Below are 72,089 nucleotides of genomic sequence, written 5' to 3' on the forward strand. Positions count from 1 at the left end.
GGTCCCTTTGTTCAAAAAGGGGAGCAGAGACAACCCCGGCAACTATAGACCGGTGAGCCTCACGTCTGTAGTGGGTAAAGTCTTGGAGGGGATTATAAGAGACAAGATTTATAATCATCTAGATAGGAATAATATGATCAGGGATAGTCAGCATGGCTTTGTGAAGGGCAGGTCATGCCTCACAAACCTTATTGAGTTCTTTGAGAAGGTGACTGAACAGGTAGATGAGGGTAGAGCAGTTGATGTGGTGTATATGGATGTCAGCAAAGCGTTTGATAAGTTTCCCCACGGTAGGCTATTGCAGAAAATACGGAGGCTGGGGATTGAGGGTGATTTAGAGATGTGGATCAGAAATTGGCTAGCTGAAAGAAGGCAGAGGGTGGTGGTTGATGGGAAATGTTCAGAATGGAGTACAGTCACAAGTGGAGTACCACAAGGATCTGTTCTGGGGTCGTTGCTGTTTGTAATTTTTATCAATGACCTAGAGGAAGGCGCAGAAGGGTGGGTGAGTAAATTTGCAGACGATACTAAAGTCGGTGGTGTTGTCGATAGTGTGTAAGGATGTAGCAGGTTACAGAGGGATATAGATAAGCTGCAGAGCTGGGCTGAGAGGTGGCAAATGGAGTTTAATGTAGAGAAGTGTGAGGTGATTCACTTTGGAAGGAATAACAGGGATGCGGAATATTTGGCTAATGGTAAAGTTCTTGAAAGTGTGGATGAGCAGAGGGATCTAGGTGTCCATGTACATAGATCCCTGAAAGTTGCCACCCAGGTTGATAGGGTTGTGAAGAAGGCCTATGGAGTGTTGGCCTTTATTGGTAGAGGGATTGAGTTCCGGAGTCGGGAGGTCATGATGCAGCTGTACAGAACTCTGGTACGGCCGCATTTGGAGTATTGCGTACAGTTCTGGTCACCGCATTATAGGAAGGACGTGGAGGCTTTGGAGCGGGTGCAGAGGCGATTTACCAGGATGTTGCCTGGTATGGAGGGAAAATCTTATGAGGAAAGGCTGATGGACTTGAGGTTGTTTTCGTTGGAGAGAAGAAGGTTAAGAGGAGACTTAATAGAGGCATACAAAATGATCAGGGGGTTGGATAGGGTGGACAGTGAGAGCCTTCTCCCGCGGATGGAAATGGCTGGCACGAGGGGACATAACTTTAAACTGAGGGGTAATAGATATAGGACAGAGGTCAGAGGTAGGTTCTTTACGCAAAGAGTAGTGAGGCCGTGGAATGCCCTACCTGCTAAAGTAGTGAATTCGCCAACATTGAGGGCATTTAAAAGTTTATTGGATAAACATATGGATGATAATGGCATAGTGTAGGTTAGATGGCTTTTGTTTCGGTGCAACATCGTGGGCCGAAGGGCCTGTACTGCGCTGTATCGTTCTATGTTATATGTTCTCTGTTCTATGTTTGTTGCCTGTCCCTCATCACCCTGCCGTTGGACTGAGTGGCTTTTGATGCCATTTCTGAGTCAACCACATTGTTGTGGATCTGGATTCTTATGTAGGCTTCACCAGGTAAGGGTGGCAGATTTCCTTCCCTCAAGGGTGTTCGTGAACCAGATGGGTTATTTAACAAATGACAATCAACAATAGTTTCATGGTCATCATTAGACAAGCTTTTCAAGATTATGAATTGAATTTAAAATCCACTAGTTGCCATGGTGGGATTTGAATCCTTGAACCCAGAGTATTAGCCTGACCGTTTGGATTAGAAGGCCAGTGCATAGTGGTACTGTCACTGGACTAGTAATCCAGAGACCCAGGGTAATGCTCTGGGGACCTGAGTTCGAATCCCACCATGGCAGGTGGTGGAATTAGAATTCAACAAAAAATCTGGAATTAAAAGTATAGTGACGACCATGAAACCATTGTCAATTGTCATAAAAACCCACCTGGTTCGCTCATTTCCTTGAGGGAAGGAAATCTGCTGTCCTTACCTGGTCTGGCCTACATGTGACTCCAGACCCATGGCAATGTGGTTGACTCTGAAATTCCCTCAGGATGGGCAATGAATACTCGCCCAGTGAGCGGTGCCCACATCGCATGGACGAATAGAATAAAAGTCCCACCCCAGCCAGTCTCCATGTATTATTATTTCATCATGGGTTTTGCACATCATCTACTTCAGAGAACATTAGTTTCCTGAAACATCAATCAAGCTGTATATTTTAAAAATATTTTTGAAATATTAAAAATTCCACATTGACAGGGATCCAAGAGGGTTCATATAGCTTTCAATTAATTGAGAACCACATGTTATCAGTTAACATAAAAGAGGTAGAAATCATTTTGCCTTAGTAATGAACACCTGAGTGAAGTTTCCTTTAGAATTTCACCTCATTAGTTTATCAATGGTGCTCTATTAGGAAAACAAAAGTACTTTTAAGGGATTTATATTTGTATTGGTATAGCTTTAAGTGGGTTTAATTTAGCGTTTCTGTGCCTGGAAGGGTAAAACCCAATTAGATTCATCCAGCCAAATATGCATGTATGCGTTGGGGTTGGTTGAGCTCCATTTGTGCTTTGAGAGAGCTACAGCATGAAGAATAAATACCCCAGCAATGGTTGCTTAGTAACTGGGGCCTTGTAAGGTAGAGAAGCTTTTAAATTTTAGCTGAGCTAATTTGATTGCAAATGGAGATAGGTAGTGTGAGAGAAGGCAGCTCTCACAGATCTGCGAGAAGCAATTGGTTTTACAAGGCTAAAGAGGGAGCATCTCTCTCAGACTTCCGAGACGAAAAGCCAAACTATGGAGTAATGGTTAAGAAAACTGATGCCGGAACTCTAAAGTCCAACTGGCTAAGTAAACTAGAGGAATGAAAAGACATGTCTAAGAAGTCTATAGTTAAATGAACAGAGATAAAGGTATGATTCAGAATAATTCAATTGTGGGTTAATGAACACTCCACACAACCCAAGTGGATTCCCGTGAGTGGGAGGGCGGTAGGAGTATCAAAACTTTTAGTGGTGAAATTATTACCCTTGTGGATCAAAGGTATCTTGTCGTGAAAAGTTGCAATTTTATACATTCATACATCCCAATTTCCTGTTTTTTGTTTCCCCAAAATGGTATCTGCGGCATAATAAAGGAATGTTTCTGTTCTGAAACATTTGTGCCCTAATTGGCTTTGCATCATGAAAATTTATAGACTTTGTAACCAAAGTTCTTTGTGTTATTCTCTATAATCGCACAAGAATTGGAAAGGGATGGAAGGGAATTAATGGAATCAGCATGCCTTTCAGATTTGAGTGATGTATTCAGCTTCAAACAGAGCGGGGTTCAATTATTCATTGATTCATTAGCCCGCTGTAGAATGTGACTGGAGTGGGGGCAATTCTTGTGGCATGTAATTGCGGATTTTGCATTGTGAAAGAATTTTGGCTGCTTTCCTTCAATGCAACAGATCACAATGATAAATATGGTCATGTAAATACTGTGGCTACACGAGCAGGTCAGGGGCTCGGAATTCTGCGGAGACTCCCCTAAGGCGGTTCACAAGGCACAAGTCAGGAGTGGGAGAGAATAACCTCCACTGGACTGGATGCGTGCAGCTCCAGCAACACGTAAGAAGTTCACCACCATTCCGGACAATGCAATCTGCTTGATTGGCACCCCCATCCACCACTTTGACCATTCACTCCCTCCACCACTGACGCACGGTGGCAACAGTGTGTCCAGTTCCCAAGATCTATTGTAGCAATTCACCACATTTCCTTTGACAGCACCTTCCAAACGTGCAGTCTCTACCACCTGGAAAGACAAGGGTAGCAGATGTATGGGAACACCACCACCTGCAAATCCCCCTCCAAGTCACACACTATCCTGACTTGGAACCTTTTCTGTTGTTGAATTAAAATCCTGGAACTCCTTCCCTCACACCACCCGGCTTCTGGATTATTAGTCCAGCGACGTTGCCAATGTGCCACCATCTTTACTCCCTGGTCTGATATTAGAATGCACATGTTGAGTGTCCTATTCAAAGCCTTAAAATTTGCCGTTCTGACTAAGAAATCACCTTTGAAGACCACAGCCATGTCCTTAGTCCCACCCCCGTCAGTCTTTCTTTTCAACATTTCAGCATCGTAATGTCTACATTACAGGTGCCTGAGTAGAAATGCACCAACACATCTCAAATGATCTTAGAATCCCTGTTCTCTGGTTACTGACCCTCATAGCAGTAGAAAGAGTTTCTCTTGTTGAATGTAGTAAAAAAAAACCCTCATCATTTTCAACAACTCTTTTATGACAAAAATAATCTTTGTTGTCACAAGTAGGCTTACATTAACACTGCAATGAAGTTACTGTGAAAAGCCCCAAGTCGCCACATTCCGGCGCCTGTTCGGGAACACTGAGGGAGAATTCAGAATGTCCAATTCACCTAACAGCACGTCTTTCGGGACTTGGGAGGAAACCGGAGCACCCGGAGGAAACCCACGCAGACACGGGGAGAACGTGCAGACTCTGCACAGACAGTGACCCAAGCCGGGAATCGAACCTGGGACCCTGACTCTGTGATGCCCTCCCCATTAAATTTTTCCAGAAAGAACAATCCGAGTATAGTTCCTCCATTGGTATCTTATCTCTGGTGTGTGCACATATATTGATGTGTATGTACACTATATATAGTTATTTATATTTACAATTGTAAAAGTTAAAAGATGTTCAGATTTGTAACCTGAAAACCCCTTGGCGAGAAGAGATATTATTTGTTTGTGTCAAGATGTCTGGAATATATTCCACGCAATTACTGCTGGATGGTCCATTCTTTGCAGCAGCATTTAATAAATGTTCCTGCGTTATTATTTTACTGCAAGATGAAAAGCTCTGGCGGGCAGCAGCCCTCTCGTTCTCCTTGACTCTAAACCTTGGATCTAAAATGATGTTTCAGACTGTTTTCATCCAGAGTTGACAATTTACCAAATGGTCTGTGTTACACCGCTTTGATCTCGGTGACTTTTCCAAAATTCACTCTGGAGCAAGCAGCGAGGGGGCCCCAGTATATCTGCAGTTCATTAGAAACCTTTAGCAGTTTGCAACAATTAGGCTTGTCAGGCTATGAAAACTTTAAATAGTCACTCGCAAAAGAGGAATGGCAGTTTCTTAACAACTTGTTACAACAGGGGTTACCCCAGTATCCTGGGCCATTACTTTCCTTTTGAGAGTCCGTAAAGCCAGCAAAGTAATTAATCAGCCTGACAAGTTTGAGAAGCAATTTAACTTGTTAGTTATTGTGACGCATTAAACCACTGCATCTACCAAAACGATGGCAAAGTTAAGTAACCTGTAGCTACCTGTTTTTCTATTGTATTCTTGTGTAGAAAAGGCCACAGGTGGGATTCTCTGTTTCTGAAACTAAGGGTTTGATTCTCCGCCTTAGCCGGGTAGGAGGCTAGCGGCCGCGCCAAGTAAAACCCCCGGCGTTCCCGACAGAAACGCCTGAGAATGGCCGTGTACGTGGCCCCGCATGCGCACGACGGCGACCTGCAGCGGTCACACCGTACAACATGGCGCTGGGCATGCGCAGACCCAGCCTGCCAGATAGTGCCCCACAGTAACCTCCCTCGCCACCCCCGGGCCACCCCCCACCAGTCCCCCAGACCCCATTGACGCCCCAACCCCCCCCCCCGGCCAGTGGAACGGCTCCCACCCGACTGTGGTCGTGCTGGACACAATCCGCAGCCACCACGCGAGGTTGACAAAACCTCAGACCGCAAGTGATCCACGCCGTGGGGAAGTCGGGCCTTCGGGGGCGGAACATCGGGGGAGGGCCTTCAGGTGACGTCCTGAGGCCGTCCCAACTGTTATGGGCCAGGGTTTAGAGAACCCCAAAGTGTATCATGGAGTTCACCTGACCCACAGCTTTTACTACATTGTGGTATGGGGAGCACACGGCCCACTCTACAGGTGTGGTGCATCAGAAATTTAAAATAAATTTTTAAAGCAAAACAATGTTTATTCTATGAACTCAGTTAACCTTTCTAAAAAATACAGTGAACATCTTAGCAACCATCAATTCAGATACACCCACCAAAGAATACAACACTCTATGGATAACATTTAATAAATTCCCAAACAAGATCCGGAAGACAAAAGACCCTTTTTAAAAGAGATCAGGTTTAAATTCACTACTGAGAGCAGTCAGCACTTTGAAATCACCCAATTGATCTGGCGACTGTCTTTAGTTTGCAGAGAGATCGAAATTACACCTTCTTTGGCTGGCTTCAGCTCCAACACTAAAACAAAACCAAAAAACACAGACACACCCAAGCTTTTCCTCAAAGCGAAACCAAAAAGCAGAGCCAGAGCTCAGCTCCACCCACACTCTGACATCACTACAGCCACTTGAGTCGACAAACATTTCTTAAAGTGACATTCCCATGAAACCTCCCCCCAGAAAAAAAATAAACCATCAGCTTCAAGATGGTTTCTTTTTTCATCTTTTCACTTTCCTTTAAGAAATGCAGACAGTAAATATACTTTTTCGTTTCAAAAAACAACACAGGCAAACAGGTATAATAACACAGTCCATTTTTAGTTCTTCTTCCTGTAACTCGTCATCACATTCTTGACAAAGCATCGGCGATCACGTTTTCTCGTCCTGCCACATGTATTATTTTTAAATGAAATGGCTGTAACAATAAACTTCATCGAAACAGCCTTGCATTGTTATTCCGGAATCGCTCCAAAAACGTCAGTGGATTATGGTCAGTATAGATAATTGTGTCAGACGGATTGCTGGTCACATAAATGTGAAAATGTTGCAAAGCCAGCACCAAACTCAAAGTATCCTTCTCAATCGGTGAATACTTTCTCTGGTGAGAATTCAATTTCTTTGAAAAATAACCAAGAGGCCGCTGTAGCCCTTCGTCGTCGTTTTGTAGAAGCACCGCACCTACACCCACATCACTCGCATGAACCGCTACTTTGAATGGTTTTGTCTAATTTGGGATGGCTAACACAGGAACAGTGCTTAACACAGCCTTCAGGCCGTCAGATGCCTACTGACACTCCGCTGACCACTGGAATTTGTTACGCTTCTTCAGCAAGTCCGTCAGTGGAGCGACCGCTAAAATCCGGTACAAATTTCCGATAAAATCCACTCATACCCGGAAATATTTCCCGTTATGTCAAGGGTATCGGAAACTCCCCAATAATTTTGTTTTCACATCCTGTGGGACCATTCGACCCTGTCCGATTCTATGGCCAAGGAAAGTGACTTGGGCTTTTCCAAATTCACTTTTGACTAGGTGTATATCAAACCTGCCTCCTGAAGTCGATCGAATAACTCCATCAAATGCTTCAAATGTTCTGTCCATGTCTGGCTAACAATTACCAGAACGTCGATATATACCGCACCATTGGGTAATCCTGACATGACTTTGAAACGTGTTAACCGTTGAAATGTGGCTGGGGCGTTTTCATGCCAAATGGCATAACTTTGAATTGGTATATACCATCTAGAGTCATAAAAGCTGAAATCTACTTCACCTTGTCGGATAAAGGTACCTGCCAGTAACCTTTGAGTAAATCCAATTTGGAAATGCAAGCTGACTGCCCCACTTTCTCAATGCAATCCTCCAAACGTGGGATAGGATAAGAGTCCGTTCTTGTAACTGCATTAACCTTTTTATAGTCCACACACAACCGTTGGGTACCATCTGGTTTTGGTACCATCACTATGGGTGAGCTCCATTGGCTGCAACCCACTTCAATTATGCCATTTTTAAGCATACTTTCAATCTCTTTGTTAACCTGCGCCAATTTTAAAGGGTTAAGTCTATAAGACCATAAGACCATAAGACATAGGAGTGGAAGTAAGGCCATTCGGCCCATCGAGTCCACTCCACCATTCAATCATGGCTGATTTCAACTCCATTTACCCGCTCTCTCTCCATAGCCTTTAATTCCTCGGGAAATCAAGAATTTATCAACTTCTGTCTTGAAGACACTCAACGTCCCGGCCTTCACCGCCCTCTGTGGCAATGAGTTCCACAGACCCACCACTCTCTGGCTGAAGCAATTTCTCCTCATCTCTGTTCTAAAATGACTCCCTTTTATTCTAAGGCTGTGCCCCCGGGTCCTAGTCTCCCCTGCTAATGGAAACAACTTCCCTACATCCACCATATCTAAGCCATTCATTATCTTGTAAGTTTCTATTAGATCTCCCATCAACCTCCTAAACTCCAATGAATATAATCCCAGGATCCTCAGATGTTCATCGTATGTTAGGCCTACCATTCCTGGGATCATCCGTGTGAATCTCCGCTGGACCCGCTCCAGTGCCAGTATGTCCTTCCTGAGGTGTGAGGCCCAAAATTGCTCACAGTATTCTAAATGGGGCCTAACTAATGCTTTATGAAGCTTCAGAAGTACATCCCTGCTTTTATATTCCAAGCCTATTGAGATGAATGACAACATTGCATTTGCTTTCTTAATTACGGACTCAACCTGCAAGTTTACCTTTAGAGAATCCTGGACTAGGACTCCCAAGTCCCTTTGCACTTCAGCATTATGAATTTTGTCACCGTTTAGAAAATAGTCCACGCCTCTATTCTTTTTTTCCAAAGTGCAAGACCTCGCACTTGCCCACGTTGAATTTCATCAGCCATTTCTTGGACCTCTCTCCTAAACTGTCTAAATCTTTCTGAAGCCTCCCCATCTCCTCCATACTACCTGCCCCTCCACCTATCTTCGTATCATCAGCAAACTTAGCCAGAATGCCCTCAGTCCCGTCATCTAGCTCGTTAATATATAAAGAGAACAGCTGTGGCCCCAACACTGAACCCTGCGGGACACCACTCGTCACCGGTTGCCATTCCGAAAAAGAACCTTTTATCCCAACTCTCTGCCTTCTGCCTGACAGCCAATCGTCAATCCATGTTAGTACCTGTGGTAGTATGTATTGGGGGTCATGTGGGACTGGAAGCCCTAATGTCATTGGCTGACAGATCCCGGGTCCTGGTTGGCCGTTGACCTCATACTCCGCCCTGAAGGCGAAGTATAAGAAGCCGGTGCCTTCCCCCGCATGCCAGTTTACTATCGGGCTGCTGGGGAACAGACACGCTTAATAAAGCCTCATCGACTTCACTCTGTTTGTCTCACGGAGTCTTTGTGCGCCACACGGTGCGACTCGGCGTTTGGACTGCGCAAGCCTGTGGGGTGTCCGGGGGGGGGGGTAGGGGGTTTGCCGCGGCGGGTACGTACGGGGCCCAATGGCCTGCCGCGCGGTCGGGGCCGTAGGCGCGGGTATTACGCGCGGCTACGTCCAGCGAGGCTGCCAGGGCCCGTGCCTCTGAGAGTCCTAGTGACTCTTTTTCTAGAAGTCTTTGGCGGATTTGGGAGGATTGTATACCTGCAACAAAAGCATCGCGCATTAACATGTCCGTGTGTTCGTTTGCGTTCACCGACGGGCAGCTGCAGGCTCGTCCCAAAATCAGCAGCGCGGCGTAGAACTCGTCCATCGATTCTCCGGGAGCTTGCCGTCTCGTCGCGAGCTGGTAGCGAGCGTAGATTTGGTTAACTGGGCGAACGTAGAGACTTCTCAGTGCTGCGAACGCCGTCTGGAAATCGCGGGTGTCTTCAATGAGGGTGAAAATCTCCGTGCTCACCCTCGAGTGCAGGACCTGCAGTTTTTGTTCATCTGAGACTCGGCCTGTGGTCGATGTGATGTAGGCCTCAAAGCAAGTCTGCCAGTGTTTGAAGGCTGCTGCTGCATTCACTGCGTGGGGGCTGATCCTCAGGCATTCTGGAATGATCCTGAGCTCCATAGTCCTTTTTAGGCACGCTTAATAAATTGTGCCGCACAAAGACTCCGTGAGACAAACAGAGTGAAGTCGATGAGGCTTTATTAAGCGTGTCTGTTCCCCAGCAGCCCAATAGTAAACTGGCATGCGGGGGAACAGACACGCTTAATAAAGCCTCATCGACTTCACTCTGTTTGTCTCACGGAGTCTTTGTGCGCCACAGTACCTTGCCTCGAATACCATGGGCCCTTATTTTACTCAGCAGTCTCCCGTGAGGCACCTTATCAAAGGCCTTTTGGAAGTCAAGATAGATAACATCCATTGGCTCTCCTTGGTCTAACCTATTTGTTATCTCTTCAAAGAACTCTAACAGGTTTGTCAGGCACAACCTCCCCTTACTAAATCCATGCTGACTTGTCCTAATCCAACCCTGCACTTTCACGAATTTAGAAATCTCATCCTTAACAATGGATTCTAGAATCTTGCCAACAACCGAGGTTAGGCTAATTGGCCTATAATTTTCCATCTTTTTCCTTGTTCCCTTCTGAACAGGGGGGTTACAACAGCAATTTTCCAATCCTCTGGTACTTTTCCTGACTCCAGTGACTGTTGAAACATCATCACCAACACCTCCACTATTTCTTCAGCTATCTCCTTTAGAACTCTAGTATGTAGCCCATCTGGGCCCAGAGATTTGTCCATTTTTAGACATCTTAGTTTCTCTAGCACTTTCTCCTTTGTGATGGCTACCATATTCAACTCTGTCCCCTGACTCTCCGGAATTGTTGGGATATTACTCATGTCTTCTACTGTGAAGACTGACGCAAAGTACTTATTCAGTTCCTCGGCTATTTCCTTGTCTCCCATCACAAAATGACCAGCGTCATTTTGGAGCGGCCCAAGGTCAACTTTTGCCTCCCGTTTGTTTTTAACGTATTTAAAGAAACTTTTACTATCATTCCTAATGTTACTGGCTAGCCTACCTTCAAATTTGATCCTCTCTTTCCTTATCTCTCTCTTTGTTATCCTCTGTTTGTTTTTGTAGCCTTCCCAATCTTTTGACTTCCCACTACTCTTTGCCACATTATAGGCTTTCTCTTTTGCTTTGATGCATTCCCTAACTTCCTTTGTCAGCCATGGCTGCCTACTCCCCCCTCTGATAACCTTTCTTTTCTTTGGGATGAACCTCTGTACTGTGTCCTCAATTACTGCCAGAAACTCCTGCCATTGCTGTTCTACTGTCTTTCCCACTAGGGTCTGCTCCCAGTCGATTTTCATCAGTTCCTCCCTCATGCCCCTGTAGTTACCTTTATTTAACTGTAACACCTTTACATCTGATTCTACCTTCTTTCTTTCAAATTGGAGATTGAATTCGACCATATTATGATCACTGCCTCCAGAGTGCTCCCTTACTTTAAGATCTTTAATCAAGTCTGGCTCAGTATACTCATCTATATGCCTGTTGTTTGATAGGAACAGCATTTCCCACATCTACATGATGTATAGCCATTTTAGTACTTCCCAATTTATCTCCACAAACGTGACCATGTGATATCAATAACTCTTTCAGGTCAGTCCGTTTTTTCTCTGGAAGGTAACTCAACAATTTATCCCAATTTTTAAGAACATCCTCATTTTCCCATTTAATTTGAGGTATGTCAAATTCAAAGTCATCTGGATTTGGTTCATCACTTTGAGTGAGAATCATTAAAACCTCCCCCTTTTGCTCTCCTTCCCTTTCAAAGTACCTTTTAAGCATATTCACATGGCACACTCAGTGAGTTTTCCTTCTATCTGGCATTCTTACCACATAATTCACCTCACTTAATTTCCTTTCAATCTGATAAGGTCCACAAAAGCTTGCTTTTCAAGGTTCACCTACCACTGGTAACAATACGAAAACTTTATCTCCACTGGCAAAACTACGAACTTTGGACTTCTTGTCCGCTACCCGTTTCATCACAATTTGTGCATCTTTTAAATGTTGTCTAGCCAATTCCCCTGCTCTATTTAATCGCTCGCTAAAATTTCACACGTAATCCAATAATGTAAGTTCTGATTTCTCACTCACCAATTTTTCCGTAATCAATTTAAGTGGTCCTCTTACCTCATGACCAAAAATTAGTTCAAAAGGACTGAACTCGGTTGACTCATTTGGTGTATCCCTAATTGCAAACAGTACGAATGGAATCCCTTTATCCCAATCCTCTGAATACTCGTGACAATAAGTCCTCAACATTGTCTTTAATGTCAGATGCCACCTTTCTAACGCTCCCTGCGATTCTGGATTGATTTAAATTGTTTTATTCCGAAGCTTTGAGGTAAAATTTGATCCTTGATCCAATTGTATTTCTGTGGTTAGTCCATATCGAGTAAAGAATTTAAGTAGCTCCTCCACAATCTTTTTAGCTGTAATATTACGTACTGGAATGGCCTCTGGAAACCCAGTAGACACATCCATTATAGTCAAACGATATTGGCCGGGATTCTCCCCTAACCGGAGGGACGGGCCGTATAGTCGCCGAGAAGTGGTGTGAAACACTCCAGCGACGAAGGGCCTCCGCCGGCCGCTGTGAGTTGGTGCATGCACAGGATCGCCAGTGTGTGCTGGTGTGATCCCAGCCCATGCGCAGGGGCGTTCTTCTCCGCACTGGCCATGGCGGATCATTACAGCGGCTGGTGCGGAGGGAACGAGTGCCCCCACGGCACAGGCCCGCCCGCGGACTGGTGGGCCCCGATCGCGGGTCAGGCCACCGTGAGGGCACCCCCCGGGCCAGATCTTCCCGCACCCCCCCGAGGATTCCGCAGGCCGCCCGCAGAGCCAGGTCCCGCCGGTAAGGACCTGGTGTATTTCACGCGGGCGGGATCGGCCGAAAATGGGCGGCCACTCGGCCCATCATGGGGTGGAGAATCGCCGGTGGGGACACTGCCAATGGAGACGACCGGAGCAACGTGAATCCCGCCCCCGCCGAAAAAACGGCGCTGGAGATTCCAGCAGCCGGCATCGGGGCGGCGGGGCGGGATTTACGCCGCCACCCCGGCGATTCTCCAGCCCAGCGGGATTCGGAGAATCCCGCCCATTGATTCCCACTGTTCGTTTTGGGAAGCGGTCCTACGCAATCAATTAGGGCCCTTGTAAAAGTTTCCTGAAATGCTGGAATGGGTATTAAGGGCACTGGTTTTATCACTGCTTGAGGTTTCCCTATCACTTGACATGTATGACATGATCGACAAAATGTAACTACATCTGTATGTAGTCCAGGCCAATAAAATTGTTTCTGGATTTTAGCTTGAGTTTTCCTTACTCCCAAATGACCTCCCACTGGTACCTCATGTGCAACTCGCAACACCTCCTTTCCATACCCTACAGGCAATACTACTTGATGAACGTCTGCCCACTTTTCATCCACCTCCATATGTAAAGGTCCCCATTTTCTCATCAAGCCATCACTTTTAAGTCATAACACTCTGGTATACATTCAGATTCCTCTTCCGTGTATACTTTTTGATATATCCGGTTTATTTCTACATCTTTCTGTTGCAACTCTGCCAATTTTCCTGAACTAAAAATATCCCCTTCATCCTCCACCTGTTCTTGTTCTTTTTCAACCATTTGATCAAAAATCGTTTTTGATAATTGCACATCAACTTTATCTTTACTCTTTGATTTCTCCTCGTCTTAACCTGTGACTTTGCGACCTTGTTACTACACAAATACCAGGATACTGGTCCTTCAACAATTCAGTTGTCTGATTTTTCACTGGTTTATCAACCACAGTAGGCATCACTTCCACCTGCGATCCAGCTATATCATTACCCAGATAAACTGTATTCCTGGACAAGATAGTTTCTCTGTTACTCCTCCTACCACTTCACCACTCTTCACTGGACTTTCCAACCTTACCATATATAATGGAACACTACTCTTCTCACACCCTGAATTCCACATATTACCACCTTTTCTGGCAATATTCTTCCCAAACTACATAACTCCTCATCTCTGACCATTAAAGATTGACTAGCTCCCATATCTCTTAAAATTGTGACTTCTTTACCTACTCCTCCTGATACACATGAGTAAACTTTACCCACACAAGTAAATTCTTTAAAGAGATCTGGCACCTTCTTATCAATCACTTCTTGATCAGGCTGTACAATCATTTGCACCTCCTTCGCTTCACTTGGGCTTTCCTTTACCACTCTAAAAAACCCGACTGTCTTATCCTGTTTTACCACATCAGCCTTCCTAGTGCTTTTCTTCCACCACCAACACTATGACTTTACATGGCCTAGTTTATTACAGTGAAAACATTTGAAACTTTTCATTTCTTTTCCACCCTCCTGGATTTCTTTTTTAATCTGAGGTACACTCTCTTTATTGTCTCCCATCAGATCACCTTTGCCTCTACCACTTGAGTATTTCTCATGTCCCCTATTCCTCACCGGCTGAAACTGATGTAGGAAACCAAGCTTAGATTTATGAACTAATTCATAACCATCTGCCATTTCAGCTGCTAATCTCGCAGTTTTAACCCTCTGCTCTTCCACATGAATTCTCACTACATCAGGAATTGAATTTTTAAACTCCTCCAAAAGTATAATTTCTCTGAGAGCTTCATACGTTTGGTCTATTTTCAAAACCCTTTTCCACCTATCAAAATTACTCTGTTTGAGCCTTTCAAACTCCATGTGTGTTTGACCAAATTCCTTCCTTAAATTTCTAAACCTTTGTCTGTAGGCTTCAGGCACTAGTTCATATGCACCTAAAATTGATTTTTTCACTTCCTCATACGTCTCAGATACCTCCTCCGATAGTGATGCAAACACTTCACTAGCTCTCATGGATGATAATGGCATAGTGTAGGTTAGATGGCTTTTGTTTCGGTGCAACATCGTGGGCCGAAGGGCCTGTACTGCGCTGTATTGTTCTATGTTCTATGTTCTATGTTCTACCTACTAACTTTGTTTGAATCAGTGATACCCACATCTCCTGTGGCCATTTCATTTGTTTAGCTACCTTCTCAAATGGTACCTTCTCATCAAACCTTGGCACTGCGTGGACATATTTAAATAGATCCCCACTGTGACGCTCTTTCTCACTATCCTCATCACTATCCTCCAACTGTGTGGGTTTCCTCCGGGTATTCCGTTTTCCTCCCACAGTCCAAAGATGTGCAGGTTAGGTGAATTGGCCATGCTAAATTGAGATTAGTGTCCAAAATTGCCCTTAGTGTTGGATGGGGTTACTGGGTTATGGGGATAGGGTGGAGGTGTGGGCTTAGTTAGGGTGCTCTTTCAAAAGAGCCAGTGCAGACTCGATGGGCCGAATGGCCTCCTTCTGCACTGTAAATTCTATGATTCTATGTACGATTCCCTTTATGTCTGCCAATCTTAACTGACAGTCATGTTCATGGCCATTTTCTGGAGTTCAAACTCTCTTCCTTTATCTTTTTCCCTGCTCTGTATCTCCCTTTCTCTTTCTTTTTGTTCTGCTCGGGCTATTCTTTCTGTTTTCCTTTCTTCTTTCTTTTTTCTTTTTCCACTCTATCTCTTTCTTTTTTCTCTCTCTATCGTATTCAATCTACTTTAATTCTTTCTCACGTTCCATTTGTTTAATTTGTGACTGAATTTTTGCTATTTCCAATGAGTATCCTGTATCTCAGGCAGCTTTAAATGCTTAGCCACCGCCATAATTACCTCATCTTTTTGCATTTTGTCAGGTAATGTTAACTGCAATGTTTTTGCCAACTCTAAAAGCCTGTTTTAAGTCTCTGTCCATAAGGTACTGCGTGTGACCATCTCCACCTCCAAAAACCTTAGAGCCATTGTCCACAACACACTCCCTACTTAAACTGAAATACCACACGTGAAAAGCAACGACACTATGCTCACCCCTCACTGTCTTTAAGTTCACGAAGCCAATCCAATAGATCGACCTTTATCCCCCTCGAGCCCCCAATTTGTTATGGGCCAGGGTTTAAAGAACCCCAAAGAGTATCATGGAGTTCACCTGACTCACAACTTTTAATAGATTGTGGTATGGGGAGCACACGGCCCACTCTACAGGTGTGGTACAGCAGAAATCTAAAAGTAATTTTTAAAGCAAAACAATGGGCGGGATAGAATCCCCGCGACCGGCGCGAATGACGCAAAGCCGCCCGACTCCGGCATGTGATTCTCTGCAGGGTGGAGAATCGGCGTCATTGGCGCCTGCATGGTTGGCATGGCATCGGTCGGGGGCTGCTCTATGCGGCCAGCCCGGCGGCCATCATAAAAACGGCGAGTCCTGCCGGCGCCATCCACACCTGCTCTCAGCCGGCGGGAACTCGGCGTGGAAGGGTCGGGGGTGGCCTGTGGGGGGAGGGGGGCCCAACCCCGGGGGGGGGCTCCGATGTGGCCTGGCCCGCGATCGGGGCCCACTGATCGGCGAGCCGGCCTCTCTGGCTGGCGACCTCCTTTCTTCCGCGCCAGCCCCTGTAGTCCTGTGCCATGTTGCGGCGGGTCCGGTGCGTTGAAGGAAGCGAATGAAGGTTTAAATTCACTACTGAGAGCAGTCAGCACTTTGAAATCACCCAATTGATCTGGAGACTGTCTTTAGTTTGCAGAGAGATCGAAATTACACCTTCTTTGGCTGGCTTCAGCTCCAACACTAAAACAAAACCAAAAAACACAGACACCACCCAAGCTTTTCCTCAAAGCGAAATCGAAAAGCAGAGCCAGAGCTCAGCTCCACCCACACTCTGATATTACTACAGCCACTTGAGCAGACAAACATTTCTTAAAGTGACATTCCGATGACACAATGGCATGCAGCGTACTCACACATGAGGCCACTTTGGAGTGGGCGGAGCATCCGAAATCAGGCACCGCCCCCAATTTCGGCGTCAAAACTGATTCTCCGGCCAATTGCCGAATGCGATTTGAGCATCAGCAATCGGAGAATCCCGCCCTACGTGTTGATGCCAACGCAGATTACATGGACTTTTACGACAGAAAAGCCGGCGCTACACCTGGACTGATTCCGCTACTGTTGAGGGGCTATCACCGGTGGAACACAACCGATTCCAATGAAAAACGGTGCGGGATTCACCGGGTCCGTGACCGACACTCGGGAGGCTGACAAGCTGCAGCCGCATATACACATTACACTCCCCACACACTCATCCCAATCAACAAGATGACACTGGTTGTGCTGGAGCGTGCCCGCACAGCTGATGGATCGGCTGGGGCCAGAGGCACCCCGGGGTGTCACCTATATGACCCATGGCAGTGGGCTGCTAGCGGTGTGCACAGCTGCATGGCTGCCTTGTCGGCTGCGGCAATGGTGTTCCAAGCCCATCCACCCCGCACCCTCAGCCCACCTCATGGCCATCCCCATTACTCGCCCGGCCCTGGCAGAAGCCCTCCGGCCAACGGCACAACTATCACCAAGCATGGCAATGTTGGACACCTTCCGTAGTGCCCCCCCCCCTCTTCCTCAGAAGCCACGACGCCGGTTTCACAATTTTTAAAAGCACAAGCGAACCTCGCCGTAGAGAAGTCGGCCCATTGGAGGTGGAGAATGGCGGAGGCCCTGGAGAATACTGGGTTGGGACTGCTAATGATATGCAAACTGTGTCTACTGTACGTGCGTTCCGGATCAAATTGATACCACTGTCGAGGTGCTGGAGCATTGCGATTTGCTGCCTGCCGCGATTTCGGCGTCAGGACCGATTCTCTGCCCAATCGCCTTTGCCGATTTTGCCGTCGGCTAACGGAGAACCCCACCCCAGGTCTCGACTATTTCAATTCAGAAAGGTGTCATTCTCTCGGATGGTCGAAGTGATTTTTTTGAATTCTAATGCTCATGTGTGCACGTTGATTAAAATACTAACACAACGCTGCATAACTCAGGATGAGATTCAACATGTTTTAAGGCAGGAGTGACGAGGAAGCAGTTGGACAAAGCTATTCTGTTCTTTATTTCAGTTTGTTTTTTCCCCCCTCGTCTCTCCTCCCCTGACTACAGTTCCACAGGAATTCACTGCCCATTGATTATCTTGCCCAAGTAACCACTCTCCACATGTCACTGTGGTAGTCATTGTTGAACCTAATGGGGCAGCACGGTAGCATGGTGGTTAGCCCAATTGCTTCACAGCTCCAGGGTCCCAGGTTCGATTCCCGGCTTGGGTCACTGTCTGTGCGGAGTCTGCACGTTCTCCCCGTGTCTGCGTGGGTTTCCTCCGGGTGCTCCGGTTTCCTCCCACAGTCCAAAGATGTGCAGGTTAGGTGGATTGGCCATGATAAATTGCCCTTAGTGTCCAAAATTGCCTATAGTGTTGGGTGGGGTTACTGGGTTATGGGGATGAGATGGAAGTGTTGACCTTGGGTAGGGTGCTCTTTCCAAGAGCCGGTGCAGACTCAATGGGCCGAATGGCCTCCTTCTGCACTGTAAATTCTATGAAACCATTGTTCTCCATTGGCTGGAAACCTCGACTGATCCCAATGTTGTTTCTTTCCATCCAACATCCACACACATGCACTGGGAACGCTGGCTGCACTCCAACCAGGATATGCGGCTCACATTTAAGATGCATATAAACTAAACGGCCAGCATTCTCTTCCATTCTTCCCTTTGGTTATATCTGGGTAAAAAAAATATTGCATGTTATTCTGAGTTCCTACCCACTTTCCCACCTACTCAATCTGCTGCTAATCATTTCCAATATGCCCACCAACACATGACGAGGTAATCTTTTAGCAATAAACAAACATGGGAAGTATGTCAACTGACATATTTTCCATTATTTGCGCCAGACCAATGATGGACTTGTGGATGTCTGTTTGTCCTCAGTATTTGGTCTGGTGATCACAGGGCCCTTAATTTTGTTACAGTTTACAGAGCCAAACAGAAGCAGCAGAATGAAAATTAGAGTAAAAATGCAATTCTTTTCGCAGTAGCCTCGAGATTTCCCAGCAGCAAAATGCCACCCCCATTCCCCACTCCCACCCCCACAATCTCAATACGTGACAAGGCTCTCCTGTCAGAAAAAACGTTTAAAAAAAGTAAATGACCACCGTTTTGGAAATTGGCAGCGGTGATGCACCCTGTTCCTGCAATAGCAGAACGTTTCAATGAGAGCTCCTCAACATTCGATCAATTGATGTCAAAATCAAATCTCAACTGTTATCTGTCGGCAAGGCCAAAATACTGGCTCATGGGCCTTCGCCCAGCATTAACCACAATCCACCTTACTGGAAGCCAATAAAATCCTTCCAGGCCTCAGGTCATTCACTGCCCAACTACAACCACCCACTCCAAGGAACAACACCATACTCTTTATTCATTCCTAAACTCCTAACTCACGGCTATTCCCACTTCTGTACAATCGCTCCACCCCTTCCCTGCCTCGACTCATGTGATGCCGATGCCCGCATCTATCTCTTTGCCACCTCTAACCCTGACCATTCCATTGCGCTCCTGGCTGGCCTCCTACATTCCGCCCTCTGTAAGCTTGAGGTCATCCAAAACGCACACCAAGTTCCATTCACCCATTTGACCCCTGTTCTCATTGGCCTACATTGGTCCTCAGTTCAGCAACACCTAAATTTTAAAATTCTCATCCTTATTTTCAATTCTCTCACCCTTTCCTTTCTCTGTAATTATCTTCCAACTCCACATCCCTCTGAAATGGGAAGGTAACTTATTATCTAAATGGAGGGAAATGTCAGGGACCTTCGGTGCAGAGAGATCTGGGTGTCCTCATGCATGAAAACTAGCGTGCAGATACAGCAGGTAATAAGGAAGGCAAATGGAATTTTGGCCTTTATAGCTAAAGGAATAGAGTATAAAAGTCGGGAAGCGTTGCTGCAACCGTACAAGGCATTGGTGAGAACGCACCTGGAGTACCGTTTGGAGTTTTGGTCCCTTATTTGTAGTTGTTTTCGAGGCAGTTCAGAGGAGGTTCACTGGGTTGATTCCAGAGATGCGGGTTTTGTCTGATGAAGACAGATTGAGCAGCTCATGCCGATACTCTCTAGCGTTTAGAAGGATGAGAGGAGATCTAATTGAGGTATATATGGACTGGAATTCTCTGGTTATCCGGATTCTCTTTTCCCGCTGGCAGTGCACCCCCGCCCACGGGTTTCCTGGCGATGTGGAGTGGCTTAAATGCAAAATCCCATTGACAAGAGGCGGGAAGAAATAATCCCGCCACCAGCGAACGATACGCCACCGAGAAACGCGTGGCTGGGGGACCACAGAATTACGCGCAAGAAGATAAAGGTTATTGACAAATTAGATGTGGATGCTTTCACTTGTGAGGCAATCTAGAATGAGAGGCCATAGTTTTAGGAGAAGGAGGAGCAGATTTAAAACAAAGATGAGGAGAAATTCTTCTCTCAAAAGGTCATGAATCTCTGGAATTCACTCCCCCAGAGTATGGTGGATCCGGGACATTGACTAAATTTAAGGAGGAGATGGACAGATTTGTAATGCGCAATGGGTTGAAGGGTTTGTAATGCATAATGGGTTGAAGGGTTTGTAATGCGTAATGGGTTGAAGGGTTTGTAATGCGTAATGGGTTGAAGGGTTTGTAATGTGTAATGGGTTGAAGGGTTTGTAATGCGCAATGGGTTGAAGGGTTTGTAATGCGCAATGGGTTGAAGGGTTTGTAATGCGTAATGGGTTGAAGGGTTTGTAATGCGTAATGGGTTGAAGGGTTTGTAATGCATAATGGGTTGAAGGGTTTGTAATGCGTAATGGGTTGAAGGGTTTGTAATGCGTAATGGGTTGAAGGGTTTGTAATGTGTAATGGGTTGAAGGGTTTGTAATGTGTAATGGGTTGAAGGGTTTGTAATGCGCAATGTGTTGAAGGGTTTGTAATGCGCAATGGGTTGAAGGGTTCGTAATGCGCAATGGGTTGAAGGGTTTGTAATGCGTAATGGGTTGAAGGGTTTGTAATGCGTGATGGGTTGAAGGGTTTGTAATGCGTAATGGGTTGAAGGGTTTGTAATGCGTAATGGGTTGAAGGGTTGTGGAGAATGGGCAGGAAAGTGGAGTTGAGTTCAGCCACGATCGTATTGAAAGGCGGAGCGGGCTTGAGAGGCTGAATTGCCTATTCCTGCTCCAAGTTCTTATGTTACTCCCATTCTGGCCTCTTGAACATTCCCAATTTAATGAATCCGTCACTGGTGGTCATGCCTTCAACTTCTGCAGACATGGGGCGTACTCTCCCGCAACGGGCCGGATAGCCCGACGTCGGCACCAAGAGTGGCACGAACCACTCTGGCGTCGGGCCGACCGGAAGGTGCAAAATCCTCTGCACTTCTGGGAGCTAGGCCGGCATCAGAGGGTTTGGCGCCTCGCCAACCGTCGCCGAAGGGCCGGCGCGTGTTGGAGCATGCATAGAACTGCCGGCGTGGTTCCGCGCATGCGCAGACCGGCCGGCGTATTTCCTGTGCATGAGCAGGGGGTTTCTTCTCCACGCCGACCATGGCGGAGCCTTACAGAGGCCGGGGTGGAAGGAAAGAGTGCCCCATGGCACAGGCACACCCGCAGATCGGTGGGCCCCGATCGCGGGACAGGCCACCGTGGGGGCCCCCCCCGGAACCAGATCCCCTGCCCCCCCCCGAGGACTCACCTAGCAAGCCTAAAAGCCAGGTCCCGCCGTGATGGAGCATGTCCATTTCACGCCAGCGGGATTGGCCAGGAAATGACGGCCACTCGGCCCATCGGGGCCCGGAGAATTGCCGGCAGGGCCACTGCCAACCACCCCCGACTGGCACAGTGTAAACCCCGCCCACACCCGAAATCCGGAGCCGGAGAATACGGCAGCTGGCGTCGGAGCGGCGGGGTGGGATTCGCGCCGCCCCTCGGGGATTCTCCGACCCGGCGGGGGGTCGGAGAATCCCCCCCATGAGCTGTGTAATTCCCTTCCTCAATCTCACTGCTTCTCTATCTCGCTTTCTTCTTTAAGACACTCACTCCTGAAAACCTATCTCTCTAACCAAGTTTTTGCTCATACTCTCTAATATTTCGGCGGCAGCGGTGCGCAGGGGCCTTCTGGGAGGTGAGTAGTGAGTTTAAAAACCTTACCTTTACAGGAGCAGCCCTTTGGATTTCGGCGGCAGCGGTGCGCAGGGGCCTTCTTGGAGGTGAGTAGTGAGTTTAAAAACCTTACCTTTACAGGAGCAGCCCTTTGGATTTCGGCGGCAGCGGTGCGCAGGGGCCTTCTTGGAGGTGAGTAGTGAGTTTAAAAACCTTACCTTTACAGGAGCAGCCCTTTGGATTTCGGCGGCAGCGGTGCGCAGGGGCCTTCTGGGAGGTGAGTAGTGAGTTTAAAAACCTTACCTTTACAGGAGCAGCCCTTTGGATTTCGGCGGCAGCGGTGCGCAGGGGCCTTCTGGGAGGTGAGTAGTTAGTTTAAAAAGCCTTGCCTGGTCCCGTGTCTGTTCTTCTTTTCAGTTTTATTTGTTTTTATATAAGGCGGGAACCGGAAGTTCTACCTCTGGCAAGTCCCCCCCCCCAACCAATAAATTCTGGTGGAGAGGAAACCCGAGACACTACACGTGTAGTGTCTCCCACCCGCCCTCCTCCTCTAACCTAATAATAAGACCCATTGGTGTAAGGTAAGTGCCATATTATATTATTATATTATTAGCATTGTGCAGGTCAAGGATCGGTGGTGGAGGAGCAGTCTCTGTCAGCGAGAGAACCTGAGAACATCTCAGACACTCAGAAGGCAAGTAAGTGATTTTTACTTTTATACCTTTTTTCAAATTGTGTGTGTCGGGGGGAAACTGAAGCGACATCACAGAAAAGCTGTGACCTGAGTGGCTGGTTGGGATTCTAACCTAAATTTTTTTAAAAATTGAGTATTTGGGAACTAATTAAACATAATAACTTAATTATAATTTAGAGGATATCTAAGCCAGAGATCGGAGAGTATTATAGTTAGCTATCGCATTTCTATTAGAAATCTAGTGCTAGGAAACAGATAGTTGACAGTAACTTTGCAATTTAAAAAAAAAAGTATTTAAAAAAAAAAAAGACAAATTTTAATTTTAATTAATTGACGCAATGTCAGTTAGAGGGGTGCTGTGCTCTGACTGTGAGATGTGGCAGGTCCGGGAGGCTTCCAGCGTCCCGGATGGCTTCATCTGCAGAAAGTGCACCCAACTGCAGCTCCTCACAGACCGCATGGTTCGGTTGGAGCAGCAATTGGATGCACTTAGGAGCATGCAGGTGGCGGAAAGCGTCATAGATCGCAGTTATGTAAATGTGGTCACACCCAAGGTGCAGGCAGAGAAATGGGTGACCACCAGAAAGGGCAGGCAGTCAGTGCAGGAATCCCCTGTGGTTGTCCCCCTCTCGAACAGATATACCCCTTTGGATACTGTCGGGGGGGATAGCCTATCAGGGGAAAACAGCAGCAGCCAGAGCAGTGGCACCACGGCTGGCTCTGATGTTCAGAAGGGAGGGTCAAAGCGCAGAAGAGTAATAGTAATAGGGGACTCTATAGTCAGGGGCACAGATAGGCGCTTCTGTGGACGTGAAAGAGACTCCAGGACGGTATGTTGCCTCCCTGGTGCCAGGGTCCAGGATGTCTCCGAACGGGTAGAGGGAATCCTGAAGGGGGAGGGCAAACAGGCAGAGGTCGTTGTACATATTGGTACTAACGACATAGGCAGGAAGGGGCATGAGGTCCTGCAGCAGGAGTTCAGGGAGCTAGGCAGAAAGTTAAAAGACAGGACCTTGAGGGTTGTAATCTCGGGATTACTCCCTGTGCCACGTGCCAGTGAGGCTAGAAATAGGAAGATAGAGCAGACAAACACGTGGCTAAACAGCTGGTGTAGGAGGGAGGGTTTCCGTTATCTGGACCACTGGGAGCTCTTCCGGGGCAGGTGTGACCTGTATAAGATGGACGGGTTGCATCTAAACCGGAGAGGCATAAATATCCTGGCCGCGAGGTTTGCTAGTGTCACACGGGAGGGTTTAAACTAGTATGGCAGGGGGGTGGGTACGGGAGCAATAGGTCAGAAGGTGAGAGCATTGAGGGAGAACTAGGGAATAGGGACAGTGTGGCTCTGAGGCAGAGCAGACGGGGAAAAGTTGCTGAACACAGCGGGTCTGGTGGCCTGAAGTGCATATGTTTTAATGCAAGGAGCATTACGGGTAAGGCAGATGAACTTAGAGCTTGGATTACTACTTGGAACTATGATGTTATTGCCATTACAGAGATCTGGTTGAGGGAAGGGCAGGATTGGCAGCTAAACGTTCCAGGATTTAGATGTTTCAGGCGGGATAGAGGGGGATGTAAAAGGGGAGGCGGAGTTGCGCTACTTGTTCGGGAGAATATCACAGCTATACTGCGAGAGGACACCTCAGAGGGCAGTGAGGCTATATGGGTCGAGATCAGGAATAAGAAGGGTGCAGTCACAATGTTGGGGGTATACTACAGGCCTCCCAACAGCCAGCGGGAGATAGAGGAGCAGATAGGTAGACAGATTTTGGAAAAGAGTAAAAACAACAGGGTTGTGGTGATGGGAGACTTCAACTTCCCCAATATTGACTGGGACTCACTTAGTGCCAGGGGCTTAGACGGGGCGGAGTTTGTAAGGAGCATCCAGGAGGGCTTCTTAAAACAATATGTAAACAGTCCAACTAGGGAAGGGGCAGTACTGGACCTGGTATTGGGGAATGAGCCCGGCCAGGTGGTAGATGTTTCAGTAGGGGAGCATTTCGGTAACAGTGACCACAATTCAGTAAGTTTTAAAGTACTGGTGGACAAGGATAAGAGTGGTCCGAGGATGAATGTGCTAAATTGGGGGAAGGCTAATTATGACAATATTAGGCGGGAACTGAAGAACATAGATTGGGGGCGGATGTTTGAGGGCAAATCAACATCTGACATGTGGGAGGCTTTCAAGTGTCAGTTGAAAGGAATACAGGACAGGCATGTTCCTGTGAGGAAGAAAGATAAATACGGCAATTTTCTGGAACCTTGGATGACGAGTGATATTGTAGGCCTCGTCAAAAAGAAAAAGGAGGCATTTGTCAGGGCTAAAAGGCTGGGAACAGACGAAGCCTGTGTGGCATATAAGGAAAGTAGGAAGGAACTTAAGCAAGGAGTCAGGAGGGCTAGAAGGGGTCATGAAAAGTCATTGGCAAATAGGGTTAAGGAAAATCCCAAGGCTTTTTACACGTACATAAAAAGCAAGAGGGTAGCCAGGGAAAGGGTTGGCCCACTGAAGGATAAGCAAGGGAACCTATGTGTGGAGCCAGAGGAAATGGGCGAGGTACTAAATGAATACTTTGCATCAGTATTCACCAAAGAGAAGGAATTGGTAGATGTTGAGTCTGGAGAAGGGGGTGTAGATAGCCTGGGTCACATTGTCATCCAAAAAGACGAGGTGTTGGGTGTCTTAAAAAATATTAAGGTAGATAAGTCCCCAGGGCCTGATGGGATCTACCCCAGAATACTGAAGGAGGCTGGAGAGGAAATTGCTGAGGCGTTGACAGAAATCTTTGGATCCTCGCTGTCTTCAGGGGATGTCCCGGAGGACTGGAGAATAGCCAATGTTGTTCCTCTGTTTAAGAAGGGTAGCAAGGATAATCCCGGGAACTACAGGCCGGTGAGCCTTACTTACTTCAGTGGTAGGGAAATTACTGGAGAGAATTCTTCGAGACAGGATCTACTCCCATTTGGAAGCAAATGGACGTATTAGTGAGAGGCAGCACGGTTTTGTGAAGGGGAGGTCGTGTCTCACTAACTTGATAGACTTTTTCGAGGAGGTCACTAAGATGATTGATGCAGGTAGGGCAGTAGATGTTGTCTATATGGACTTCAGTAAGGCCTTTGACAAGGTCCCTCATGGTAGACTAGTACAAAAGGTGAAGTCACACGGGATCAGGGGTGAACTGGCAAGGTGGATACAGAACTGGCTAGGCCATAGAAGGCAGAGGGTAGCAATGGAGGGATGCTTTTCTAATTGGAGGGCTGTGACCAGTGGTGTTCCACAGGGATCAGTGCTGGGACCTTTGCTCTTTGTAGTATATATAAATGATTTGGAGGAAAATGTAACTGGTCTGATTAGTAAGTTTGCAGACGACACAAAGGTTGGTGGAATTGCGGATAGCGATGAGGACTGTCTGAGGATACAGCAGGATTTAGATTGTCTGGAGACTTGGGCGGAGAGACGGCAGATGGAGTTTAATCCGGACAAATGTGAGGTAATGCATTTTGGAAGGGCTAATGCAGGTAGGGAATATACAGTGAATGGTAGAACCCTCAAGAGTATTGAAAGTCAAAGAGATCTAGGAGTACAGGTCCACAGGTCATTGAAAGGGGCAACACAGGTGGAGAAGGTAGTCAAGAAGGCATACGGCATGCTTGCCTTCATTGGCCGGGGCATTGAGTATAAGAATTGGCAAGTCATGTTGCAGCTGTATAGAACCTTAGTTAGGCCACACTTGGAGTATAGTGTTCAATTCTGGTCGCCACACTACCAGAAGGATGTGGAGGCTTTAGAGAGGGTGCAGAAGAGATTTACCAGACTGTTGCCTGGTATGGAGGGCATAAGCTATGAGGAGCGATTGAATAAACTCGGTTTGTTCTCACTGGAACGAAGGAGGTTGAGGGGCGACCTGATAGAGGTATACAAAATTATGAGGGGCATAGACAGAGTGGATAGTCAGAGGCTTTTCCCCAGGGTAGAGGGGTCAATTACTAGGGGGCATAGGTTTAAGGACCCAGGAAGTGTAGAAGATTGTAGTTTAGTCAGGCAGTATGGTCGGCACGGGCTTGGAGGGCCGAAGGGCCTGTTCCTGTGCTGTACTTTTCTTTGTTCTTTGTTCTTTGTTCTATCCCCTATGTGGCTCCATGTCAAATGTTGCTTCATAACTCGCCTGCAAGGCCCTCAGGTCATTTTATTTCATTTAATGTGCTATATAAATTCAAGTTGTTGTTGAGAGGATAAACACACCTTCACAGCCCGGAAATAATAACTTACGTCTGCAATTGAAAAGAAGACATTTGCAAAGATATAAGTGAAATATTGGTGACGATGGGACAAATTAGATAGATTTCACGAAGAGACAGCAACAGGAATGCTGAGCCAAATGGCCTCCTCCTGAGTTGCATGATTCTGTTGAATGAGTCCAAATCGCTGGGTTCCCAGGGGAGGATAAAGACCAGACATCTCCAAAATGGAAGTGGGAGGAGTGAAATTTCTATGGAATAACTGCAGCCAGTGTTATTGGATGCATGTACATCCATGTGGGATTCATTTGCCAGTTAATTTAACCAATTAAAATAGATAGACTAAGGTATTCATTCAAGCAGCGTATGGAGAAATAGTGTATGATTACACTGAGTGCCAATCCAATAATATGGACAACTCCATGATACTTATCTTAGAACATAGAACATAGAACATTACAGCGCAGTACAGGCCCTTCGGCCCTCGATGTTGCGCCGACCTGTGAAACCACTCTAAAGCCCATCTACGCTATTCCCTTATCGTCCATATGTCTATCCAATGACCATTTGAATGCCCTTAGTGTTGACGAGTCCACTACTGTTGCAGGCAGGGCATTCCACGCCCTTACTACTCGCTGAGTAAAGAACCTACCTCTGACATCTGTCTTATATCTATCTCACCTCAATTTAAAGCTATGTCCCCTCGTGCTAGACATCACCATCCGAGGAAAAAGGCTCTCACTGTCCACCCTATCCAATCCTCTGATCATCTTGTATGCCTCAATTAAGTCACCACTTAACCTTCTTCTCTCCAACGAAAACAGCCTCAAGTCCCTCAGCCTTTCCTCATAAGATCTTCCCTCCATACCAGGCAACATTCTGGTAAATCTCCTCTGCACCCTTTCCAATGCTTCCACATCCTTCCTATAATGCGGCGACCAGAATTGCACGCAATACTCCAAATGCGGCCGCACCAGAGTTTTGTACAGCTGCAACATGACCTCGAGGCTCCGAAATTCAATCCCTCTACCAATAAAAGCTAACACACGTACGTCTTCTTAACAACCCTCTCAACCTGGGTGGCAACTTTCAGGGATCTGTGTACATGGACACCGAGATCTCTCTGCTCATCCACACTGCCAAGAATCTTACCATTACTCTGTCTTCCTGTTATTCCTTCCAAAATGAACCACCTCACACTTTTCTGCATTAAACTCCATTTGCCACCTCTCAGCCCAGCGCTGCAGCTTATCTATGTCCCTCTGTGGGATCCTTACAGCATTTGGGGTTATTTTGGTTAGAGGAGGGGGTAGGGAGGGAAACACTGAAGAAGTGTTTTGAGTTTAAGTGTCACTTGACAACAGCTCCTCCACAAACCACCTTCAAGTTACGGTGACCACAATGCACATATGCAAATTTCCCCTGCAACAGCCAATCAGCAGCTCCGCTCTACTGCCCTCAGCTGGATCTCAGAAGTTTGAGAACACGCACGAACAGACTCAAAAACAGCTTCTTTCCCGCTGTTACCAGACTCCTAAACAACCCTCTTATGGACTGACCTCATTAACACTCCACCCCTGTATGCTTCACCCGATGCCTGTGTTTATGTAGTTACATTGTGTACCTTGTGTTGCCCTATTATGTATTTTCTTTTTATTTTATTTTCTTTTCATGTACTTCATGGTCTGTTCAGTTGCTTGCAGAAAAATATTTTTCACTGTACCTCGGTACACGTGACAATAAACAAATCCAATCCAACAAAGGCGGGAAGAGATACCAAATGTGTTGCCAGCCTCACTAATGCCTGTTTTACTCTATTGCACAAACTTGAGACCAGCCCCTGTTCTGCTCAGGGGCAGGATTCTCCAACCCCCCCGCCGGGTCGGAGAATCCCCGGGGGGCGGCGCGAATCACGCCCCGTCGCCGGCTGCCGTATTCTCCAGCGCCGTTTTCCAGGTGGGGGCAGGTGTCACGCCACACCGCTCGGGGGCCGTTGGTAGTGGCACCCCCGGCCATTCTCCGGGCCCCGATGGGCCGAGCGGCCGTCCGTTTTTGGCCAGTCCCGCCGGCGTGGGTTACGCATGGTCCCACATGGCGGGACCTGGCAGGTAAGTCGGCGGGGGCGGTCCTCGGGGGGGGGGTGCGGGAGGTTCTGACCACAGAGGGGGTCCCCACGGTGGCCTAGCCCGCGATCAGGGCCCACCAATCTGCAGGCGGGCCTGTTCTGTGGAGTCACTTCTTCCTTCCGCGCCGGCTCCTGTAGGGCTCCGCCATGGCCGGCGCAGAGAAGAGAACCGCCCGCGCATGTGCCAAAATACGGCCGGCCGATCTGCGCATGTGCGAGATCAAGCCGGCCCTTCGGCACATGCACAAACTCACGCCAGCCTTTCGGTGCCGACTGCAGCGACGCCAACCCCTCTGGCGTCAACCTAGCCCCTGAAAGGGCAGATAATTATGCACTTTCGGGGGCTGTTGACGCCGCAGTGGTTGGCGCCGGTTCCCCCGCCAGCGTGGGGACTTAGTTCCCTGGAAGGGAGAATCCCGATCCAGCGGCGGGATTCTCCGACCCCCTGACGGGTCAGGGAATCGGCGGGGGGGGCGGGGTGAATCCCGTCCCCACTGGTTGCCGAATTCTCTGGCGCCGAGGATTTGGTGGGGGCGGGAATCGTGCCGGACGGGGGCCGTTGGCAGCGCCCCCTCCGGTGATTCTCCTGCCCGCGATGGGCCGAGTAGCCGCCCGTTTTCGGCCGGTCCCGCCTGCATAAATTCCAACAGGTACTTAACCGGCGGGACCTGGCTCTGCGGGCGGCCTCCAGAGTCCTCAGGGGGGCGCGGGGGTTTCTGGCCCCGGGGGTGCCCCACGGTCGGGCCTGGCCCGCGATCGGGGCCCATCGATCCGTGGTCGGGCCTGTGCAGTGGGGGCACTCCATTCCTCCGCGTCGGCCGCTGTAACAGTCTACAAAGGCCGACGCGGAGGTGAACCCCCCTGCGCATGTGCTGGGATGACGCCAGCACACGCTGGCGCTCCCGCGCATGCGCCAACTTGCGCCGGCCGGCGGAGGCCCTCCGGCACTGGTTGGCGTGGCGCCAAGCCCCTTGCAAACCACTCCGGGGCCGGTCTTACCCTGAAGGTGCAGTGGATTCCACACCTTTGGGGCGGCCCGAAGCCGGAGTGATTCACGCCACTCCTTCGCGCCGGAGTTGCCCGCCGCGCCTATTCCCGCAGAATCCCGCCCCAGGTCTCTAAACCTCATCTCTTACCCACTGCTCATGATAATGGCAGCACTGATGAAGTATCTCAACCAAAACATTGACTTGTCTATTTCTCCTATCAGCAATGGTCTCACCATACATTTATTTCACAAATGCTTACACGACAATATTAATATGATCTCAGTGTCAGCATTGTTCCTTTGCCCCCCCCTTTCCCCCTCCACCAACATGCAATTAAATTTTTTAATGTCCCTTTCACTTCTGTCTCTTTATCCGTTCTAACCTCTATTATCTCCTCGTAACCACACTGAACCCTTAAACAATCGAGAATGTAACAGTCGCTGTACCCATGGAAACGGCACTCACTATCAGTCAGCTGGGGTGTCTCTCTTCTAATTCTCCCTCCATCTCTCCCCCCCCCCCCCCCCACCAGCCCCCTCCTCCCCCACACTCAGAGCACCGCCACCATATTCCCGAGAATGGAGACCCCCTGCGACACCCCCATAAAGAACCAATGATGAAGAAATCAATCTCGAGCAGCTTTTTAGTGTGTGTGGGGGGGAGGGGGGTCAACATGTAACTTAGGCAGGCGTTAAAAAAACAACTTGCACACCGTGCGCAGGTTATTGTAATTTGTTTTACCCCCAAAAAAGACATTTCCCACAACAATTGGATCATTTTCACAGTGGGTGAATCTATTTATTATGATATCAATTATTAATTAGTACAACACCAATGACCTGTGATATCCCTGCCTTTTGCTGTAACCAATTAACACCTGGATGGGTTCCCTTCCTCGCCAGCCAATCCAACATCAGCAGCAGTCATCATTATTCCCAGGCAACCAAGCCATTGAAGGTACGTGTCACCTAGGTGCTAAAGGGTTAAATAATGTACTAACATAAATCCCTATAGTGCTTTCTAATTTACGTTGCTGCTGTCAAAACTTCCCTTAACAAGTGCACAGGGATTTCTCTTACTTGCTCGGTGAAGAAATACCAACTCAGGGCCAAAAAGCCTTAACGTAATAACATGCATGAGTGCACTCAAAGTAATGGGAGCATTTCTATTGCTGTGCACTTCAAATAGCTCTTTGATAGACCAATAAAACTGTATCCTTATAAAATTTCATGTTAAAATTACTTCTCTGGCCTGTTCGCCAACCTGATTGCCTTAGGTCACTCTGAGAAAACTGCAGCTTGTTTTTTTTATAATTCCAACCATAAGTGAACTATATATGTTTCAGCAGGTGCGCTGTCAGTTTAATTTTATTTGGAGCTGAACAATGCATCAATGCTCGAAAGGATAGGAATTGTAAAAATATATAACGGCAAACTGACTGCAGTGCAGGCTTTTTCATTCGTTTGCCCCTTCGCTACTCTGTGAAGAGGAAGTAAGGCGGATAGGCGGATTTTTAATCAGTGAGGGAGTCAAGGGTTATGGGGGATAAGGCGGGAAAGTGGAGTTGAGGATCATCGTATCAGATCAGGGACGATCTCATTGAATTCATGGTGGAGCAGACTTGATGGGCCGAATGGCCTGCTTCTGCTCCTACGTCTTATGGAGCTGAGTTTTATGGGCCCGTCGTGGAGGGGGTGGGGCTGGAAAATGCGACGGGCCATTCAGAAGTCCATTGACTTCCACCGCCAGACAATTCCACCCTATAGTCTTACGGAACAATCTGTGCTTTGTGTTCCGATAGAATCTTGGACAGGACATCAAGAGGATTAGGGTCAAGGATTACAGACAGACCAATATGCCAACTTCATTGCAATTAAAGGCAAATGAAGCAAGAGAATGCTGCTTTAAGAAGACCTGTCTGAAACAAAAGATATCCCTGCGCTTGAATGATCAACGTGTAGATCTGTCCTGTTGCCATTCTTCCCTGGAGATTGAAGAAGCTCTCGCTTGGCAAGAAAACGCCTTAGAACTTAGAACATAGAACATAGAACAAAACAGCGCAGTACAGGCCCTTCGGCCCACGGTGTTGCACCGAAACAAAAGCCATCTAACCTACACTATGCCATTATCATCCATATGTTTATCCAATAAACTTTTAAATGCCCTCAATGTTGGCGAGTTCACTGCTGTAGCAGGTAGGGCATTCCACGGCCTCACTACTCTTTGCGTAAAGAACCTACCTCTGACCTCTGTCCTATATCTATTACCCCTCAGTTTAAAGTTATGTCCCCTCGTGCCAGCCATATCCATCCGCGGGAGAAGGCTCTCACTGTCCACCCTATCCAACCCCCTGATCATTTTGTATGCCTCTATTAAGTCTCCTCTTAACCCTCTTCTCTCCAACGAAAACAACCTCAAGTCCATCAGCCTTTCCTCATAAGATTTTCCCTCCATACCAGGCAACATCCTGGTAAATCTCCTCTGCACCCGCTCCAAAGCCTCCACGTCCTTCCTATAATGTGGTGACCAGAACTGTACGCAATACTCCAAATGCGGCCGTACCAGAGTTCTGTACAGCTGCAACATGACCTCCCGACTCCGGAACTCAATCCCTCTACCAATAAAGGCCAACACTCCATAGGCCTTCTTCACAACCCTATCAACCTGGGTGGCAACTTTCAGGGATCTATGTACATGGACACCTAGATCCCTCTGCTCATCCACACTTTCAAGAACTTTACCATTAGCCAAATATTCCGCATTCCTGTTATTCCTTCCAAAGTGAATCACCTCACACTTCTCTACATTAAACTCCATTTGCCTTGTGTTGAGGAAAGGTGGACAGTGATGTTGTCACTGAATAGCCTGGATTTAATCAAACATCCTGGCCAGAAATATGCTTCCTCGAGTTAGAAAAGGAATCCCTAACCCATAAATAGATCTAGTGAGGGTCATGAGTGACCAATGGAAATTGGCGGAAATATCGAGAGCCAGAGAAAACTCAAACTGATAGTAAGTTCCGTTTTCCACTCACTGCAATGGTAAATGTTTTGAAATTTAGCAAATCTCAGCCTTTGAGAAGCCATTTGTGCAACATTCAAGGGGATTTTCAACCTACCGTTTCTGTAATGAAAATTGGCTGGTTTCTGAAATAGGCAACCAATCTGTAACATAATTGAGAATTATCAAGTGAGATCACAAATCAACCATGATCTTGTTGAATAGCAGAACAGGCTTGAGGGGTTAAATGACTTTCTCCTGTTCCTACGTTCCTCCCGAGCATGGCAGTTCTCCGATTAAACCTATTTAAAATTGCAAGGCATCTAGGAGCTGTGATGACAGTGATGAAATTCACCACTCAGAGGTACCAAACCCGATTGTATTTCAATCTAAGCTTTAGTTATTTCTGTAATATTTCCACTTAGAACATAGAACATAGAACGATACAGCGCAGTACAGGCCCTTCGGCCCACGATGTTGCACCGAAACAAAAGCCATCTAACCTACACTATGCCATTTGTTGTTCATTTTTTAAATTCATTTTCGGGATGTAGCCATCACTGGCTAAACCAGCATTTACTGAACATCTCTAGTTGCCTTTCAGAAGGTAGCGGGTGAGCTGCCTTCTTGAGCCGCTGCGGTCCCGGAAGTGTAGGTACACCCACAGTGCTGTTAGGGAGGGAATCCCAGGATTTTGACCCAGCGACAGTGAAGGAACGGCAATATATTTTTCCAAGTCAGGATGGTGAGTGGCTTGGAGGTTAACTTCCAGGTGGCTGTGTTCCTAATGACTGCTGCCCTTGTCCTTCTAGATGGTTGTGCCTTTGGGAGGTTCTGTCAAAGGAGCCTTGGTGAGTTCCTGCAGTGCATCTTGTAGATGGTACACATGGCTGCCACGGTTCATCAGTGGTGGAGGGAGTGAGTGTGTGGAAGGGGGAGCAATCAAGCGGGCTGCTTTGGCCTGGATGGTGTAGAGCTTCTTAAGTGTTGTTGGAGCTGCACTCATCCAGGCAAGTGGAGAATATTCCATCACACTCTTGGCTTGGACAGGCTTTGAGGAGTCTCTGTGACACAACCACTTGACTGAGAATTCAAGTCTTATCAAGGTGAGAGGCATTTGTTCCAGAGATGAAAGAGCCCCTTCTACTTGAGTTTAGAGTGCCAGTTGCAAGCGCTGCCATGTCAGGTATGCCATGGATTAGATGCAAGTAGATGCCTATCTTACCTGGATAATGTACCTGGCATCAGGTGAACAGTCCCTACTGGACCATTAAAATGTTCCCACTCCACCCCTCCTGATCCTTTTGGAGTTGCATGGCGGGTAAGTAATAATAATAATCTTTATTAGTATCATGAGCAGGGTTACATTAACACTGCAATGAAGTTACTGTGAAAATCCCTTCGTCACCACACAATGGCGCCTGTTCGGGTACACAGAGGGTGAATTCAGAATGTCCAAATCACCTAACAAGCACGTCTTTCGGGACTTGTGGAAGGAAACCGGAGCACCCGGAGGAAACCCCACGCAGACAAGGGGGTGACGTACAGACTCCGCACAGACCGTGACCCAAGCCGGGAATCGAACCCGGGTCTCTGGTGCTTGTGAAGCAACCGTGCTAACCACTGTGGTAAGTGCGCCTGAGACGACCGACCCTCTTTTCAATAAGATTTATTCTTCCTCTTCGTGCTTGGAATGATTTGAAGATCTCCAAGTTGAAGAATCCTCAGTTGTCAGTCCATTTAGAAAATCTTGAGTTCAGAGTGGGATCTTATTGTGCAGCTGGAGCCCAGGCGACCACTGGACCAGCCCGTTCTCTCCCATTGATCTTATTACCTGCCTAATTTATGTACTCCAGCTGGGTTCCTTAAATTGCACTTGCGGCACATCCCCAAGGGTAGGCTAGCGGAAGCCTTTTTCCTCTGTAAATGGAAAAGTCACATTTGTTGCTAATACTGGCTGTAAAACTGGAAACATTTTCTCTCTCAATCCAGCCTGTCAACCATCATTTAGATATACATTCTTTTCAAATAAAACAAAGTAACGTCAGTTTTTATATATATTATATGATTTCAGGCCAAAACAATAATTAAAAAAAGTCAAGTTTTGAATGCACATTATTATTCGGGATTGAATTGACCTCTTCTGAACAACTTGATTAAGTTCACTAGGGATTGCTGTACGAAGATGGATTAATACAATAATCGATCACATACTCAGCCGTGAATTGAGAGCTGTCCAGCTCCGTTGCTGAATTGAGTCATAATACAATATCCCCTTCACTTTCAGCCAAGTCCTGGGTGTATTGGGAATTGTGTTGCAGTTATAAACTTTCAGCCCAATTGCTTCAGCTCTCTTTTTGACTGCAGAAAGACACTTGTGGGGCCCGCTCCATCGAACTGGAGTGACAGGGATTATCTGTCTCAATTGTTCAGTTGAGAATCCCAGCATGAATCATTCTTAAGTGAAAGAGCTATTTGAACAGGCTGCAATTGTTCGCTCCAGTGGCGGCAGGTAGTGTCACAGAGTCACAGAGGTCTACAGCACAGAAAAGGCCCTTCAGCCATCGCGTCAAAAACAACCACCTAACTATTCTCATCCCATTTTCAAGCATTTAGCCCATAGCGTGTATGGCTTGGCATCACAAGTGCACATCCAATAATAATCTTTTTATTGTCTCAAGTATGAAGTTACTGTGGAAAGCCCCTAGTCGCCACATTCTGGCACCTGTTCGGGTAAGCTGGTACGGGAATTGAACCCGTGCTGCTGGTCTTGTTCAGCATTACAAACCAGCTGTCTTAGCCCACTGAGCTAAACCAGCCCTTTAAATACTTTCCAAATACTATTTAAATGTTATGAGGGTCTCTGCCTCTACCACCCTATCAGGCAGCGAGTTCCGGACTCCCACCACCCTCTGGGTAAAAATGTTTTTCCTCACATCCCCTCTAAACCTCCTGTCCCCTATCTTAAATCTAAGCCCCCTGGTCATTGATCCCTCCACCAAGGGGAACATTTCTTCCTGTCCACTCTGTCAATGCCCCTCATAATATTATACATGTCAGTCATGTCCCCCCTCAGTCTCCTCTGCTTGGAGGAAAACAACCCCAGTCTATCCAGTCTCTCTTCAGAACATAACCTCTCCAGCCCAGGCAACATTCCTGGTAAATGTCCTCTGCACCCTTTCCAGTGCTATCACATCCCTCCTACAATGTGGATTCCAGAACTGGGCACAATATTCTAGCTGTGCCCTAACCAACATTTTATACAGTTCCAGCATAACCTCCCTACTCTTAAACTCTATGCCTCAGCGAATAAAGGCAAGGGTACTTGTCTATATAATGTTCACACACCCTGTCATCGAGGTCAGGTATCCTGCAGTGCAGATTTGATCCACAAATGTACATTCACATCCATAAACCTGCCCATCACACTTCAGGTGGGGCACACATGAATTCTGCACTGTAAAGGAATGCTACCAGGGATGAGGGAGAAATTAGAGAAACTGGGATTGTTAAAACCATAAGATGCAAGCGCAGAAGCAGGCCATTCGGCCCATCGAGTCTTCACCACCATTTAATGAGATCATGACTGATCTGATATAATCCTCAACTCTACTTTCCTGCCTTATCCCCATATACCTTGATTCTGTTAAAAATCTGTCTATCTCAGACTTGAAAATTCTTAATGACCCAGCCTCTGCAGCCCTCTGTGGTAAAGAACTCCACAGATTCACTGACCCCTGAGAGAAGAAATTCCTCCTCACCTCTGTCTTAAATGGATGACCCGTTTCTCTGAGATTATGCCCTCTGATCAGAGACTCTCCCACAAGGGGAAACATCCTCTCACTATCTGCCCTGACAAGCCCCCAGTTCAGAGATGGCTAAGGAAAGATTCCATCGAGCTGTTCAAAGGTATGAAAGGATTTGATATAGCAAGCAAGGAGAAAAAATGTATTCACTGAAACCAGAGGACACACACTTAAGATAATTGGTGAAAGAAACCGAGTGGCGATGAGGTGAATTTATTTTACACAGTGAGTTGTTCTGATCTGGAATTCACTGTCTGAAAGTATGGTGGAAGCAGATTCAATAGGAGCTTTCAAAAGGGAATCGGATCAATACTTGAAAAGGAAAAACATAATTGCAGAGCTCTCGGAAAGGAGAGGGGTGCAGGACTAATTGGATGACTCTTTCGAAGAGATGGCACAAACATGATCGCCTTATGTTTCTCTGAGCTGGAAAAGAAAGGAGAAAGGAAGTGATTTCCTGCTGGTGAGCAGATTGTGACTCAAGGGGGCGAGTTCTGGATTGTTTAGCAAAGAGCTAGCATAGCCGTGACAGGCCAAATGGCCTTTTTCCATACTGCAAATCTTATTGTTCTGTCTCTTCTGACCACTGATTGTCTTCTGGCTGATAAGGTAATTTGATTCGGTGGTCTTAAAGGGATACATCACATTACACACCGGTGCACCTTACTAGTTACAATGGTTCACCATTGGGTCATCATTCATGACTCCTCAGATACTGAAGCAGTCCATGTCCATATGTAGCAGGACTCGGACATCAGTCAGGCTTGGGTTGTTCAGTGGCAAGTAGCAAATGCCAGGCAATGGCTGTCTCTAATAAGAGCGAATCTAACCATCGCCCTTAACATTCAATGCCATTACCAGTGCTGAAGCGCTCACTGTCAACATCTTGGCCATACCATTGACCAGAAACTGAACTGCATCAACTATAGAAATACTGTGGCTGGGATTCTGAGGAGAGTAACTCACTTTCTGACTCCCCAAGGCACAAGTAAGGAATGTGTTGGAAAATTCTCCACTTGCCTGGATGAATGAAGCCCCATCAATACTCAAGAAGCTTGACTCCATCCAGGATAAAGAAGCCCACTTGATTACCACACCATCCACAACCTCCAATATCCACGCCATCCACCACCGAAGCACAATGGCAGCAGTATGTACCATCTATAAGATGCGCTGCAGCAACTCATCAAGGCTCCTACAACAGCACCTTGCAAACCCAAAACCTCCATTATTTCGAAGAGGAAGGGTAGCAGATACATGGGAACACCACCACCTCCAAGCCACTCACCATCCTGACTTGAAAATGTATCGCCATTACTTCACTGTCACTGGGTCAAAATCCTGCAACTCTCTCCCCAACAGCACGGTGGGTGTACCTACACCTCAGGGTCTGCAGCGGTTCAAGAAGGCAACTCACCACCTTCTCAAGGGCAATTAGAGATGGACAATGGAAATTCTGATCTAGCTGTCACCTATGTTCCATGAAAGGATAATAAAACATTTATAAAATGTGTATTATCTGAAAGACTGTGAGCAATATCAGAGTAGGACTTCTTGTATCAAATACAGTTATTAAAACCACTGGTTTTATAGAGTGCAATAAATTCGGAATTATGTTCGATATATAGATTTGTTTAAATTGTCTGGTTTTAAAAAAATCTCTAACAGTTCTCTTTATATCTGCAGTTTCAATTCACATCATGTTAAAAATTAAACAATATAATCAATCCAATTCAAAGCACGCTTTGGGTAAAAGCTAAATAGCCTCTCGTATTTTGGCACTGCAGAAGTCAATAAATGAAATTGAATTCTGCAATAGTGTTAAACAGTAAGTAACTTATTTGGAAAAACAATTGCTTAGCTTTAGAATGACTTGCTTATTAAAGAATACTCCACAGGGTGCTGCAGTGATTGGTGTGATTGAGTTACCTGAGTCACAGGTGAGGAGGAACATTTCTGCCTTGCCTCTATACTCCAGCAGGCCATCCTGAGAATATAGGCCCGGGTTTTCATGGAGTCCGACTGATTCTGGAAGCCGAATAAAATGACGGCTGGTCCCCGATTCTCAGATTCCCATTCCTGGTGCCAGCAATTTTTACTGGTGCAGAATATGAGGGTGGGTAGCAAGTCCACATCCCACACTCCTGAGCTAGCTGTTTCCATTGTTGGTTCAGCCATCTCATAACCCCCTGCAATTTTTGCAGAGGCTGGCTAGCTTCTCAAGGACTCGTGGTTCATGCTTCCTGAAAAGAGTCATGCGCCATGGTCTGGATTTGCGAACCCTTTGACAGGTGAGTTTAAAAGCTCTTATCCTTGCCCGCTCCATGCCCCCATGGCATCTCCATTCCACCTCCAAACTCCCCAGTCCCGCTTACATCTCCAATGTCCCCATCCCTCTGCATACCCGCCGAAACCTCCAAGCCCACTCACCCAGAATGAATTTGGTACAGAACTTAAGTGGCACGACAAGTTTTCAAGTGGTCATGGAAAGAAAACACCCATTCAGAAACCTGCTTTGAAATAAATGCTCCTTTTAAAACTTTGTAAACATGTTCAAATAAGTATACAGATATTGAAAGAACAGATCAAAGAAGGAATAGCTTGTTTTAACCTCATAAAGATATCAATCAATCAAAGTTAAAACTCTACTTCAGCCTGTGTAAACGGAGCCCCGCTAAACTGATTCCATTATTTAGCATTGGAGCTCAGCCAAGCATTAACAATGAGACCATCTCGCAACTATGCCAATAGAAACTGAGACCAGACATCTGTTTCTACCTTTGATTTATTGATATCTTTATAAAGTTTGAATAAGTTATTCTTTATTTGATCTGTTTTGTTAATGTCTGTATGTTTATTTGGACAAGATTAAGAGGTGTGGCACGAGGTAAACCTTGACTGGCAGTTTCTGACTGACACTTTTAAAATGTTGAAAGGGTAGCTTTTTTTTTCAAAGCTGATTTCTGAATGGGTGTTTTTTCAGAAGCATTTGAAGACTTGCTATTTCCATTGTCTGGCTCAATTGTTCCATGCATAGTGCATACTGGGTAAATGGGCATGGTAGATTCCCATATGAGGGAGCATGGGAAGCAGATGGGAGCATGAGGGGGTATGCGAGTTTGAGGGGTGGAGGGCCTAACATCCTTTAATACAACCGGACTGATGTCCCAAGAAGTGAGAAGCCTCCTGACCAGCTGTGTCAGTACTCACACATCTTCAAACTGCCTCCAGGGTCAGGGGACCCGACTCTATCCTGCCCTTGCCCCCCTGGAGTGAAAGGATGGCCCGCGGGGCTATTTGTATAGAAACCAATCTGCTGACTCAGGAAATTTTCTCCCTTGACTTCCCACCTCATTAACAAACATTCGGCCCCTAGTGCCCCACTCAGACGTAGCTATGGAAATAGTGTTATGAATCGATGCTGTGCGCCCTGACCCAAGTGGATTTTTGGATGGATCAGGCAGTGAGTGTCCATGAGTGTTTGAATGCAGGGCCATTAGAACTGACCCTGACACTAAAGTTGCAACAAACCTGCACAGATAGTCCTGCTTCTGAGATCAGCGACTGGCAATTAGCGAGTTGCCTCAGGACCATCGTTGAATCTGCCCCCTCTCACTGGCCTGGGAAATGCAGCTGTATTCAACCCAATCAGCAGGGAGGGCAGGGCTGGAATCAGCAGCTCTTTTTGCTTTCTCTTGCAATGCACCTTACCAACCAACTTGCTATTAGTAGCTGGGAGCAGAAGTGTCAAAACCTGGCAAAATGGGAAGTCAAGTGATTCAAATCTGGGTCCTCAGCGGGTCAAGACTTTTCCTTTTTGCAAGTCTGACTGCAAAGGCGAAGTTATCGGGGCCAATTTCGCCCCTCAAACTGATTATCTGCTCATTGTCACACTCCCATCTGTGGAAGCTTGCTGTGTGTAAATTGGTCACTGCATTTCCTACATTACAACAGTAACTGCACTTCAAAAAGTATGTGATTGGCTGCAGAGGTCAAGAAAGGTTTTACGTATTGATGCAAGCCCTTTCTCGACCTGGTTAAATAATATCCTGATTATTACTTCATTACTCACTTAAACTATTTCTTTTTGTTGCAATACGTACTTCAATCAACAGATATCCAGTCTGAATGAATAACTATCACACCACACGGTGCAGATTTGAGTTTGATGGACACTTCAGTTGGACATTGAGTGGCAGCAGCCTTTTACACAGGTTAATATCACTTACCATCGCCCAGCAACAGCATCTGCCATCTAATCGCACACAATTATCAGTCAGTTGCTGTAGGTTTGGGTATTGACAGCATGGCATCACTTGAAGGGACATCGGCCTACCATCAATAGCGTTGCATTTTGTCACGCAGGTTTGCCAGCAAAGATTTGGATTTTAATGGAATAATGCAACATCTTTCCCACAGATAGGGGGTGGGAGGGGGTCACTGGGGGTGGGGAGGAGAGTAGCTGAAATCCTCTGCAGAACTCCTGTTTTGTTTTACCCCGTTACTTGGATGTGATCGCCTGCAAACAGATAGGTGGATTGAATGAGAGAACGTTGACATGCCTATCATGGAGCCCTAATGTTAACAAACACTGGGTTGTCATGCACATCATGCCTGAGCAGGCTGAATAGAAGGTGCTATTTAAAGCTACCCCACAGTCAATTAAAATACAGTAATGATGACATCTCCAGCATACATGATGATCAAAGCAGAGATTGCCCACACAGCTTCTGACATGAAAACAGTGTGTTTGGCGGCGGACTGACACAGAGTAACAGGTCAGGTAATTATGAGAAAATCTATGATGTATCTGTTCGAATTGCTTAGCTTTTCCCATTATCAGAGCCATCAGAATGAGCAGCGCTTTTCACTGCCAGTGATAGCTCGTAAAGCTGGTGACACTGTGCTCCCCTGCTGCAGATGGCGGTTCAGGAAGGGCTGAATTAATTTGACAATAAATAGGTGACAGCAGTTTCTGGCTCTCCCAATTTTTAATTGTGCCAAGACATCTCCCCCCCCACCCCCCTTTCCCACATCTGGGATTCGCTCGGAAGCAGAGCCATGATTAGTGATTCTCCTCAGCCTTGCTGTGGTTTGATTTGCATGATAATTAGTTGACATCAACAAATTTTATTTTTTCAAACCCAATTGCATGCATTAATTATGGTGATTAAAGCATTCGGTGAACTTTGCCTTGATGTGTTTATTAAATTAATAAAGAACTTGACAGATGAGCGTGCAATACTCCTGGTGCAGCAAGCAGCCAAGGACATGAGTTTGTTTAAATGTACAGCAAATTATCTGCTTCACCAACATTGCAATGACTCCTATTGTTAGCAGCTTTCCCCACTTTTCTTCTTCAACTAACCGCTTCCATTAATTAACCCGTGGATGATCAGAATCATTTTAAAATGATGACATTTTTTCTCCTCGTGACAAGTGATTTCCTTGACTATTTTAACAGTGAGTGATATTGAGGAGAATCTTAACAGCTTTCACTTCTGGATGGTAATAAGGGTTCTTTATGGGCTCGATAAAACAATATAAGGTGCATATTATTAGGGAACAGGAGTGAGGGCAGCATTTCACACAAAAGCAGGATGGACAAAAAACAAAAGTGGAAACAGGACCAGGTCGCATTGGGACAACACAAATGTTGCTCGGGTAGGATCACTGCAGAAAGGTTGGCCAGAATTCCCCGGTCTTTGCGATTGAATTATCCCATTGATAATCGGTGGGAAGATAGAATTCCACCGCCGGTGAATGCTGCGAGGCCAAGGAACACGCGGCAGGCGGACCGGAGAATCCCGCCCACTAACTCTCTTTTTCTCTCCACAAATGCTGCCAGACCTGCGGAGTAGGAGCTGCATTTTCTGTTTTTATTTTCATGCTGACTTGGATTTTTTTTTTTTTGGCGACTCTTTATACTTGCGACAGTTTGGTGGAGGCCTTTGGTACTTCTTTGATGGGCTGTGGGCGTTGCTGGCAAATGAGATTTATCATCGAGGAAAGAAGAACACGTCAGTGTTGACATTATGCAAAATGATCCGAGGTTGCATTTTGATGGAAGTTACTTCAGGGTTTTCCATCTGTGAAAACAATCAAAGAAATACTTGTCAAACTGTTTTAATAAAGGTAACAACCGAGGCATTTTTGTTGATGTTGTCCTGGACTAACAGTTGGTCGGTGTGTTTTTAACAGCACCAGTTTGTGTCAGTTTATGAAGTGCAGATATCTGGGGCCAACAGTTGCAATGTGGCAATGTCACTGGCTTAGCAATCCACAGGGCAAGGCTGATGCTCTCGGGACATGGGTTCCCAGTCCACCACGGGGGTCTCCATGAGAGGAGGGCATCCCCAGTCTGGAAGGACCTTTCAATGGAGCTTAAAAATTGAAGCTGGGTGGGAAGAGGCACCTTAAATGGCTACATAAGGACCTTAATTGGCGCATGGGCGAGCTTCCCACCTGAGACACTGTTCACCCCATTGTAAAAACGTGTCAAATCCGGGGCAGGTGAGATTCTGGAGGGAATCCCATCCATGCTATTATACGCTCATTCCCCCATTTTGAATTCAGAGTTAGCTACATTTCCAATTTCTCCCTTCTCTCCTTCATTTGACTTAATCCTCGAAATAGATTCCACTGTGAATTTTTAAATGCCTGAGACTTTCGGCACAATTTGTTTCTTCATGTGGCATTCCGTTCGAGGGAATGTGTTGCTGGTACTCGGAGGAGATTTTATCTATGGGTAAAATCCAGGCCATTGTCTTGTCATTGTTGGTGGGAGTTTGCTTTGTGAACATTGGCTGTTCTTGCCGTGCGTTCTCTCAAACCACCAGGGAAAATTAGACTGTTTCACAATAACTAATAGTCAAGGACTTCAGGATCTTCCAAAGCATTTGATAACCAATTAGGCACTTGTGAAGTGTCTTTGTGCTAATTTAAGAAAAATCAGGTTAATATAGTAACATGTACCAAATGGGATGGGATGCTGTCCATCCCTAATTGCTCCTGATCTTAGTGTTTTGCTCAGCCATTTCAGAGGACAGCTGAGAGTATGTTGGTCTGGAGTTACATGTAGGCCAGACCAGGTAAAGTTGGCAGATTTCCCTTCGCTGAAGGGCATTAGTGAACCAGATGGGTTTTCAACAATTGATGATAGTTTCATGGTCACCAATACTGAGACTAGTATTGTACTCCAGGTTTTATTTGAAAAAGGTAAAATTCCACCAGTTGGCATTGTGAGATTTGAATTCATGTCCCCTGGGCATTATCCTGGGCCTCAAGATTATGGGCGGGACTTCCTGTCCTCCAGGCTGGCTGTTTCCTGATGGAGGGATCCTCTGCTCAATAGGAATTCCCATTGAAGCCACCCCACGCCAACGGGAAACCCACGGGCGGGGTGCGCTGCTGGCCAGACCAGCTGATCCCGCCGCCAGCGAACAGCCAGAGAATTCCGGCCTGTTTGTCCGCTAACATTACCACAAACCACCATCTCCTTCTAGCACCAGTAATACCTTCTCTAGAGTTGGAAAGGCACATGAAGAAACAAATTGTTCTGAAAGTCTCGGGTATTTAAGAATTCACACAGTGGAATCTACTGTCCATTTCTGGTAATAAGTCAAATGAAGGCGAAATGGGGGAGATTGACAATGCAGCCAACTCTGAATTCAAAGTAATTTAACTCAAGTCTTTTGATAATTCACGTACTTTGGTTGAATTATTGTTGATTTAAATGCTTCATTGGAATTGTGAGCACAAAAATTATTTGAGTAGTCCTCTTCTTTTATTTCCTCTTGTGGGAGGTCTGGGACCAGAGGGCATAATGTCATATTATGGGGCCGCCCATTTCAGACAGAGATGAGGAGGAATTTATTCTCTCAGAGGGTAGTGAATCTGTGGAATTCTTTACGCAGAGGGCAATGGAGGCTGGGTCACTAAGTATGTTTAACGCTGAGAGAGACAGATGTTTAATCAGTAAGGGAATCAAGGGTGATGGGGATAAGGCAGGAGAGTGGAGTTGAGGACTGTATCAGATCAGTCACGATCTCAATGAATGGCGGAGCAGATTCAGTGGGCTGAATGGTCTACCTCTGCTCCTACGTCTTATGGTCTTATTGTCTTATAATAATCTGTATTATGTTAAATGTTTTGCAAGATAGATTAGGATATGGTCTGTTCTTAGCTCTTCCATCACTCATTCCGCCACGCATTGCTGATGATATAACGATGAGTCAGAAAGCAATTTCGAGGAGGGTATAAAGTGTCTGCAAATGGATATAGATGGGTTAAGTGAGTGGATAAAAGATTGGCTGGTGGATTATAGTTTGGAGAAATGCCAGGTGTCTATTTTGGCGGGGAGAATAATATTTAAATGGAGAGACTGCAGAATGCCTCAGTATACAGGGATCTGCACCAATCACAAAAGGTTAGCATGCAGGTACAGCAAGTAATTTGCTTGACGAATGGAATGATTGCCTTTATTGCAAAGGGGTTTGGATAAGTCGGGATAAAAGCAAATTATTGCGGATGCTGGAGTCTGAAAAATAAACAGAAAATGCTGGACAATCTCAGCAGGTCTGACAGCGCCTGTGGAGAAAGAACGGGGCTAACATTTTGAGCCTGGATGACTCTTTGTCAATGCTGAATGACCTGCTGATAATAAATAGGGAAGCCTCGCGACACCAAAAGAGAAAATGCTGGAAAATCTCAGCAGGTCTGGCAGCATCTGCAAGGAGACAAAAGAGCTAACGTTTCAAATCCAGATGACCCTTTGTCAAAGCTTCAAAGTCTTGCTATATCTTCAGAGGGCATTGGTAAGACTGCACCTGGAGTACAGAATATAGTTGTGGCTTCCTTAAGGAGGGGTATACTTCCATTGGAAGCAGTTAAGAGAAAATCCACTTGACTGATTCCTGGATTGAAGGAGTTGTCTTATGAGGAAAGATTGAGCAGGCTAGGCTTGTGTCCATTGGAGTTTTGAAGAACGAGAGGTGATTTTTATTACAACATTTAAGATTCTGAGAGGGCTTGACAGGGTAGATGCTGAGAGGCTGTTTCCTCTCATTGGGTTTAAAAATAGGGACTTTCCGATTTAATACCGAGATACGGAAGAATTTCTTCCCTCAGAGTGTTGTCAGTTTTTGGAATTCTTTTCCACAGAGATATGGAGGCAGAGCCCATTGAATATATCAGCAGGGAAGTTCGGGATTTTTTGGAGATAGGCAAGAATAAGAATTTGGGCCAGCAATCAGATCAAACATTATCTTATTGAATGGTCGGGCAGGGTTGATGGGTCGAGTGATCTACTGCTTTTAATATAAAGGGTGAAAGTTAAATATGTAAATTGACAATCTACATTATCAGTGATGTAAGATCACATGCCAACAGAGTATGCTGAGAGATAGTTCTATGTGAAGCCTCATGCTGAGCTTCGTTCTGTCCATGGTTAGTAGAATGTTCAAGAAAAGGTAAAGTTTACCAACAGACGTGCCTCCAGTAGCCTTTATCGATCCAGACCAAGCACAATCTCAACTAAGATCCACGGCAATGATAATAGATGGTGGCAGCAGAAAAGACCTTGGAAAAAACACCAAGGGCGTGATTCTCCGGTTTTCCAGCCCCGTGTTTCTCGGCGGCGCAGCATTCGCTGGCGGCGGAATTCTATCTTCCCGCCGATTGTCAATGGGATTTCTCATTGAAGCCGCCCCACGCTGTTGGGAAATGCGCGAGCGGGTGTGCGCTGCTGATGCAATTTAGCGTGCCCAATCCACCTACCCTGCACATCTTTTGTGTTGTGGGGGTGAGACCCACGCAGACACGGGGAGAGTGTGCAAAATTCACATGGACAGTGACCCGGGGCCGGGATCGAACCCGGGTCCTCGGCGCTGTCAGGCAGCAGTGCTGACCACTGCTCCAGCGTGCCGTCCTCAGGTGAGTTTCTATGACATTTGATGATAGTTTGCATGGTCACCATTGCTGAAAATAGCTTTGCATTCCAGATTTACTAATTGAATTTACATTCCACCTACCAGAGACATTACCCACCGTCTTGTAGAATATGTAAATGCTAACTGGGGCGAGATTCTCTGACCAAGGGCTGGGTACGATTCACGTGACACCACCCTGATGCCTGTACGCCGATTCTCCGCTGACGGGCGAATCGGCGCGATTGGAGCCGACGCGGTTGGCACGGCGCCGGTCGGGTGCTGCTCTATGCACCCCCCCCCCCGGCGATTCACCACGCGGGATGGGCCGAGCGGCTGTCGAGATAGGCCGAGTCCCACCGGCGGGCGTTCACATGTGGTCCTACTCGGCGGGGCCTCAGCGTACATCCAGCGGGGGGCAGCCTGGTGGGGGGGGGAGAAGGTGTCCGACCCTGGGGGGGGGACCTCCACCGTAGCCTGGCCCCCGATCAGGGCCTACCAATCGGCGGGCCGGTTTCTGCTGGCGGGGCCTCTTTTACTCCGCACAGGGCCCCTGTAGCTCTACGCCATGTTGTGTCGGGGCCGGCGCAGAGAAGGAAGCTAGCGCGCATGCGCGAGTTCGCGGCAGTCGCAGCGCGCATGCGCACACCCGTGGTGCCCGTTTGACGCCAGTATCGGCAGCTGCATGAGTTCCTCCAATGCCATGCTAGCCCCCTGTAGGGCTCAGGATCACTGCTCCTGGGGGCGTGTTGACGCCGTCGGAAAGCTTAGCCTCAGGATCAGAGAATCCCGCCCCTGGTCTCTGGGATGTAAAACTGCTGCACCACTGCTACAGCAGTGTGAACATTTCCTCCCAAAAGTACACACCTCAGGTTAGAACAGTAACAGTCCACTTGTACTGAATAATTTTCAAGTCCAGTAAGAATGGCAGTATTGGGGAGATGGTGGTGTAGTGGCTATATCGCTGGACTAGTAATCCAGAGGCCCAGGCTAATGCTCTGGGGACATGGGTTCAAATCCCGTCACGTAAAGCTGGTGGAATTCAATTGCAAAAGATTATAATGGAGACCATGACAACTATGTCATAAAATCCCATCTGGTTCACTCATGTCCTTTAGGGAAGGAATTCTGCCACCCTTTCCTGGTCTGGCCTACATGTGATACCCGACCCACTGCAACGTGGTTGACTCTTAACTGCCCTCTGAACTGGTTCAAGAGCAATTTGGGATGCGCAACGAATCCTGGCCTTGCCGGCAAAAGCAACATCATGGCATGAAAGAATTAAGCAGCCGTATGCTGTACAGAGTAAGGGGCGGGATTCTCCGACCCCCCGCCGGGTCGGAGAATCGCCGGGGGCTGGCGTGAATCCCGCCCACGCCGGTTGCCGAATTCTCCGGCAGCGGAGATTCGGCGGGGGCAGGAATCGTGCCACGCCGGTTGGCGGTTCCCCCCCCGGCGATTCTCCGGACCGGATGGGCCGAAGTCCCGCTGCTGGAATGCCTGTCCCGCCGGCGCGGATTAACCACCTCTCTTAACGGCGGGACAAGGCGGTGTGGGCGGGCTCCGGGGTCCTGGGGGGGGCGCGGGGCGATCTGGCCCCGGGGGGTGCCCCCACGGTGGCCTGGCTCGCGATCGGGGCCCACCGATCGCGGGCGGGCCTGTGCCGTGGGGGCACTCTTTTCCTTCCGCCTTCGCCATGGTCTCCACCATGGCGGAGGCGGAAGAGACCCCCTCCACTGCGCATGCACGGGGATGCCGTGAGCGGCCGCTGACGCTCCCGCGAATGCGCCGCCTGGAAATGTCTTTTCCGTGCCAGCTGGCGGGGCACCAAAGGCCTTTCCCGCCAGCTGGCGGGGCGGAAATCAGTCCGGCGCGGGCCTAGCCCCTCAAGGCTAGGGCTCAGCCGCTCAAGATGCGGAGGATTCCACACCTTTGGGGCGGCGCGATGCCGGACTGATTTGCGCCGTTTTTGTGCCGGTCGGCGGACATCGCGCCGATTACGGAGAATTTCGCCCAAGGGCTCATACATGGCAATGAGCGAACTGTTAATTCGTCTTTGATGAACTGAGGACCGTACAATGGGCAGGAGACAAAGCAAAATAAAAAAACTTGCATTCATGTCGCACCTTTCATGACCTCGGGTCATCCCAATAAATTCCAGACAGTCAACGTAATCAGGAGAGGATTGAGAAGGGAGAATGAGAACTGAAATGGGAAAATAAGGTGAACAGAATTAAAATATTGGAATTTCCTTTGATATGTAAAACCATGCCGCAGCTGTTAATTTTTGTAATTTACCGTCACTATCATGCATCCATATCCACTGCTGACCTTTGTATCATTTCATGACTGTCACAGTTTTTGTTTAACCATTAATCTGGTTGAGTCAAAACCAGCAGACTCGTGGGCTCGGTGGTTGGATGTGGCAGCACTAAAGTAGTGAAAACTATTGTAACACGAGGCGGTAATGCACCAGGCAGTAGTAATTCCAGGTCACAGCTGCAGTTGTCCCATAACTGACCTACGCTATGGCTAAGGTCCCCAGTAACTTCACACTTATTTAAGTAACTTCTGACCCCACCCCTGCTGACTTAGAGCAGTTACCCACCCTCCTCTCCCCGTCTCCTCCCCCACCGCGATTCTTTCTGTTTTCTTACTCAAGGTAGGACCTTAAGACACCAGCTCAGAGGAGAAACCTGCTCCCTTCTGACATTCAGTTAGAGACTATTTAAGACTTTCAAGCAGAGACCAATTCCAACAGAGCAACTTGCGCCCTCCTACATCTGACCTCCTGCCCTTTACCCTCACTTTCTGATTGACGGGAAAGCAGGAGTAAAAAGGCAGCGCTGAACGAGAGTACACAATCTGTCTGGCCCTGATTTCAATTTCCAGCCGAGATATAAAGTACTGTAAACCTTTGTACTGAACGGGGCGAGGAAAGTACATTTTCCTGCAGCAGTGACGATTGCTCACTAAGTGAAATGATTGCAGGGCATTTACGTTTTCATGGTCTTTAAGGCGACCGAAGGGTATCTGCATAACGTTTGTAAATCCCTGTGAGAAGACTGCCAGGGGTTATCTGTGTGAGTATTATTCACAGGCAACCACATTGTAGCAGCTGGTGGCATAAAGGAGCTCGAGATTGTATTTGTATCCTTCCAACAGCCACGTGTGTGTCATGAACAGCACCGGGATTGAATGTAAATCATAACCATAACTTTTCGAATGTACTCACTTCATAAAGCATAGGTAAGTGGATCACATCATAGGATACGACAAATAAAATGAAATAAATTCCATAGAATCGCTGCAGTGCAGAAGGAGACCATTCAGCCCTTCGAGTCTGCACCAGCCCTCTGAAAGAGCAGCCTACACAAACCCAGCTCCCCTGCCCCATCCCAATAGCCCCACTACCTAACCTGCACATCATTGAACAATAAGGGAAAAGTTAGCATGGCCCATACACCTACCCTGCATATCTTTGGACTGTTGGAGGAAATCCACGCAGACACGGGGAGAAAGTGCAAAATCCACTCAGTCACCCAGGTCTGGAATTGAACCCGGGTCCCTGGCACTGTGAGGCAGCAGTGCTGACCACTGTACCATTGTGCATGGCTATCAGTGCAACGCAAACCTCCCAGAGGAAAATCCATTCAAAATATAGAAATATAGAGAATAGGAGCAGGCGGAGGCCATTGAAGCCTGCTCCACCATTCATTATGATCATTTATCATAGAATTTACAGTGCAGAAGGAGGCAATTCGGCCCATCGAGTCTGCACCGGCTCTTGGAAAGAGCAGCCTAACCAAGGTCAACACCTCCACCCTATCCCCATAACCCAACAACCCCACCCAACACTAAGGGCAATTTTGGACACTAAGGGCAATTTATCACGGCCAATCCACCTAACCTGCACAGCTTTGGACTGTGGGAGGAAACCGGAGCATCCGGAGGAAACCCACGCACACACGGGGAGGATGTGCAGACTCCGCACAGGCAGTGACCCAAGGCCAGAATAGAACACAGGTCCCTGGCGCTGCGAGGCAGCAGTGCTAACCACTGTGCCACCATGTTGCGTCTACCATTCATTTTCCAAGTTTTATTATTGTTTTCTTCCTCCTGGGCCGTACACTCGTGTTCTGGTGATGCCCCGCTTTAAATGTTCTCTTTGTTGCTTTTGAATTCCTTCCTGGCCTTGCCCCTCCCTGCCCGTTTGCATCATCCATCGACCCTCCGAGATATCTGTGCTTCTCCAATTCCGGCCTCTCGAGCATCCCCATGTTTAATGACTCCACCTTTAGCGAACATACTTTCATCTGCTTGGGCCTTAAACTCCACAACTCCAACTACATATCCAACTGCAAAGAGATGACCGTATGGATCTTAAGGGAGTAACACTTATCTCACTTTGAAAGACAGCCGCTGGCCTGAGTAAGGTGATTGGTGCGAAAGCGGGTCACGTGCCAGCTCTTAAAGGGGCATATCTGAATTAAAGTTACCAAAGTGCTTGTCGACAAAATTCTCCCCTGACTGGTCAGAGAGGTCCAGATGTGACTGAGAACTGCACAGTGGATAGATCTTAACATAATTAAAAAGCTGACGACAAAAGAAAAAAAGATTAAACTTTCATAGAACATACAGTGCAGAAGGAGGCCATTCGGCCCATCGAGTCTGCACCGACCCACTTAAGCCCTCACTTCCACCCTATCCCAGTAACCCAATAACCCCTCCTAACCTTTTTGGTCACTATGGGCAATTTATCATAGCCAATCCACCAATTTATCATGGCACGTCTTTGGATTGTGGGAGGAAACCGGAGCACCCGGAGGAAACCCAAGCAAACACGGGCAGAACGTGCCAACTCCGCGCAGGCAGTGACCCTGCGGGGAATCGAACCTGGGACCCTGGCGCTGTGAAGCCATCGTGCTATCTACTTGTGCTACCGTGCTGCCCGAAGGTGACTTTCATGGCCCCGGGGTCACAAAGTGCTTTGGAGCCAAGCAAATACTCTCAAAGTGTTGCCGTGCAGGGAAATGCACTATCCAATCTGTGCACAGCAAACTCCCACAACAGCAATGTGATAATGACCATATATTCTGCATTTTAAAAGTCATGTCAATCAGGGGGCTGGGGTCGATTGGGGCTGGAGGAGGGTGGTTGGGATGCTGAAATATATTGGCCAAGATAAGACGGAGGACCCCCGCCCCTCCTTACTCTCCTTCAAGATAGTGCCATGGGATTTTCTCTGTCCATCTGGGGCGGCACGGTGGCACAGTTGCCCCTTAGCGTCCAAAAGATTAGGCGGGGTTACGGGGATAGGGTGAGGGTGTGGTCCTAGGTACGGTGCTCTTTCGGAGGATCGGTGCAGACTCGATGGGCCGAATGGCCTCCTTCTGCATTGCAGGGATTCTATAATTCTATGATCTGCAGACAGAGCAAACAGGGGCCTTGGTTTTAACATCCCTCTGAGAGTCCAGCACTCCCTTGATACTGCAGATACTGCGAGAACATAGAAAATAGGAGCAGGCAGAGGCCATTCAGCCCTTCGAGCCTGTTCTGCCATTCATGCTGATCATGGCAGAACATCCAACCATTAGCACCATCACCAGGAGATGGGTTTATTGCTCTGCTGTGTCACTATTCTGTGAATAAAATACCACCACTGACCCTTTGACTGGTGAACAACAAGGGAAGAGAAGGAAGACGCAGTGGTGTCCATCCACAGAGCAGGTACCGCAGATTATTCTGGAGAGTAATTACTGATCTCAGCAACAACTGACTATGTCGCACGTTCTTGAGGGGCCAAGATTCTCAAAGACGAGTGGCACAATTCTCCCAAGTGTCTTAACCCATGGGCAGCGCAGTGGGTTAGCCCTGCAGCCTCACGGCGCTGAGGTCCCAGGTTCGATCCCGGCTCTGGGTCACTGTCCGTGTGGAGTTTGCACATTCTCCCCCGTGTTTGCGTGGGTTTCACCCCCACAACCCAAAGATGTTTAAGGGGCATCTTGACAAATACATGAATCGGATGGGAATAGAGGGATATGGACCCCGGAAGTGCAGAAGATTTTAGTTTAGACGGGCAGCATGGTCGGCACGGGCTTGGAGGGCCGAAGGGCCTGTTCCTGTGCTGTACTTTTCTTTGTTCTATGTGCAGGGTAGGTGGATTGAACACGCTAAATTACCCCTTAATTACAAAAAATGAATTGGGTACTCTAAATTTTTTTTTAAAGTGTCCTAACCCATAATTATTTTTAAACCCACATGGCCGAAAGAGATTATCTGGTCATTGATCTGGTTGCTGCTTGTGGGATCTTACTGTGCGCAAATTGGCTGCTGCGTTCCCTACGTTACAGCAGATAGGTACTTCTGAGGCTGCCGTCATGGCACAACATTAAAACAAAAATGGCAGCAATATATTCACTGTGCTGGATAATTTATTGTTGTATAGAAGGTCAAAATAGCACAAGATTAACACAGTAACATCCCAAATTGGAGCAGGGAATAATGAAAACTTGCGATATGAAAGACCGTTTATTATTGAAACCATTGGTCGTGTTTGGAGACCTTTTAATGTAACGAATTGTTGGGTTCACGGTCTTTAACCGGGTCTTTTAGTCCCTTGACTCAAAAATTCATAAATGACCCTGTTTGTTTCTTTTTTCAAACCGCCCTAGTGAGGCTCTACATGCGCTTAAACCCTCCGTTGCAGGGTTCTCAATGCCACCCTTCGGAAAAAATAAAATAAATCCTGCTTCAGAAAGCAGCAACTGAAAAAAAAAAGATCATTATCATCGGAACAGGCCAAGCTTTCCATTCTGTCACACAGCCGCCTTGAAACAAAGAGAGCAAGGCGTGCTTCCCTTATAGAAACCAACAGTTGGTAAGAGACTTGAAATGAGTGCGGGGATACTGTTTGCCTAGAGTGTGCCTGAGGATCAAGGGCGTCAGACTTACCACAGAACGAGTCTGTCAGCTGGCATCTTGCGGTAATTGTTTCCCATGGCAGGGCCCGAAGAGCCAGGGAAAAGAATGCTCTCGTCAACACCAGAATCAATTTCGCAGTGACTGAATTGTAATTGTTTCATGAGGATCACCTACTTGTTGCTCGACCTGAGAACGATCCAGACCGTGATTGGCACTCATTGACCAGGGATTTACAAGGAAGGGTTTCCTTATTCATTGTTGCAAAGTAGGCTAATCCTCTACAGGGTTACAAAGCCCATCTGTTCAGACCTGGGCAGAATCATTTATATATATATATATTTAAAAACATTTCTCTTTCTCTCATTCAATTCCGTTGTAACGAGCAAAGTAGAAAGTAATGCCCAGCAAGAGACATTTTTTTTTGGACCTATTGTAACAATGGTGAAAATAATTTGAGAAATTTGGATTAATGCCCCCGCTCTGTATCTTAATTCTCTTATGCAAACTGCATTTTTTTTTTGCTGCAAGTGTATTCAATCTGCCTGCCGAATGCTCATTATCTTCAGTCCCTCTGTACACACTGGGCACAGCATAATCAAAGCCTGGGGGTATGTATTAATTATCCTTTTGAATAGCGATGAAATATTAAAAAGATCTCCTTTAGGCTCACATCATCAGCAGATGAAACAAAGCCCCTCACAGCTTGTGAGGAGCAGCACACATGTGCTTTTACATCTGTTCAGGATATTTCAGTTTGATGCTCAACAAGGCATGTCCATGCTTTAAATGTCAATATTCAGTATAACCAGGTACAAGTGTTTCTGTAAAAGCCTCTTTAACCCGTGCTCTGCGGCCAGTTTGAAATGTGGAACTCTGCTTAATGGGTTCCGGTGTTTCTATACTTCTTAGACACGGAGACCAAAGGTCTCATCGTGACTTTTTTTGGGGAGGCATGATGCAAAACGGGCGACAGCAACGCCCCGGCTGCCTGCACTGCTCCTCCGCTAGGTTTTTAATATCCATTGTGAGGATATCAATCAGGCCGCCGACTGACTCGCGTCCTGTTCTGCACCGTCACACAATTATTTCCCTCCCTAGAGCGTCGCAGGAACCTTCCTCAGCCTCTGCTGGTCTGAGCCAGTCTGGGCACTTGAGCATCACAAATCACCTCCTGGTCGAGTGAGAGAAGAAGGGGAGGGGGATCAATCAGGGTTCCCTCCATTTATTGCTGTCCAGTGATACACGCTGGTGTCAAGCACCTTAATGGAAACATAGATAGAAAATAGAAGCAGGAGGAGGCCATTCGGCCCTTTGAGCCTTGATCGCCTTCACCCCCATATCCCTTGATCCCTATAGAAATATACAAAGAATATAATTGAATAAAGAATATCATACTAGGCATGGCAGCACAATACCAGGCACGGTAGCACAGTGGTTAGCACTGTTGCTTCACAGCGCCAGGCTCCCGCGTTTGATTCCCGGCTTTGGTCACTGTCTGTGCGGAGTTTGCATGTTCTCCCTGTGTCTGTGGGGGTTTCGTCCGGGTGCTCCGGTTTCCTCCTACAAGTCCCGAAACCTGTGCTTGTTAGGTGAATTGGACATTCGGAATTCTCCCTCAGTGTACCCGAACAGGCGCCGGAGTGTGGCGACGCAGGGGGATTTTAATAACAATAATAATCTTTATTGTCACAAGTAGGCTTACATTAACACTGCAATGAAGTTACTGTGAAAAGCCCCTCGTCGCCACATTCCGGCGCCTGTTCGGATACACAGAGGGAGAATGCAGAATGTCCAATTCACCTAACAAGCACGTCTTTCGAGACACGTGGGAGGAAACAGGAGCACCCGGAGGAAATCCACGCAGACACAGGGAGAACATTTGGATACAGCACCTTTTAATGCAGTCAGATGTCACAAGGTACTTCACAACAGTGCAGTCAGATAAATTTGATACCTTGCCACCTGATAGTCTGAAAGTTAAATCTAAACCGTTCAGGAGAGGTATTAGAAAGAACACCTTCACTCAAAGGATGGTAGAAGAATGGAACTCTCCCCCACAAACAGCAGCTGAAGTGAAAACAGTTGTTAATTTTAAATCTGAGAGAGATTGTTTTTTGTGAAGCAACGATATTAAGAGATATGGGCCTTAGGCCACACATCAGCCCTGATGTCATTGAATGGTGGGACAGCCTTGAGGGGCTGAATGGCCTACCCCTGTTCCTATGGAAGGAGATATTAGGACAGGTTGGTCCTGGAGGTGGCTTTTAAGGAGTGTCTTAGAACAAAGAACAGTACAGCCTTTCGGCCCACCAAGCCTGCACTGATCATGATGCCTTCAGAGAGTAGGGAGAGGCTGAGGTGTTTAACAAGGGAATTGCCGAGCTTCGGGCACAAGCAGCTGAACTGAGGGCCGGCACTGGTGGAGCGATGGAAATCGGGAGTGTGCAAGAATCCACAGCACAGAGATTTCAGAGGGTTGGCTGGTTTAGACAGGTTGCAGAGAGAGGGAGCTGAGGCAGGGGAGGGTGGTGAGGTCAGGGATATGAGGTCATGGAGAGGTTTGAACACAAGAGTGAGAATTTTAAAATCTAAGCATTGTTGCACGGAGAGCCAATGAGGTTACCGAGCACAGGGAATGGATCAATTGACTTGGCTATCGGAAGGCATCATGGAATCATCTTAAAAACAGATGAAGTCAAAGCAGGAGTAGACCCTGCCATCTAATAACTCTATTTTTCTTAAATTTAGAGTACCCAATTAATTTTTTTCCAATTAAGGGGCAATTTAGCGTGTTCAATCCACCTAACTTGCACATCTTTTGGGTTGTGAGGGTGAAACCCACGCAAACACAGGGAGAATGTGCAAACTCCACACAGACAGTGACCCAGAGCCGGGATCGAACCTGGGACGTCGGCGCCGTGAGACCGCAGTGCCTAATAACTTTTACTTCAGCTGCTCCATCTCGCACTATCTCCCTATCCCTTCAATCCCTTAGTATCCAAAAATCTAACAATCTGTGTCTTGAATACACTTAACAACTGACTGCCTAAAGCTCTCTGGGGAGAAAGTGCCAATGATTCACATTTGGGGGAATAGATTATTCCTGTATCTCACTCCTAAATGGCTGACCCCTTATTCTGAGTGGGTGACTCCGAGTTCAAGCGGAACAGCCTCCCAGTATCATCAACACCAAACTCCTTTATAATTGTATATGTTACAATGAGATCACCTCTTATTCTTCTATACTCTAAGAAATGTAGGCCTACTCTATTAAACTCCCCACCTTGAAAAAAGGGCTGTCCTGTAAGTGTTACCTCACCGAGATGCCAGACTCCTTTACTCTTATTCTCCAATCTCTTTGTGAGAAAGGCTAACATACCATGGCTGGGGTTCTCCGATCCCGCACCGGGTCGCGCCCGCTCCGATTCCACGCTGGGCCACTGATTCTCCGGCGACCTCAGAATCAGCGGCAATGGCGCCAGTACGGTCACCGCGGCGCCGGTCGGGGGCCGCACAAACCGCCCCCCCCCCCCGACGATCTCCGCGCTCGACGGGCTAAGTGCCCTCCGAGTTTGGCCGAGTACCGCCGGCGTCGTTCCCGTGTGGTCCTACCCGGCAAGACCTCACCGTTCTGGCTGCAGGGGCCATCCTGGTGGGGGGGGGCGGGGGGATCCGACTCCTTGGGGGCCTCCATGGTGGCCTGGCCTGCAATCGGGGGCTACCGATCGGCGCGCAGGCTATGTTCCTCTGCGACGGGCCCCTCTAGATCTCCGCCATGTTGTGTGGGGGCTGACGCGGAGATGGCAATCCGTGCGCATGCGCGGACCCGCGCCGGCTGTGGCGCGCATGCGCGGACCTGCACCGGCCGTACAGGTGCCCGTATTGGCATCTGGAGCTTCGTGAAGTGCTCCAGCGCCGTGCTGGCCCTCTGTGGGTTGGGGGATCGCTGCTTCTAGAGGCCAGATGACGCCATCGTAAAACACTCTGGCATTTCCGATGACGTCAACACTCTGCCGCTAAAATGGAGAATCCCGCCCCAAATGCTTTCCTGATTGCTTGCTTCACCTGCACAATATCATTCCCTGATCTATTTACAAGGACACCCAGGTCCCTCTGAAAACCAACAATTCCCCTTTTTTCAAAAGAAATCTGGGCTGGGATTCTCCCCTACCCGGTGGGGCGGGGGTCCCGGCGGGATGGAGTGGCGTGAACCACTCCGGCATCAGGCCACCCCAAAGGTGCGAAATCCAAGCACTCACCGTGAGGGGCTAGCCCCGCGCCGGAGTGATTGGCGCTCCGCCGGCTGGCGGGAAGGCCTTTGGCACCACGCCAGCCAGGGCCAAAAGGACTTCGCCGGGCGGCGGAAGTCCGCGCATGTGTGAGAGCGTTAGCGGCCGCTGACGTCATCCCCGCGCATGCGCAGGGGGGTGTCTCTTACGCGTCAGCCAACGCAGAGGCTGTGGCCGAGGCGGAGGGAAAAGAGTACCCCCACGGCACAGGCCAGCCCGCGGATCGGTGGGCCCCGATCGCAGCCCAGGCCACCCCCTGGGGCCAGATCGCCCCACGCCCTCCCCCCCCCCAGGACCCCGGAGCCCGCCCGCGCCACCAGTCCCGCCAGTAAGGTAGGTGGTTTAATTCACAGTGGCGGGACTGGCATGACAGCAGCGGGACTTCGGCCCATCATGGGCCGGAAAATCGCCGGGGGGGGGGGGCGGGGGGGGGGGGGGAGGTGGGCCCGGCGACCATTCCCTCCCCCGCTGAATAGCCAGTGCCGGAAAATTCGGCAACCGGCGGGGGCGGGATTTAGGCCAGCCCCCGGCGATTCTCCGACCCAGCGGGGGGGGTCGGAGAATCTCGCCCCTGTTTTTCCATTTTCCCTGCTGGGGTGTATAACTCACATTTCCCGACGACATAACCCACATTCTGCATTCCTGCTCATCCATTTACCCTGCCTATATCCAGTATCTTAAATCTCCTTTTCCCGCCCAGTTTTGTATCACCAGCAAGCCTGGACAGATCAGTCTCGGTTCGTCTGAAACATTGAAATAGATTTTAAATAACTGAGGTCCGACCACTGATCGTTGTGATACCCCAATAGTTACAACCTGCCAACCTGAAAATGACCCATTCATTCTTACTCACTGTTTTCCATCTTGTAACTAATTTTCAATCTATATTACCCCCAGTACATGAGCCCTAATTTTATGTCTCTTGTATGGCACCTTATTGAATGTTATTTGAAAATCTAAATATACCATATCTACTGGTTCCCCTTTATCTATCCTGCCAGTTACAACCTCAAAAACACCAACAGATTTGTCAAATTTGATTTTCCTTTCATAAATCCACGTTGACTCTGCCCATTCATATTATGATTTTCTAAATGCTCTGGTATCACATCCCTTTTGATAGATTCCAGCATTTTCCCTACCACTAATATCAGGTTGAATTACTTTGAGGCCCCTTCTCTCTCTCTCTCTTCTTGAATAGCAGCTTGCATTTGCTACATTCCAATCCACAGGGACAATTCTTAAAATCTACAGAATTCCTGTCTACCAATCTACTTATTTTATAGGCTCGGCTGTAGGCCAACAGAATTTGTCAACTTTCAAACCCCATTCATTCTCGAACACAATTTCTTTACTCATACTAATTTTTCCCAATGACTCAATCCTCATCGGACCCTTGGGGTGCGATCCAATGGTCACACTGTGCCCGAAAATTCTTATTGAGTATAAGAATTGGCAAGTCATGTTGCAGCTGTATAGAACCTTAGTTAGGCCACACTTGGAGTATAGTGTTCAATTCTGGTCGCCACACTACCAGAAGGATGTGGAGGCTTTAGAGAGGGTGCAGAAGAGATTTACCAGAATGTTGCCTGGTATGGAGGGCATAAGCTATGAGGAGCGATTGAATAAACTCGGTTTGTTCTCACTGGAACGAAGGAGGTTGAGGGGCGACCTGATAGAGGTATACAAAATTATGAGGGGCATAGACAGAGTGGATAGTCAGAGGCTTTTCCCCAGGGTAGAGGGGTCAATTACTAGGGGGCATAGGTTTAAGGTGAGAGGGGCAAAGTTTAGAGTAGATGTACGAGGCAAGTTTTTTACGCAGAGGGTAGTGGGTGCCTGGAACTCACTACCGGAGGAGGTAGTGGAGGCAGGGACGATAGGGACATTTAAGGGGCATCTTGACAAATATATGAATAGGATGGGAATAGAAGGATACGGACCCAGGAAGTGTAGAAGATTGTAGTTTAGTCGGGCAGTATGGTCGGCACGGGCTTGGAGGGCCGAAGGGCCTGTTCCTGTGCTGTACATTTCTTTGTTCTTTGTTTGTTCTTTGAAAAGCAGCTCGCCGCGGCACCGCTCCCGGCAACGTCCAGGCTCGCAACGCCTTGCGACATCTAACGTGATCTCGCGAGACGTTGCAATGTAAACCCTGTCCATTCTGGGCGGGATCACGTTTTGGCAAATCTGCATATTCGAGCGTGACAGCTCATCTCACTTTAATGTGCAGATTCCTGAGTTACCCGAGGGCTGGGATCAATTTCCCTTCGCCTCGGAGACCTCGGGCGAGCGTCATTCAGCACTGGTCTCCACAAACGGACTCCCGCGAGGAAACACACGGCTAGACGCGCTCGCTGTGGGATTTTGTTCTCTTTTAGTTGAATCGCGCCCTAGTTTCCTACCGGTGTTTTTCTTTATTCTTTCATGGGACGTGGGCATTACTGGCATGGCCAGCATTTCATGTCTATCCCCAATTGACCTTGAATTGAGTGGCTTGCTAGGACGTTTCTGAGGGCAATTAAGAGTCAACCGCATCACTGTGGGTCTGGTGTCACAATTAGGAAAGAGCAGGTAAGGATGGCAGATTTCCTCCTCCACAGGACACTATAATAATAATCTTTATTGCCACAAGTAGGCTTACATTAACACTGCAATGAAATTACTGTGGAAATCCCCCGGTCGCCACACTCCGGCGCCTGTTCAGGGACACTGAGGGAAAATTCAGAATGTCCAATTCACCTAACAAGCACGTCTTTCAGGACATGTGGGAGGAAACTGGAGCACCCGGAGGAAACCCACGCAGGCACGGGGAGAACGTACAGACTCCGCAGACAGTGACCCAAGCCGGGAATCGAACCTGGGATCCTGGCGCTGTGAAGCAACAGTGCTAACCACTGTGCTACCGTGCCTCCCACTAGTCAACCAGATGGGTTTTTATGACAGCCAACAATGCTTCCATGGCCACCATTACTGAAGTAGATTTTAATTCTCGATCTATTAATTGAATTATTGGCTTACGAGCCCAATGACATCGCCACTATGGCCCACTTTCCCTCTGATTTTTCTTTACATGTCTTCTACCATGAAGACAATTACAAAGCTTTTATTTAATGTTCCTGTCAGTTTTTTTTATTTTGTATGTAAGGGATCCTTGTTGGCAATGAGCCTTCACCTTTGGGACAAGGCAGGGGAGAGCGGCGGTAATTAAGTGCTGGGTGTGGGGATTCCAATAAGATTAAACCTGCAGAATAGTATGCTAACCCAAGTACAATGGTCGGGAATGTTCACATCCTGCTATACCCTCGCTGTGACTGCACGGTCTACTTCAGAAACAGGATTGAAACATTAATGAGGATGATTACCTGTACCTGCATAACAGGGTGAAGAGGGATAAAGAGAGGTGCAGAAAAGATTTAGGAGTATGGTTTCTGGGATAAGGGTTCTCAGTTTTGTAGATAGATTGGAGAAGCTGGGGCTATCCTCCCGTGAGAAGACAAAGCGAAGGGTCTAAGACACAACCCGGTAGAGAGAAATTGTTCCCATTGGTGGAAGGGTCAAAAAAGTAGAAGACACAGATTTGAGGTGATTCACAAAAGAACCAAAGGTGACACAAGGGAAATCTCTTTCTTTAATGCAGTTAAGTTCTGGAATGCACGGTCTGAGTGTGGCGGTGGTGGTAGAGACAATCATGGCCTTCAAAAGCAAAATGGACAAGTCTGTGAAGAGAAATACATTTGCAAGGCGAAGGGGAATAGGTAGGGGAGCGGGACAATTGCTCTTGCAGAAAACCAACCCGGGCTCAGTAAGCTCATCTAAATGCTTCTCAAATGTTGTGAGCGTTCCCGCCTCTACCATCCTTTCAGGCAGTGAGTTCCAGGTTCCCACCACCCTCTGGGTGAAAAAGGTTATCTTCAAATCCCCTCCACGTCTCCTGTCACTTACCTTAAATTAATGCTCCCCTGGTTATTGACCCCTCTACTAAGGGGAAATGTTCCTCATCATCTACCCTATCCATATCCTTCATTATTTTGTACACCTCAGTCAGGTCCCCTTCAGTCTTCTCTGCTCTAAGGAAAACAATCCCAGCCTAATCAGCCTCTCTTCATAGCTGAAATGCTACAGGCCAGGCAACATCCTGGTGAATCTCCTCTGCATATCCTATGGTAATCCTGCATAACATTAAATAAGAATTGAGAGAGATTGAAAATTGGCTGCTGATACCCATTTTAAGCTATCAACAAAGCCTTGGTTAAGTCCTACACATTGTCGTGTCTATCATTGCAATCCAGGATGCCACATGCTAGAGATGTACGACTGCAAACCATAGAGCTAAGAATACTTCCCGTGGTATTTGTTGTGAACATGTTAGCTCACTCATACCAAATGCATCTGCGTTTCTGTTCTGTCGCATTTGTTAGTCTGTTTAGAATAAATTCGATCTGCCAGTCATAATTCAATAAGGGTCTGTGTTCCAGATTTGAACTCGCAATATTACTGCACTGCAAGTATTATGGGGTGTTATCTTGGTCTGTGTTAGCTGAAGGCACAAGCTTTCACTTCCAATGTGCTAATGCTGCACTTATTAGCCTGACAGTTAATATTTGTTCCTGGAATAATGAATTCTGAATAGAGTGGGGAAATTGCATTAAGAGGCATGAAATTGCCAAGAATTCGGCTGAGTAAGGTTTGAATGGGATGATGCATCCATTGCCTCAGTCTAGCCGCCTGGGTAGATTATTTCTAACATAGTAAAGATTATTTTCGGAAATATTTAGTTCCTTGTTCTGGTGTTTGTAGGTTTGCATTATTGTCATTCTCCACCGAATGCTCCGCAAAGAGGAATAAAATGCAAGAACGTGATAACTAGGAGGAGCAGTGGGCCATATGGTCCTTTTTGAGCCTGCTCAGCCATTCAATACGATCATGACTGGTCTCAGTCTTCAACTCGATTGTCCCGTCCACTCCCCATATCCTTTGATTCCCTGAGAGACCAAATAATCTGACTGTAGAATTCCTACAATACAGAAGGAGGCCGTTCGGCCATTGAGTCTGCACCAACCCTCTGAAAGGCCCACTCCCCCTGCCCTATCCCCGAAACCCCATAACCCCACCTAACCTGCACATCTTTGGAAACTAAGGGGCAATTTACCATGGCCAATCCTCCTAACCTGCACATCTTTGGACAATATCCCAGCCTTAATCGTAATCATCGATGGGGCATTCTCAACCAGCTGGGGTAGGGAATTCCAAAGATTCACAACCCTTTGACTGAAATTTCTCCTGTACCCTGTGACTGTGCCCTGTGTCCTAGATTCTCCAGCCGGAGAAAACAATCTATTTACCTTATCAAAGGCCTGTAGCATCATGTGCGTTTCAAAATGCAGATGGAAAAACGAGATGATGCGGACCAACGATTTAGGATCCGAATATTATCTGAAAGGGCTCGAAATGGTAACGGTGGATGAAAACTTAATGCACATTTCCTTGTGCCTGATGTCAGTGGAGACACCAGCCCATTTAAAATAAATAGGTTAATGCCTATCTTAATATAGCCAACAAGGATTGGTGGACACACACACACACACGCGCCAGCTTTTAACTCTGTGCATATAGATGGTTCTTTGAATGGGTTAGAATCAGGCCCACAATGATGTCTCTGTAAAAGCATGTACTCTGCCCCCAAGCACTTACACATACAGATATCAAAATTTTATCTCCAATTCTCTCTCATTTCGGAATCATAACAGATTTTGCAGGAAAAAAAACTTTGTTTCACTTTTACCCTTTATAACTCTTTGGTTATTATCTCTTCTGGTGTTGCATTGATTAACACACTCATGTCCAAGTCCTTCATGCATTATTTGAATAGCTTGCCTAAAGCAAACAGATTGACAACCGTATGTAACTGGTGCACAGAGTAATTTAATCCGAAAGCCTTAACGAGAGCACTCAGGAGCGGAGGATAAAAAATGAAGAGGCTGCTATTTCTTTGACAAAGAGAAGCTCTTAGGTTTCCTTCCTTGGATCCTCTCATGCCTTAAGAACATAGCTGAACATTGTCCTGGGTTGGCGGAGGTTTGAAGTTGACAGCCTGGAATAATTTGAGATATACTGATTACCTCCCCTCTCCAAAATACACATGCGTATATTCTGGATGAGCACTTGCCTTCCATTTGGTATCAATCCACCATGGGAGAGCTGATTAAGGATGATTGGACCCCCCTCCCATCCAAAACATAGAGAAATGCAATATGACAGCAATGGCTCAGATCTGCTGTGGATCAGGGAGCATTTCAATAAGGTACATTGCTAAGTCTCCAACACCAAATAATACATCATTATCCAGAAAATGAGAATAGAGATTGCATTTAGAGCCTTGGTTTTTGGAAAACAGTACATTTCTGGAAAGCATTCTGACTATATTGTGTACATAAAATCACCATATGTTACAAATCTTGAAAAAACCGAGAGTCATTGACCACTGCCCATTTGAATCTGTACACTCTGTATGGGTCCTATGTACACGCTGTATGAATCTTGTGTACACTCTGTATGGATCCTGAGTGCAGTCTATGTGTATTTTGTGTACACTCTTTATGGATTCTGTGTGCGCTCTGTATGAATTCTGTGTACACTCTGTGTGGATCCTGTGTACACTCTGTGTGGATCCTGTGTACACTCTGTATGAATCCTGTGTACACTCTGTGTGGATCCTGTGTACAGTCTGTTTGGTCCTGTGTACACTCTGTATGAATCCTGTGTGCACTCTGTGTGGATCCTGTGTACACTCTGTGTGGATCCTGTGTACAGTCTGTGTGGATCCTGTGTACAATCTGTACAGATCCTGTGTACACTCTGTATAAATCCTGTGTACACTCTGTATGAATTCTGTGTTCAGTCTGTGTGAATTGTGTGTACACTCTGTATGAATCCTGTGTGCACACTGTATGAATCCTGTGTGCGCCCTGTGTGGATCCTGTGTGCACTTTTGATGCATCCGGTGTAAACTCTGTCTGGATTCTGTGTGTGTTCTGTATGGATCCTGTGTACACACTGTATGAATCCAGTGCGCGCTCTGTAAGAATACTGGGCGGGATTCTCCCATCCCATGGCAGAGTGTCCACGCCGTCATAAAAGCTGTCATACAACGGCGGCGTGAATGGGCCATTGCCAGGAGTAATTCTGGCCCCTGCAGCGGTTCACGCCGCTCCAGCTGCCAATCCCAGCGCTCACTGGGCGCTGTGGGATCCGCGCATGCGCAGTGGTGCCAGCGCGCACATGCGCAGTGGCCTCCTTCAACCCGCCGGCCGCGATGCAACATGGCGCAGGAATACAGGGGCCGCGCAGACGAAAAGAGGCTGATCTCAACCCGCCGATCGGTGTGCCGCGATCGCGGGCCAGGCCGCATCAGAAGCCCACCCGGGGTGGGGGACCCGCCCCCCCTCCCACAGGCTGCCCCCTGACCCTGCGCGCAGAGATCCGGCCGGCTGCGAGCAGGTGTGGACGGCGCCGGCAGGACTCAGCGTTTTCACCACGGCCGCTCGGCCCATCCCGGGCTGAGAATCTGCGGGCCGGCCGTGTAGAGCGGCCCCCCGACCGGCGCCGCGCCAAGAACTCCGCCGCCAATGGCGCCGATTCTCTGCTCTGCGGAGATTCGCGTGCCGGCGTCGGGGCTGCGTGGCCCGGTCGCAGGGATTCTCGGGCCCGGCCCCGGGCTGAGAGAATCCAGCCCGTGTGCGCTCTGCGTGAATCCTGTGTGCTCTGTAAGAATCCTGGGCGAAATTCTCCATTATCGGCGGAAAGTCCGCCGAACGGCGCAAAAAACGGCGCAAATCCCACTTGCGTCATGTCATAAAAATGGGCCGATAGTATGCGGCCCGAAATGGGCTAGCAGCGACGTAACGGGATCCGCGCTTGCGCAGTGGTTCACGCCGTGCAGCATCATACGCGCTGCACGGCGTGACGGCTCATAAGGCCGCGCAGCTCCCCCCCCACCCGACCGGAACAGCCGACCACAACACCCGACTTGATGGCTGGCCGTCGCTCAGCCCCGAGGTTCGAGTCACGCGATGTGGAGGCGCTCCTGGACGCGGTGGTGCAGAGGAGGGACGCCCTGTATCCCGGGCACGGCCGCAGAGTTGCCCCACGCCACAGCCGGCGTCTGTGGAGGGAGGTGGCAGAGGCCGTCACCGCTGTGGCCCTAACACCACGGACAGGCACCCAGTGCCACAAGAAGGTGAACGACCTCGTCAGAGCAGGCAGGGTGAGCCTCCCCCATATCCCCCATATCCCCCCTCCCCCAAATCCCCCCCTCCCCCATATCCCCCCCTCCCCCATATCCCCCCTCCCCCATATCCCCCATATCCCCCCTCCCCCATATCCCCCATATCCCCCCTCCCCCATATCCCCCCTCCCCCATATCCCCCATATCCCCCCTCCCCCATATCCCCCCTCCCCCATATCCCCCATATCCCCCCTCCCCCATATCCCCCATATCCCCCCCTCCCCCATATCCCCCATATCCCCCCTCCCCCATATCCCCCCTCCCCCATATCCCCCCTCCCCCATATCCCCCATATCCCCCCTCCCCCATATCCCCCCTCCCCAATATCCCCCATATTCCCCCCTCCCCATATCCCCCCTCCCCCATATTCCCCCCTCCCCCATATCCCCCCTCCCCATATCCCCCTCCCCCATATCCCCCATATCCCCCCTCCCCCATATCCCCCATATTCCCCCCTCCCCCATATCCCCCTCCCCCATATCCCCCATATTCCCCCCTCCCCCATATCCCCCCTCCCCCATATCCCCCATATCCCCCTCCCCCATATCCCCCCTCCCCCATATCCCCCATATCCCCCCCTCCCCCATATCCCCAAGTGAATCCAGCCCTAACCTTAACCTCTGCAATGCACGCGCAACCGATGGCGTGCATTCATATACCTGCCTAACACTGTTGCCTTTTACCCCTGCCACCACCCCCCCCCCCCCCCCCCAGGAGAAGCGCGCACACAACAATAGGGAGCATGTGAGGACTGGAGGAGGGCCCGCTGATGAGAGGCCACTGACCGTACACGAGGAAAGGGCCCTGGAACTGGCTGGCGGACCTGAGGACCGGGAGGTTGCTGATGCAGAGGTCGGGGCCCCACGAGCAAGTGAGCCACCAACAGCCCGTCCCCATATCCCCCCTCCCCTATATCCCCCTCCCCCGTATCACCTGATCACTGCCTGATGTCTAACCATGCATGCTTCATTGTGTATCGCAGGACCAAACGTCCAGGCACCCATCCCCGCAGATGCAGACCGCCCGCAGGATGCCCTCGGAGACCACGGGAGACGGAGAGACCCGGACCCTCCAGCATGCGACGCCCGCAGGATGCCCCTCGCACACCACGGGAGACGGAGAGACCTGGAGCAACAGGGAGACGACACCCCCGTCACGTGCGGGAGCGACCACCCAGCGATGAGGGGGGCAGCCACAGGCCCCCGTCACATCCGAGCCAGGACACCACTACCCAGGACACCACTACCCAGGACACCCCTACCCGGGACACCACTACCCGGGACAGCACTACCCGGGACAGCACTACCCGGGACAGCACTACCCAGGACACCCCTACCCGGGAAGACGAAATACCGGACAGTGACTCAGAGTGGATGGGTGGAGACGAACCCCCACCCCAAAGTGCCATGGACTCAGAGTGGGACGAAGAGCACGACACAACGCCACTGCTGTCACCAACACCCTCCACCATCGCAGAAACACTCACCACGGTTGGGCACTTTAGTGATGAGGCGTCTGGTACACTCACTGGTGCGCACAACACAGCCGTCCCGGTACAGCAGGTGGAGGTAGGAGCAGCAGAGGGACCGGGCGGTCGGAGGGCAGCCCAGGCCAAGCGAACATCTGCCGCCCAGATGGATCCCGGGTTCCTGCAGTTACCACACCCACACATAGATCCGATGCAACCACCGACACGGAGACGAGCGAATAGGGTGACGGGTGGCTTGCGGCGGCTGCGGTCGCAGGTGTAGGAGTCCACCCGCGTCCAGGAGCTGGGAGTGGTCCCGGTCATGCGTGCCACCCAGGCTGACACCGCACGGGTGGCGTCCGCGGTGGAGGCAATGGGTGCGACGGTGTCAGACATGGGGAACGGTTTGCGAGGCCTGGGGCCTTCCGTGCAGGCGGCGTCTGTGGCCCAGGAAATGGCTGCCCTCTCACAGGAGGCCATGAGCCAGTGCCAGCGCCAGATGGCAGAGGCGCTCAACGCCATAGCCCAGTGTCAGCAGGCCATGGCCCAGTCTCAACAGGCCGTGGCCCAGTCTCAGCAGGCCATAGCCCAGTCTCTGCAGGCCATGGCCCAGTCTCAGCAGGCCATAGCCCAGTCTCTGCAGGCCATGGCCCAGTCTCTGCAGGCCATGGCCCAGTCTCAGCAGGCCATCGCTGAGGGCATCGGCGCCAGTGGCCATGTGCGAGCTGGCGTCGCACTGTCGCAGACAGGGTTCGACAACCCCCTGGGCTCCATGGCTGCAAACCTGCAGACCCCTGTCGATACCAGCACGGGCCTCCAGGACTGGCAGCGCCAGATGTCGGGGGCGCGTCGGATGGCCAGTCCGTTCGCATCCCCCACCCATGTAGAGGCCTGGGGGCCATCGGGCACCCCGAGGGAGGAGGAGGTGGTGTGGTCCATCCCGGCTCCCTCTGTAGGGGAGGTCCCGGTACACCGCGACACCTCGGACTCCCCCCCTTCCGTCCCAGGTGCATCGGGTGGGCAACGGGCAGGACAGGCTGGCAGCTCGCCATCCCAGTCGCCCGGGCCGCAGCCTGGCCCATCTAGGCCAGGACGCCCCAGGAAACGGCCGCCAAAGGGATCCAGTGTCAGAGGGCAGGAATCACAGGAGTCCACCTCCAGTTCTGCTGTACCGTCTGGGGAACCACGTAGACGTAGTCAAAGGGCCCGTAAGGCCAAACAATTAGACACTGAGTAAGTTGGCACGGGTGCAGGGCACAGATGAGTTTTAGGGGCTAGGGCACGTGCATGAACTCCTTTGGTTATTAAAGTCAATGTTACACCTACCGAAGCTGCCTTTGTGCTCTGTCCAAAGTGTGCGGGGGTGTCATGTACGTTGAGCGCAAGTGTGTGTGTGAGGGGTGGTCTTACCTCAGCCCCAGGTGAGTCTGCCCCCTTCCCCCTGGGCCGCCATCAACATCCCCCGGGCAGAGGACGGGACCGTGCGCTGCAGTGTCACAGCCGCATGCAGGGATGGTCCGGGTGGATGGTGGTACTGTGGCCATGGGTCAGACATAGTCCAACGATGTAGAGCCAGGAGCTCATCGGAAGCGGGTTGTCATCATTCTCCATGGCCTGCGATAGACACGCGTCCACCCGCAACTGGGTGAGCCCGGCCCGTTGTGCCGCCGGTGGATCGGCAATTGGGGTGGGGGGGTGGTGTGCATGCGGGTGGGGTGTGTGGGGTTGGGGAGGGGGGTGAGGGTGCTGGGTGGGTGGATGGGTGGGGGGTGTGGGTGGTCGGCTGTTGTCATGGTGTGCGGTCTGTGGCCATACTACCCCATTCCCACGCCCATCTAGTCAGTGAAGCGGGCGTCTATCAGTCTGTCCCGTGCCCGCTGGGCCAGCCGGTAACGGTGGACAGCCACCCGCCTGTGTCTACCCCGTCTGCCCTGACCATTGCCCCCATCCCCCTCATCTGGGGAGGACTGGGCCTCTTCCTGCTGCTCCTCCACTCCGCCCTCCTCTGCCTGCGGCACATCGCCCCTCTGCTGGGCTATGTTGTGCAGGACGCAGCACACCACAATGATGCGGCCGACCCTATCTGACCGATACTGGAGGGCGCCCCCAGAGAGGTCCAGGCACCTGAAACGCATCTTCAGCACGCCAAAGCACCTCTCGATCACTCCCCTTGTCGCTACATGGGCATCATTGTAGCGGTTCTCTGCCTCATTGCGTGGCCTCCGTATAGGCGTCATCAGCCACGATCGCAATGGGTAGCCCCTGTCGCCCAGCAACCAGCCCCTCAGCCGGGGATGGCGTCCCTCGTACATGCCGGGGATGGATGACCGCGACAACACGAATGAGTCGTGTACACTGCCTGGGTGACGGGCGCAGACGTGCAGGATCATCATGCGGTGGTCGCAGACCACCTGTACGTTCATTGAATAGGTCCCCTTCCTATTAGTGAACACGGCCCTGTTCTCTGCAGGTGGCCGCACGGCGACGTGCATCCCATCGATCGCGCCCTGGACCATGGGGAACCCGGCAACGGCAGAGAAGCCCACGGCCCGGGCATCTTGGCTGGCCCGGTCCACGGGGAAGCAGATGTAGCGGTGCGCCATGGCATAAAGGGCATCTGTCACTGCCCGGATGCACCGATGCACCGATGTCTGCGATATGCCGGACAGGTCGCCACTCGGTGCCTGGAATGACCCCGTTGCATAAAAGTTCAGGGCCACCGTAACCTTGACGGACACGGGGAGAGGGTGTCCCCCGCCAGTGCCACGCGGTGACAGGTGTGCCAGCAGGTGGCAGATGTGTGCCACGGTTTCCCGGCTCATCCGGAGTCTCCTCCTGCATTCCCGGTCCGTGAGGTCCTGGTATGACTGCCGGGGCCGGTACACATGGGGCGCCCTCGGGTGCCTCCGTTGCCGTGGGGCCGCGACGTCCTCCTCCCCCTCCTCGTCCTGTCGGTCAGGTGTCCCTCCAGCCTGGGCGGCTTCCACCTGCCCCTCTGCGGCAGCATGCGCCGCCTCTCTGGCACGCTCCTCCTCCTCCTCCTCCTCCTCCTCCTCCTCCTCATCCAGGGCAACATAGACATGAGCGGCTGCCACCACGGCGGCCAACATCGCTGGATGGTCTGAAAACATGACGGCCTGGTGGGGGGGAGGGGAACGACGACATGTCATCATTGCCCATATCCCCTCCTCCCCCCAGCCAGGTGGCATGGACCGCATGGGTCCAACTGTTGGAGGCTGGCACCTGGCCAGGTGGACCAACTCATTTGCCCTCCCATCACCCACCCCGGCACGGACCCCCCCCCAACCCCCAACTTCCACCCCGGCACGGACCCCCCCCGCCCAACCTCCACCCCGACACGGACCCCCCCCCCAACCTCCACCCCGGCACGGACCCCCTCCCCAACCTCCACCCCGGCACCGACCCCCTCCCCAACCTCCACCCCAGCACGGACCCCCCCCAACCCCCAACCTCCACCCCAGCACGGACCACCCCCCAACCCCCAACCCCCAACCTCCACCCGGCACGGACCCCAACCCCCAACCTCCACCCCGGCACGGACCCCCTCCCCAACCTCCACCCCAGCACGGACCCCCCCCCAACCCCCAACCTCCACCCCGGCACGGATCCCCTCCCCAACCTCCACCCCAGCACGGACCCCCCCCAACCCCCAACCTCCACCCCGGCACGGACCCCAACCCCCAACCTCCACCCCGGCACGGAACCCCCCCCAACCTCCACCGCGGCACGGACCCCCCCCCCCCAACCTCCACCCCGGCACGGACCCCCCCCCCCAACCTCCACCCCGGCACGGACCCCCCCCCAACCTCCACCCCGGCACGGACCCCCTCCCCAACCTCCACCCCGGCACGGACCCCCTCCCCAACCTCCACCCCGGCACGGACCCCCTCCCCAACCTCCACCCCAGCACGGACCCCCCCCAACCCCCAACCTCCACCCATGCACGGACCCCCCCCCCCCCAACCTCCACCCCGGCACGGACCCCCCCCCAACCCCCAACCTCCACCCCGGCACGGACCCCCCCCCCAACCTCCACCCCGGCACGGACCCCCCCCCAACCCCCAACCTCCACCCCGGCACGGACCCCAACCCCCAACCTCCACCCCGGCACGGACCCCCTCCCGGCACTCCCCCGGAGCCCAGCCTACTCTAACCACCCCCCCCCCCCCGCCGCACACACACACACACAAGCCGAGACACACTTCTCCTCACGCAATCAGTCTGCGGCCACGCCATTTCCTGCCCAGAGCCAACCCCCCAGGCCGTCACTCACCTCCTCGCTGGTCGGCGTGAGCCTGGAGCACCGGGTCACGCCGATGAAAAGGAGGTTTGATTCACGTCGACGTGAACGGTCATCACGTCGACGGGACTTCGGCCCATCCGGAAGGGAGAATATCGGCAGGCCGAAAATCGGCTGCCTTGCGCAGACCCGTGACATTCTCCGCGGCAGCGGCGCCATTAACGCCCCGCCGACTTTTCTCCCTTCGGAGACTCCGGCGGGGGCGGGGGCGGGATTCACGGCGGCCAACGGCCATTCTCCGACCC

At 49.1% G+C, this 72,089-nt stretch overlaps 1 long non-coding RNA gene across 1 annotated transcript; it reads right to left on the reverse strand.

Annotated features, from left to right (window-relative positions):
* Positions 1–41,852: 41,852 nt before the first annotated feature.
* On the reverse strand, positions 41,853–53,608 carry LOC140391465 (uncharacterized). Its single transcript, XR_011935085.1, has 3 exons — positions 53,513–53,608; positions 48,685–48,763; positions 41,853–42,721 (listed from the first exon to the last, which is right to left on the reverse strand). It is a non-coding gene; the product is annotated as an uncharacterized lncRNA (long non-coding RNA).
* Positions 53,609–72,089: the final 18,481 nt, after the last annotated feature.

This window comes from Scyliorhinus torazame, chromosome 15 (genome assembly GCF_047496885.1).
Source record: "Scyliorhinus torazame isolate Kashiwa2021f chromosome 15, sScyTor2.1, whole genome shotgun sequence".
NCBI classification, from domain to species: Eukaryota; Metazoa; Chordata; class Chondrichthyes; order Carcharhiniformes; family Scyliorhinidae; genus Scyliorhinus; species Scyliorhinus torazame.